The sequence below is a fragment of the Euphorbia lathyris genome, chromosome 5 (assembly GCF_963576675.1).
Source record: "Euphorbia lathyris chromosome 5, ddEupLath1.1, whole genome shotgun sequence".
NCBI lineage: Eukaryota > Viridiplantae > Streptophyta > Magnoliopsida > Malpighiales > Euphorbiaceae > Euphorbia > Euphorbia lathyris.
This window is the reverse complement of record NC_088914.1, coordinates 17,317,167-17,389,255: the sequence shown is the minus strand read 5'-3', so window position 1 is coordinate 17,389,255 and position 72,089 is coordinate 17,317,167. Positions and strand designations below refer to the sequence as shown.

The window sequence follows — 72,089 nt, the reverse complement described above, 5'->3', positions numbered from 1 at the left end:
TCACAGGAGTCCATGATCCAGTTAAACTCGGTGGAAACACAACTAATGTAAATGAGGTTCATGCATGTGAATTGTCGGTCGCAGAATTTAAGGAAAAAGAACGAAAAGATGGTGAAATTTATAACGGTGATGATCAGAGCAGATAAAGACTGTGATGGTAAACATAATGGAGAAGATGAGAATTGTGATGGTGAATAAAACATATAAGATGTTGATTCCAAAGAGAATGAAAATGACAAGGAAGATCAAGAAGATATAAATGATGAGGATTATGAAGAAATATGAGATGATGAGGAACATTAAGAAAACAAAGACGATGAGGAAGATCATGAAAACAGAGATGATGAGAAAGATCAAGAAAACAGAGAGGAGGAATTTTATGAGGTTAAAATTCAAAGGGCTAATATTCGCCCATATGAACTCCCTAAAAATCCTAGCAAACCCGTCTTCTACAATGACACTCACAAGGAAAGGTATTCAATTTTAAAAGATAGAACTTTTAAGACAAGTAGATTGCATTGTAGTTATACTTTAGAAACATTAAGCATACTTAAAGAAGTGAATGTAAATTTAGGTCAGGTCGATGGGTAAAATAACATATCTTCCTCCAAATAATAGTTACAAGGGTATGGCACTAAGATTTTAGCTCTTTGCATGTTGAATTCGACCAAGATGGTTAGTTCCCCCAATATTTTCAGTTCAGTAATTTTCAGTTCAATAATGGGAAAATTACAAAATTGGGTCAAATAGGAGGCCCATTTACCTAACCTACTGCATATATAGACTATTTTTTTGTGACTTTCCCAAAATAACCTTAATATATATATAACACTAAGAAATTTTTTACTCTTTCTTCGTTCTCCATTCCGTCTGATTTCGCATATTTCGCAATATGCGAAGTATGCAAAGATAATATTTGGTTTAGAAGATGATTTTAATTCGCATATTTCGCAATATGTGAAGCATGCGAAGACAATCCTAATTCGCAAATTAACTTTCATTTTCGCAGATTTTGCAATATACGAAGTAAAAGACGTGTTTTTAAGCAGTATTATCTTCGCATACTTCGCATATTGCAAAATATGCGAAGTGGTATATAACAAAAAAAAAGCATAACATCAAGGGTGCAACAATAATTCTAGCATTAAAATCATAACATTATCAAAATTTACAACAAGATTGCAACAATAACGACATTAAAATTATCAAAATTTACAACAAGATTGCAACAATAACAACATTAAAATCATAATATTACCATTTCAAAGTCAATGTGACCAATCTTGATGGACATTTCTCCCTATTTGAGAAAAGAATCCAAGAAAAATCGGCAGGTTTCTACCTCCCCGACATCCCAATACACCGCCTTCTTGAAAGGGATGTCATGTATTCAACCACATTCACAAAAATTAAATCGTGTTAGGAAGAAAAATGACGATTTGACTTCGAGAAAGAACATTTCGCGAAGTCTGCGAAGAGAAATGTGCATGAAAGATGCCGCTTTTACTTCGTGAAACGGATTACGAGAAGTCTGCGAAGAGAAATGTACCAGAAAAAGGACGATTTTACTTCGCGAAACCAGAGTACGCGAAGGTAAAAATCATGAACATTTCTCTTCGCAGACTTCGCAAAATCTGTTTTCGCGAAGTAAAATCTTGCGTTCCAACCTCTCTTTCCTCGCAGACCTTCGCAAAAGCCCATTTTGCGAAATGATTTTCTGGAAAAAAACGAAGAGAAAACAGTAGATACTTACATTTTTTTCTGCATTTTACCATTAAAATTGTCAATAACCATATGATAAATGCAGAAAAACAATCAAAATAACGTCGAATAACGATTTCTTTAATCCGCACAAGAAGAAAGAAACCAAGAGACAAGAAGAAACAGGAAGATGAAGAACCATGACTTAATTTTCTAGCAATAAGAAGATAAAGAATCAAGAGATAAAGAGAGGAAGAAGAGAAAGACATGGTGATGAAGAAAATGATGTAGATTTCGCAATATAAAGGAAGAGAGGAAGATCAAAGGTCTGGATAGGGGAAGAGAAATCGTGCAAGGAAGAGGAAGGGGGGAAGATGAAAAGTTGGGGTATTTTGCGAAAGTCACAAAAAATAGTATAGATATGTAAATGGGTTAAATATGTAAATGGATCTCACATTTTTGTAATTATAATTATTTATTGTAATCGTAATTATTTATTGTAATCGTAATTATTTATTATTATTATTATTATTATTATTATTATTATTAGAACCATTATTATTATAAATTTATTTATTTGAATTATTGTTATTTTTAAAGTATAATATTATCAGTTCAGTTCACTAGCATTTAATTCCAGTAAAAAAAACAAGGCTAACTTTTTTTTTTTTTTGCGTAAAGGTTGGGACTGAGATGAGCAATCAAACAGCCGAAATTGACGTTCTTAACCAGACTCACCAAACCCTCGTATCATAAAAACAAGGCTAACTACTCAATGCAGTTGAAAATAATATTTATCTAATTTTTTTAAGAGAGTTGCAATTTAAGACTAGTATTAATATTTTATTTATTTATTTGAATTTTTAAAATAATTTTCTGTGGGATTTTAATTTTACAACTATGTTTTCATAAAACTAAATAAAAACATCGGCAAAAATTGGTTCCTGAAAAGAGGGCCTAATGGGCCCTTACTGTTGGGGCCTTTTCTACCTCCAAGAATCCAGTATGGGCTTTAATAATAATGGTCAAGAAAAACATTATTATTATAATCCTAATTATTATAAAATTACAATTATCATACTATTAGAATTAATTTTTAATATATCCCTATTTTCTATATATCACAAATAAATTTATTTTTATATTCTAATTTAAAAATTCTAAATCTAAATTCATAAATCCTAAATTCTAAAAAATATATTATAAACTTTTAATTTATAAATCCTAATCTTTAAAATAAATAAATTAAAAATAATGATTTATTTAGTTTAACATAATTTAAATTATTACAGATAATATTTTAAAGCTGAATTTCTATGCAAATATCCCTATTATTTAATACATTTATCAATCTATATTTTCCTCAATTCAATTGTCACTTTTATTCATTTATTATTGATAAGTAAAATGATAATTAGCTTTACATTATAATAAAACTCACTAAGAAATTTAATACATAAAATATTTTTGTATCTTATATATATATATATTTATACCAGCTGAATAATTTTTTAAATTTCTCAAAGCTTTTCTCTCTATTTTTTGCTTTATTTTTTTTAAAAAAATAAGAGACAAAGCACATAAACTCTCCTATAGTTATTGTGAACTAAGATCAATTTTATCTTTAATATCAAATTGTGTAATTAGCCGCCTCATATTAGTAAATTGAGTCAATATCAAACATCGTTCAGAGAATTATCTCCTCATTCAATTACGTTATCTCCATTCAGGCTCATTAAATGATGTGTGCAAAAAGTTCCAGTACACAGTCCCATATTGAAAGGGCATCAATTTAATTTTAATAAAATTCACTTTTGATTTTATAATTATAATCAAAGATGAATAAATAAAATATTTTTAATTTTTTATGCTTTATTTTGTAGAAATATAATTATTACATGAAAGTATTAAAGTTTTATAATTTTTTTATTATTAAGTTTTTATGTTTAGTACAAGGTTTCAAAAATATTTAAGACGTAGAATGTACATATTCATTATATTATTACTCATCAATATATATCAAAAATAAAAAAAAATTATTTCTGAGTATTGGATTATCAGAAATTAAAATACAGCTATTGAATTTAAAGGTATTTTTCTCTAAATCTATTCTGAAATCTCAAAAAACATAATTTTATTCAAATCTGTAATTTAAATGGCGCATGTGGCAGTTCAAGCAATATTGTTTTTTAATTTTAAGTGATTCAATGAACATGCAACATAAGCAGACTATTTTGACTTATTTATTTTTCCTTGATAAGCAAGAAAGAGAGTTGCAATCTATTGATACTTGATTTGCTTAATTGATTTGATTTGTTGGGTAGATTATATACGTGGTGTATAATTTTCGTCTTTTTCACACTTTGATGTATAATTTTTCAGACCGGCTCCAGTATTTTAGAGGCCTTAGACAGAACTGGTCTTAACATTTTATGAACCTTAGGCGAAAAAAGAGATAAAAAGCTACTAATAAAAAAAAATGTACTTAAAATTTAAAATAGAAATTTGAGCCTATTTTAAACCTAAAATATCATATTATTTAGTCATTTTTCTAGGTATGAATTGATATTATACTATATTTAAAAAAATTATTATATATACAGTAAAAAACAAATTGGATCCCTTTTGGCTCAGGCTCTAGACGGTCGCAGTCTTGACCTATGCTCAGGGCCAGTCCTGACCCATGTCAGTTCTCATACTCAATTTTTTTACAAATTTAAATCTAATATATATGAAATATAATTATTTTTTTACGCAAACACAAAAAAAAAAAATTAAAGATCAACTTTTTTGGCAATTTGCAAAGAACGAAACAATTAATTGATATATTATTGTTAGATTATGTACAAATTTATCCTTATGGTTATTAGGTGAAATTTGATCTAACCTTTATGTACAAAACAATCCAATTTCAAACTTCGTTAATGAAAGATGAGTTTTTGTTTAATGTGAAATTTTATATTTTGGCTATCCTGCATCCTCTAACATTTTGACCACCCAATAAGACTTTTCTGTTAACGAAAAAAACTCATCATCTATTAATGACATTACAAGAAAACACCTACTTGGCTACTGCATTGCTGGTAGCTAAAGCAATTTACAGACTGAATTTAGTGGTTTACCGACCAAACAAGTTCAGTCGTAAATGACCTAGTCGCTGGACAAACGACAACTATTTTTTACGATAGTCGCAGTCTATGTTTGATTTAGTCGCTGAGTAGTCGCACTTTTTACCGACCACATTTTACGACTACTTGTAGTCACTAATGGGCTTGGTGGGCACATCAGATTTTCGGTTTACCATGAATTTCCGACGGAATTGTTGTCAGTAATATTTTTTGAAATTTTTTATGGCGAATCATCGGTAGTATATTATTGGACAATTTATATATTTAATTGTAATTATAAATTTTATATATAATTATAATTGTAGTTACAATTAGGATTATTAAATACAATTGTAAACATATTTTAACCCACACAATAAATTAACCACACAATATTTAGAAATAATTAATATTTAAAGTTTAAATATGTTAAAATATATAATGTACCTAACAAGATATCATAACCTAGGTTAACCTAATATGTTATCTCCAACTCTGTCAATTACTTTTGAAGTCGTATCACCTTTCAAGGTGCTCTTGTACAGTCTCAAGTGTGTTTCTTATTAGTAGCACCTAATAAATTAGATGGACCAGCAAAACTTGAAGATGATGCTCTTGAATTTTTAGCATACAGGAGTACGAAGCAGCTGAACCCAATTAAAAAATTCCCCATCCCTGTTGAACATCTCCAGCAGCCGCATAAAATGCTTCAAGTTCATCAATGGTATTTTTTAGCATGAATTACCAATCAAAATAGGTATCAGTTGGACTAAATAGCTTAATAAAAGTTGAACTATAAAAGACAACTATCAAAAGATACCATTCTTTTGAGGTAAAGTTGAATAGATATTTCGAATGCATTATGATTTAGAAGGGGGAGGGATGAGGTCAGATGTCTGAAAGGAGAAGGATTAGGTCGGACAAGAAGAGAGGAGAGTGAGCTTAGTTCGAAAAGTAGAGAAGAGAGAAGAGGAGTTAGGTCGAGAATAGAAGAATTTTAGGTTTTTCTTTTTAATGTTATTTTATATTTATTTTATATTTTTTTAATTTCTTTTTATTTTCTATTATTTTCTATTTTTATTGATAAATGAAAATACACGGTAACATGGGCATCAATTGTCCCCTACTTTCTGCGACTGGAAAAAACCATTAGCGACTACATTGGTCGCAATTTAGCGACCAATATTGATCTAGTTGCTTAATTTGGTAGCTAAGAAGTTGTTTTCTTATAGGGATTGAAATAGTATTGTTTGGTAAATCTTGACTTTAAAATTATACTATTTTGTAAGCAGGTGCTGAATTTACTTTCCATAATAACCATATAGCTAAATTTGTAACGCAATCCTATTATTGTTAAGAGGAAAGTTGTAAAATATATTTTGAAGCCCTTTGTTATGCTATTGTTGTTAAGAGGCAATGACTAACAAGGAGATAACTTGTATTATTATACTGTAATTGAAATTAAGTTTGAATTTTTTTAAGAAAAAATTGAATTTTTTTTATCAGAGGCCCTCCAAACCGGGAGGCCCTAGGCGGCCGCCTATGTGGTCTTCCCTGACAATTTTCAATTGTGCACACAAAATTGTATACTTTTTTGGTGACCTATCAACGCGCCACGTCAACAACTTGACCTCTCTAAAAGTCAAAATTACTAATGTGACGCGTTGACTTCGAGTTGATCGGTCATCTTTTAACTTTTAGGGAGGTCAAATTGCTGATGTGGCGCGTTGACTTCATGTGGATCGGTCACCATTACCAGCTGTATACTTTAGTGGAAAGTTTTTAGTTATACAATTTTATGTGCAAAATTAAAAATTTTACACCAAATTGTGAAATAGAGCAAATATTTTACATCACGTAATTTTTCCCTATTATTTATATTATTTAACAAAAAAAATCATACATACATGTATAGGTACGCGTATTAAGTGGTTAAAGTATGAAATCAATTTGGTCACTGAATCATAGTTAAAATTTAAAAAATGAGAATGCAATTATAATTATAATATTTAGTGAGAGAATTTTGTATTATCGAATGAAAGCTACCTTATCATTCGAATCTAAATTAATCTGATTTTTTTTACTAGGTGATTAAAAAAAATATTACTGATTATTATGATAGCCACTACGATGCATTTTACAACAGAATTAATTAATTATTGTACTTAAATTCTATTGGTGTTGATCAACCCTAATCTTTAGGGTTAGAGCTATACTTACTTTGTTTTTTACAAAGTAAACATTACTTTGTTTTTTCCACCATTGGATGGTGATGAACTTTGACAAAATAAACTCATCCAATGGTGGGAAATACAATGTAAACATTTTGAGAAACCTGATTTTCTCAAATTTTATTAATATTTCAATTAAAACATTAAATTCAAGATTAATTAGAATTACACCAGATAAAATGTTAGGTACCACAAAGTTAGCCATCAACATAAAACTTAATTAAGAAATTATTTGTTTCAGTTCTTAGCCGACCGTTATTGTAAGATGTTTATTGTTAGCTAATGGTTATTAGTTATTAACTAAATTAACATTTGGTAAACATATAAAGAGCTGATGTCAGGGATGGAGATAGGGGTCCGGGTCCTTCCGGTCGCTGGAACCATCATGGCCACGAGTATTTTTGGCCCTCTCCGTTTCCATAAAATTTGAGGTTGTAGTGGTTCCAGTCTCCCTGTTTCCAAGCAATTTAGATCGTGTGTTGAATTAGCACCCCAAAATTGACTCATATCCTGTTAGGTCATTTCCAAATCCAAAATTCTTTTTTTTTTCCATGTTAGGCCCTCTCTCTAAATCCAAATTTCTAATTTTTTTTTGGCTTGTTAGACTTTCATTAAATTCAAATTTCTATTTTTTTACCTGTTAGGTCCTTCTTAAATCTAAATTTCTTTTTTTTTTGCCCTATTAGGCCCTATCTAAATCCGATTTTTTCTATTAGACAAAAAAAAATTATGTTAAGAATCTTAAACACAATATAGTTTAATTTTAAGAAGTTTTACATTGGTACTTAAAAATTAGTTATTGACCACTCTGATTACAATACATGTATATAAAAAAAATTGAACAAGTTCGATTTAGCAATATTTTTTTTTACACACCACATGTAAAATCGGCCTCCTCCAACCGAACAATCATTTATTCGCCACTGGCTAATATTATTAACATATGAAATGATTAACATGGATGGAAATGTTATTTATCAATATAAAAAAATGTTATATGAATATTGATAAAAAAAACTAAATAATTAAATAATTCAAAATAATATAAATTTTTTAAAAAAAATTATAAATAATAACTATATAATAAAAACTATATAATTGCAAAATAAGTTTTTTTTAATTCTTCCAAATCGCTTAATTTTTTAGATGACAATAATCTTTGACAAATTGAGTGAGTTTGTAAACTGTACAAAGCACATAAACCTATTTACAAATTTTTAAATCACGGAAATTATTTTGCAAATTGGTCAAATATTTTTTTTTTTACTTTTCCCTTTATTTTTCTGGTGTTTCTAATGTTAATTTTAGGATTTTTTTATACGTTCTGTTTGGTTTGATTTGCCGTAGATTACGAATCAAGTTGATTATATTCTAATTCTTTGACAAATAGGATGGTTTATTTTACATATTCGTCTATGATTTTGCATCTTTTCGATGTTGATGTTTAATCAATAATAAGATTGTTTTTCTAAATAATAATAATAATAATTATTCTCCTCACAATCCATATATTCCTCGGAGGAATTCTATTATACCTTAGGATTTACTCTATATATCATTATTCTTTAGTATTTTTTTTTAATCTATTATATAAATATATATAATGTGATAGTTTCAATTGAAAAGCCAGATTAATCATGTGATAGAAAAAAAAGTTATCTTGCTTTTCAGAGTTTTAATTATCATGTAATATTTTCTCTTTAACATGTTGCAAAAAGAAAAAGTTTTATGGAACCATGTATAATTTAAACCTGTCACGTTTCAATCAATTTCAACATTCAAATATATAATATTAATTTTATAATAAGAATCATAATTTTGATTTAAAGGATATATATTATTTTATTGTTTATTTAAATTTATTGTAGGAAACTTATAAACACCTTACCTATGTTGAAGTTGAACAAACTACTGAGGAAATCATTGATTCCATTGATGAACTATGAGCCTAAGAGGGCTTAATAGAAATTCAAGAGCATCATCATCTTCAAGTTTTGTTGTTGCATCTAATTTAGGTGTTAGTACTGGAATTCATGAGATAAGAACCACACTTGAAACCGTAAATAAGTGTTTTAATGGCTTTAATACCGATAAGAGCAGTTTTATAGCACATCTAGAGCAATGAAATGATCGACAATAGCGATTGGCTGAAGGTATACACATGAGTGCTAATGCAATTGAGGTGACAGAGCTACAAAAGAGATTGACAAATCTGGAGACACAAATGAACCTATCTATTAGCCAACTTCAAATTACTATCAATCGACTTCAGACGAGTGTAAAGATAGGCTAGAGTATAGATCGAAGTCAGGTTAATCTAGGTGTTGGATAATGGTAGATATTTTGACTTGAATTATTTGTGTTAACTTAGGTTTTAGATATTTTAATATATATTTTGACTTAACTTAGGTTTTATAATATGATATTTATGTATTTTGACTTAAACTTGGAAGATTATTTATAAATATATATTTCTAGTTTCATGAGTATTATTAATTATGCTTAATTTATTGTGAAGCTTACTTAAATTGTAATTATAACTGCAATTGTCATTATAATTATAAAATAAAAAAATTTATCGGCAGTCTCTAACCAAATTTGGCTGATAAATTACCGATAGAATATATTATTATGGCACATTACTGATAAAAAATTTCATTGTAATCTATCGATAAACTAACCAGTGGATGGCTCTTGTTTGACTGTTAGCGATGGCACATAGTTGCAAAAACGGTAGCTAAACATGTGACCGAGATTTGCGATCGCCAAAACAGTCATAATTTTTACGACATATTAAGAAAAAATATGTTCGGTGATGTTACCAACCTGCTACTTAGCAACAGATTGTAATTCAATCACTAAACCACGAAATTCGATCACTAAACATCGTTTACACCAAATTAGCGACTAAATATTGGGTAGCTAACTCTCTATCTTCTTGTAGTGTATCGCAACCCTCGGAAGGGATCCATGTTACTGAGATTAAGCCAACCATTTTTCAATTCAAAATTTTCCACCCCATAGAAAGAGAGCGAGTTATCAAAGGAGGCCGGTGGATGTTTGAATAGAACTTATTGATTACTGAGAAAGTCAAGGAAGCACGTAATCCAAATGAATTACAATTGACTAATGCTAAGTTTTTGGTGCAGGTTTATGATTTGCCGTTCATGTCTGAGAAGGTGACAATGCATATTAGCAATTTCATAGGTCGTTTGAATATGGTGCCAATAATTTTAATGGAATTGGGAGAACATACTTGCAAATTCGAGTATCCATGAATGTCCTTCATCCCATCAAAAGGAAGATAAATATAAGCAAGCAAGGTGGAGAGGTGTCCTAGATCAATTTTAAGTATGAGAAACTCCTGACCTTTTGAAATATAAAATATGTTCTAACAAAATTTTGTCAGTAAAAGGTTTTCTGACATAATGATAAATAATTCTGCTTCTTCATTTCAGAATGGATATTCCGACAAAATGATAAGTAATTCTGCTTATTTAGTTAGGACGAGATATTCCGACGAGAAAAAGTATTCTAACATAATGATACTGTGACGAAAATAATTTCGCCAAAATTTCCATCAGTAGTGCTGATAGAGGCAGCCTCTTTATGCTGTACGGACGAATGGGCTCCCAAGCCGACTGACAGCTGTCAGAAATCCTTTAACTAAACTAGCATGTGTATTCTCTCTTTGAAAAACGATGCTTGGCCTTGCATTTGAGCCCTTCGATATCATTTGATATTGTACCTAAAAATAGATTTTGGTTCGAATCAGTAACTTACGGTGAAATGTCGGGATACCATGACCAATTAAATGACACTGGAAGGGCCTCATAGGGCTATTTATCACCACCATAAGCTCGTTGGAAATATGAAGCACACTTTTTAAAATATAAGACAAAAGTCTTGATCAACGAGCCGACCAGATAAAAGAAGGATCATGTATTATTTCTTTAGACTAAAAAAAATAGAAGAAGAAGAAGAGATAAATATCTTATGAGGAAACTACCATTTCTTCTGGCTCTAGAGGCATCGGCCCAAAAAGGATGTTCTCTTTCTTAATTTCGCCCAGATGTTCCATAAAGCGTGAACAAAATTAGCGTCGATTGTTTTAATCATGTTTTTCGTTTTGTTAGTATCCGTTTTATTATGGAAATAGGTTGATTTCCTGATGGAATGTTCTGTCACAAATCAAGAATTTTCTAGTAGTGCATGTCGGACAGAAAAGTAGCTCACTCACATGAGGGTTTACTCTTATCTTGTCATTCAGTGATAAGAGGAGTAAGAATGAAGCTTTTTATTGAGTGATTAGAGAGCTAACTCAATGAAGCAGAGTCGCCCTGCATAAAGGATGAAATGATTTTCATTTAAAGCAAATGACGATTGTGTAGTACTTTAAGTCGTACTAACATATCTAAGGCTCATATGGTAACAAGTTAGAAGTAACTTGAAATATTCTATCATTACAACCAGAAGTAGTCTTTATTCGGTGTACATTGAGTTAGATGTTTAGGCACATCTGAATTGAAACTTATGCATAATGTTTTTGAGAAAGACATGCTCTCATTTTGCAGCAAAAGGATTGAACACCATGACACATGAATTTCATATCATGTATGTTTAGCGACCACGAGATGGAATAAATCTCGAGTTTTCTTAATGTGAGACTCACCTATATAAGGAGTGATAATGGTTTCACCCTCATTACCACCTATATATAAAGAAAAACTTTGGAGCTTACTATAAGAAAATAAAGAATTAACCTAGTCTCACTCTCGAAATGTGTGTCATCGCTCTCTTTCTCTCATTGTTCGAAGCTCATGGATCAATTGTTTATTCTCTCGTTCATCGGTGTAGTTGAACGTTACCGGTAACATAAGATCCTATCTTTTACTGTTTAATCACTTCTACGAATATCTCCGCTACAAGAAATAATCCGATAATCCGAATCTGTTATATTTGTGATTGAATTATATATAAAAACAACTTAACACACATGAAAGGGTCGAGGAAGAGAGAGAATAAAAAAATTTATAGCTAATTACATCAAATCTGTAGAATTGAACGCAACAAATCGGAAAAAAACAAGAGTTTCATCATCTGATGATGCTGAACTAGCTTCTTCCTTATCCTTATCTGTAAAAATAAGGAGGATTGTATAAAAAAACAAAAACTAAATACATAAAACTTTGGATTCTACCTTAATTAATAAAAAGAGAAATTCATTAAATTAAAAGGCAAGTCAAAGTACATGACTAGATAAACAAATAAAATAATGTTACAAATCTAAATTAAGAAATGAATTTGTGATTGTATATTCCTTCCATTTTTGAAATATTTTTTATATACACAATTTTGATACATGCATTAACAAAATTATTAAAGTACCTTAATACAGTACTGTATTTCTAAAATTATTTTCAGAATACCATTTTCTTAATTTTATTTTTTTTGGTTCGTAAGGGTATCCACCGTCTACAACAATACTATCCCTTTCGTAGATGGTTTGCATTGCTGGCCACGAAAAGTCTTTCCATTCCCAAAAGTGAGGATCGAACCTTGAACCTTTAGTTAAGGGAGGAGGAGCCTTTACCACTCCATCACAAATACATTGATAAATATTTTAAAACAAATTTCTTTTTCATACCATATTAGTAGGATTTTAAAGTTCAATTTTAACTTGAGATATCATGCCATTAATTACAAAATCAATATTTTTTTTTCAAAAAAAACAATATAAAATCAATATTCAAATTTAATTATAAAATTAACAAAAAATTATTAAATAAATAATTAAATTTAATTATTGATTTTATAGTTAATTGTTGAAATGTATTATAAAATTGTTGGGTAAAGTAAAAAAAAAAAACAATGTCCTTTCATTTTTCTTATCAAATTAGTAATTGATTTTTTTCCCAAATTAGGACTGATGTTTCGTTTGTGACTAGGAGATGACTGAGAATTTTCACTTTAAAATGAGCATTGACGATCTCAAAATTGAAAAGTTCAAGGACTTTATGATATTCTAAGTAACTTTAATTTTTTAACTTTTTAAGTTTGATGTCATTTAGTGTTGTTTGGTGACGAGTTTTTAGAGGTTTTTAATTAGAGAATAGATTAAAACATATTAAAAATAAAGTTTTTATTTGCTCAACTATAAAACTTAGCTTCTCTAATATTAGAACCAGATACTCCGACATTGGTTGTTTTATTTTTCTAATGTGCGTGCAACACAAGTTCTACATGTAACTTTTTTTTTTTTACAACTGAGTGATTAGTTGATTACATTTTATACAAATTAAAGAAACTATTTGAACATTTTATATAAGTTGAAAACCTTTGAAAATTCTTCAACCAAGTTTTTTTTTTTTTTTTTGACAAATTTATTAAGATTTTAAGAAAGGAAAAACGTCCAATATGGTCATTTTAACAGATCAATGACCAAATAGTTGTCTATATTTTTTTTTATAAACGTTTAAAAAATGATGTATACTCTAATTTATGTCCTCTCTACCTGTAAATAATAGTAGGATTCACTCTTGGTTGGTTTGCATTAATATTAATGGTACAAAATCTTCTTGCTCTTTGCTTCTAATATATATATATATATATATATATATATATATATATATATATATTAATTAGAAGCAAAGAGCAATACTCAAGGTTCACATGGAGGATTCGAGGCAACCGCTTCTCTCTCAAGGAGGAGAACACCAAAACGGAAACCACACACCTACAGTAAACACTTCAAATTCCTTCTCCACCTTTGTTGCCGGCGCCGATGACATCCCCACCATCAACGGCCCCGGTGATTTCGTTCGAGAATTCTCCAAAGAGTCAAAGAAACTATGGTTCCTCGCTGGCCCAGCAATCTTCACATCAATCTGTCAATACTCCCTCGGCGCCGTCACTCAAACTTTCGCCGGCCAAGTCAGCACTCTAGATCTCGCCGCCATCTCTGTCGAGAACTCGGTCATCGCCGGCTTTTCGTTTGGTGCCATGGTACAATCAAAACTCCCTAAAACTCGATTTAATTTGAACTATTTTCAATCGATTCACACAAATGAATTAAACTAATCTTGATTCAATCGACAGCTCGGGATGGGAAGCGCGCTCGAAACGCTCTGCGGGCAAGCATTTGGCGCAGGGCAAATCGACATGTTAGGAGTTTATTTGCAGAGATCTTGGGTGATTCTCGGTACCACAGCTTCGTTTCTTTGTCTTCTCTATGTCTTTGCAACAAACATCTTGAAGGCAATCGGGCAAACTGAAGCTATATCATCGGCGGCGGGATTATTCGCTCTTTATATGATACCTCAGTTATTTGCATACGCTTTGAACTTTCCGATGGCGAAATTTTTGCAGGCGCAAAGCAAAATAATGGTAATGGCGGTAATTGCAGGATCGGCGCTTGTATTACATGTGATATTCAGCTGGCTGTTTATGCTGAAATTGGGGTGGGGAATGGCGGGTGCTGCGGCGGTGTTAAATGCAGCGTGGTGGTTCATTGATATATGTCAGTTCATTTACATTATAAGTGGCACCTGTGGTAGAGCTTGGAATGGATTTTCATTGAAAGCTTTTCAAAATCTTTGGGGTTTCGTAAGGTTGTCTCTGGCTTCTGCTGTGATGCTCTGGTGAGTTTTCCTTCCCCCTTTTATCTTTTTACATACTAAAGTTTGAATTATTTTTCCTCACTTATTTAACTACGTACTTAAAGTGGCACTTGGGATGGTCCATCTTTAAAATAACTGACGGATCCATTTATTTTATTATGGCGGCCACTCAATACATTTAAATAGAGTATTTATAACTTGTCAAAAAAAAAAAAAAATAGAGTATTTATAAATTATTAGTGTCAAGTCATCACGGTAATAAAAAGGTCAAATTTGGTCAATTTTTATAAATTATTTAATATATTTACTACTAATATATACTATTATTTTTATATTTATTTTAAATATTTATAAATTTTTTAACTTATTATAATATATTTTGATCGGATATTAATTAAACCGAGCTGATAAAATTTAGTTCATTATATTTAGCTATTAAACTTATTTGATTTGGTTTAAATTTGATGAGAGATTTTGCTTCGATTAACTAAAATTTGGTCAGATTAGTAATTAAATCAAATTGATATTTACGCGCATTCATATTTAATTCTTAAAATATTTAGATAAAGTGTATTCAAAACTAAATTTGATTTACTAATTAACGTTGATTTGAGTAGTTAAAAGCCTTAGTCGCTTAAGGTATTGATCTCGAGTTCAAATCCCAATATATACAAAAAAAACAAAAAAAAAACTTTAATTAGAAAAAGATCCATCTAAAGAATGTCTAATCGAGTAATCAGAAAATTTATAAAAAAAACTAATTTTGATTTTGTAGTATTATTAGTTTCTCCAAACCGTCATAGAGGTGTTTTCAAACGTTCAAAGCAATCCTGCTATTTGACAAGCGGACTGTTTTCTTTTATAGTACACCAATAAGTGGAGTGGTGCATTATTTTGATGAGTTGTTTGTTAGAGGGGATATAGGAAGTGAGATATAGATAAAAAAAATGAGATAATATATCACATGTTTATATGGGAGATAAAAGAATGAGACAAATGAGGGATAAGTCTCTTATCCCACTAAAGTTATATCTAGAAGAGTATAAGATACGAGGATAGCTTATTTAGATGGAAAAGTCTAATTTGTGCCTCAAATTTTATTGTTTTTTCTATTTTGTTGTGTTTTGAAAATTTAGTAAAGTGTTCCAAATATTTCTCAAATTAATTTTAATCTTTGAACTTTTAAAAACTTAAGTTTGTCCATAGATTAGTGTAGTATCAATGTTGAATGAAATTAATTAAATTTAATCTATCATCTTAAATAAATTAGTTATTCCATTTTTTATGTTTTGAAAATTAATACGGTGTTCCAAGTATTTCTCAAGTTATTCCAGATTTTGTATTTTGAAGATTTAATATAATATTATAAGTATTTCTCAAGTTAGGATAATAGATTAAATTTTAATAAAATATACTACTTTCTATTTAAATTTAGATAAAGGTAATAGTATAATAAAATGAATCATTTTATTTTCATCTTTATCCTACGTATTAAATATGAAATAATAATAATGAGATAATAAACTCTTCTATCTTACTTTATCCTAACATTTATTTCTATTCCTACCCTCATGGAATCCCAAACGCCCAGTGAATCTCTGACAAAAGAATTTTATCAATGCATTATGATTAGTAGAGTAAATTAAAAACACCACAAAACTTACTTAAAATAATTTCAAATCTATCATAAATAATACTCCTATAAATATAATCTTAAATGGTTTCACGTCACATTTAACTGTACTGTGCCTTCGCACAATAAAACTTTTAATAAAGACTTTTTTTTTTTTTTTGAAGTTACTTTTACTAATAAACTTCGAAACATTATCAAGCACAAGGACAACAATGAGTGGCCAATAATTATTAATTATTTTATTTTTTCTGATTTTTATTATGTGTTAAATTTATGGCTTATACACTGGGTGGCTAGAAAGAATGTTTGGTTAAAGCTTTAATAGCTACCATGCAAATAGTGGGGTCAATTGATTCTTGAAATATATTTTTAAAAATATTATATATACAAATTACATCAATAAAATTGTATACCTTTGTTGTAGATTTTATAGTATTTTGACTTCATTAAATTTTTATTTGCAAAAAAAATATATATCTATAAAGTAATGATATTTACAAAATTTGAATATTTGCATTCACTCAATTTTTACGACGAGTCTCGAACTGGCTAATCGGATAAATTATATAAAAAGAACAAAAAAAAAGAATGTTTCTTATTTATCAACTTAGTAAGAACATTTCGAGCATCTTCATAGTTGAGCCCTTAAGTTAAAATTTGAGGAGAAAAAAATTAAAAACAAATTTCAAAATAGTTTCCTATAGTGACTCTTCAAATCATTAATTCTCATCATTTCTATTATTACCCGCTCTTAGTATATTTCTTATTTCATTTCTAATTAATAATTTCTTATTGATGAGTTTCTCTTATTTTACTGTTACTAAAGATAATAATATTTGATAATTTTAATGATAAATAATACATAAGGACGAATAGGGAAAATATTATATTAAAAATGGAGGACTTAATTCAATAAACGTTTTATTAGAAAAAAAAAGGAACTTTTATCACATATTCCACACTTTTATTTAGCTCACCGACAAATGGTTTGTTGGTGTTATTCCTAATTGATGAAATTCATGTGACTTAACAATTTATGGCCCCTTCTTCAAAAAAAAAAAAAAAAAAAAAAAAAAATCAATTTATGGCTCGCTTAATATGTTGGTACTCAAATCAATAAATCACCACAATAATATGTTGGATTGGTGGAACAATATTAACCACAAAATGATATTGAATCTTCTAGAAACTTCATGGAAAATGATTGATGACATCTGATTGAGTACCTCGGATCCCCGCTTAGCGAGGACATGTAGTGCATCAGACCACCAAAATAAAATATACTTATACGGATTGGATTTAGAATTTGTTTTTCGGTCTGACTCCGAGTCCGCCTAAATTAATATCAATTTGAACTCGTTTTGGGTTAAGAAAATTTAGATGTAAATTTATTAAACTCGGTTTGGCATAGCTCATAAATAAATATAAATTTTTTAGCCTTTATGGAGATTTTTTTTTTAGTTTTCATTACCTTTTTTCTGTTTTATAAAAGAAAACTTATTGAGAATTTCTATTTATCTGTTTTACATTGTATTCAAAATCATGCGTAATTTTTTTTTTTTTTTGCTTAATGCAAATATTTTTTTATAAGAAAAATACTTTTTTTTATAAGAAAAAAAATTGTTTTCTTTTTGTGACTCAAATCTTTCTTTGTGGCTAACAAAAAAAAGTTTTATAATTTGTCAAAAACGTCCAATATAGTCATTTTCACAAATGAATGACTAAATAGTTGTCCTTTTCTCCTTTTAGAGATATATATATATATATATTAATTAGGATCTGGACTTTTGGACTTTTGCATGTATGTGAATGACTGGTGGTTGAAAAAAAATAAACCGAGCAGTCATTCACACACATGACTGGTGGTTCATAACCGTTGATTTTACCATCTCAATCATACTCTAATTTTTGTCCTCTCTATTCTATAAAGAGTATATTTAAAAGAAAATAATATATTTTCTATAATTGTGAAATATTTACTCTTGGTTGTTGGTTGGCATATTAATTGTACAAAATCTTCCTTAAACCTTTTTCTAAGAATGAACGAATGCTATCCTTATTTAGATATTCATAGAAAATTCATTTTCTCGCTGTCAATATCCTTTTTCGAAAATAAAAATAAATTTGTGGTTTTATCCATTTGATGTTAGTTAAATCAGACTTAATCGCTTGAACGATTGGGTCAACAACAAACCACTTCAATTGATTCAACAGCAACCGGTTTAATTGAATGGTTCAATATAGTTAATTTTTTTCCTCATGTTTAACTAAAAAAATATAGGTAGTAGATAGGATTCAAACTTAAACCAATTTCGTAATTTATATTTTATATATATAATGATATCATCTGATTTAATCAAGCTAAATCAATTGGTTGAATCCATTAATCCATGACTAGTTGTCAATCCAGTTTAATTTTTGGTCCAATTTTTAAAACATTGTTTAAAAGAATACATTTTTTTTACTTACAAATGGATGAATGTTAAAGTTTTTTTACTTTTCTTTTTTCTTTAAATGATATTCTCTCAAGTTTGGCAGTACTTTTTTTTATTACTAACATAAAAATTCTTTATAAAAGTAGATGAGTTCAAAATGATAATTGTCAATTTTTAAATGGAAAAATTTTACACATTAAAATTGCTTAGAACCATATTTTTATAAACCACGTTTTATTTTTCAATTTTCATATATATATTTTTCTCTAAACAATACTATTTTAATTAATGACCTCAAACTCACAAAATTTAAAAATTAAAATTGTTTGAAATGTTTTTTTTTAACTTTTTTTTTATAGAAGTTTTTTTTTTTAACTTTACAATATAAAGTTACGTGCTACTAGAGTGGTCAAAGGTAAATAGATTAATGGACTTTTATATTCCATTTTGAAATCGAAATATATAAAGAAGATAAACTCATAGTTAAAGGGCCATGGATATAATTTAAGCAATTTGTCATCCTAAATTTTATTTTGTAAAACTGGTTGAACATGCATATTATATTATTAACATAATTTGATTTGATTTCCAGCATTTTAATATACTTAATTTTACTAATGGGACATAGTTTAATAAAACTATAAATGATACACCCACTAAGCTAGGTAGAAAACTTAGATTCGAACCCTATTTCCTATTATTATTATTAAAATATATATATATATATATATAATGAAAAGTGATTAGTTGGACTGGTATCATATTCGCACGTTGGTTTTTTTTTATATATATAAATATTCACATGTTAGTTAAGTAGTCAGAATTATATTATACTATTAGTAATTGATTAATGAATAAATAAAATATATTTGCAGCTTAGAAATATGGTACTTTATGGCGTTAATACTTTTTGCTGGATATTTAAAGAATGCTGAAGTTTCAGTGGCTGCTTTGTCCGTATGGTGAGTGAATCTGAATCTGATCCTCTTTTTCATACTCATTATATACTACATATTTTACATTAATTAAATACCTAATTATTACATTAACTTTTTCTTAGAAAAAAAAAAAAAAAACTGTAGTAAGTGAAAAACTGAAGTACTGAACATGGGCCAATAATTTGTTGTGAATTTTAATCTTTAATTATATAGAGAAAATAATTTAATTATTTGCTGTCAGTTTTAAAATAATAAAAAAATTGCATTCACAAGAACATACTTCTTTTTAATAGATAGCCTTCAAAAGAACAACAGTCTCGTGCTGACTGCAAAGACGACATGGTTAAGTTCACCTAATACCTTTAATATTGCAAATCAAGATTTAATTACCAACCTCACATATATTAATAAAAAAATCACATGGTTTCCATATCATATATGGATTTTTAATTTATTGTTATTATTATTTGCTGAGCTGGTGATAATGCAAATTAAATAAGGTGAATATTTAAAAACTTTAGGCATCGATCAAGCAACCATGCAGTCGAAATGTTCGGCTTGTTTGGTTTACCTACTGTTTATTATTGTTTGGAAAACGTTGTTCTTCTAAAAAGTAGAAATTTTCTATTTTATGAAAAGCTACTTTTCAGATATAAAAGACAAACATGAAATTATTAACTAACTATTTAAAACTATTATTTTTAATACGAAAAAAATAAACATAAGGAGAAAAGTAAGTAAACAAACACCCACATAAATTAATAGGAGAAAACTTGTTGTATAAATAAATTATCTATTTGCTATTTAATTAATAAATATAATTGTCACAATCTTAAAAAGATCTAAATAAAAATTGAAGTTGATTGGTAAGAACTTTAAAAATAAGTTTATAATCAGTAACATAATCACAGACACTAGTTTTCGTAATTATATATATACATTGTGATGCATAGTCTGTAATTATATTGTTTAACATGCATATGAAATGATGCAGCATGAACATTTTGGGGTGGACACTCATGGTGGCTATGGGAATGAATGCAGCTATAAGGTTTGTTTAAAATATTAATGAGACTTTAGTAAAACTCTAATTTTTTTTTTTGATACACTTTCAAATACTGATGAAATGAGAGTAACGTTCTTCCTACTGATTTAAATGTTCACAACTAAATGATTATGCAGTGTAAGAATATCAAATGAACTGGGAGCGGGTCACCCAAGAACTGCAAAATTGTCATTATTAGTGGCAGTTTTGTCATCATTTATGATTGGGGTGATGCTTTCAATAATTCTGATCCTGACAAGACACATATATCCATCTCTGTTTTCAAATGATTCTCAAGTTAAAGATCTAGTCGATCAACTCACACCACTTCTTGCTGCTTGCATTATCATTAACAATATTCAACCTGTTCTTTCTGGTAATTACTTCCTTACTTTTAATTACGAGTCTTTCTGGTATTTAACGATTTCAAAATGGCCGATAACGACCTTAAAATATAAAAGTTTAAGAATTAAACTTGTTTGGAACTATATATTCCAAAAAACCACCATGTCCATTTATCAAATCACCATTTTCGAGAGCTCGCTTTGAACAAATATTTTCTTTCTTCTAATCAGACAACACCTAAATAAACTTAAATATTTAATGAAAATTATTCACTGTTTAGGTATTTAAGTTCTATTTTAATTTATTTAATATTAAAAAATAATCCCTAGTTCATCATTTTTTTTTGTTATAATTCAAGATTTGTAGAATAACCTTATTTTTTTTTTGGAATAACATCAATTTTCTTAATTAATTTCTCTAATATTAAATTTTTTGTTTATATATAACTTAAAATTTTGATTTTATTTATATATTTAAGGTATGGCAATTGGTGCGGGATGGCAAGCAGTTGTAGCTTATGTGAATATAGCTTGTTACTATGTTTTTGGGATTCCTCTGGGCCTCATACTGGGTTACAAAGTTGATCTCGGTGTTAAGGTACGCTTTTTTTTCTATGACTTTTTTTCATTTTTTTTAATCCATTATAATTTTTAGAGAATTCCATTATTTTTCAGAGTAATCATACTCTTAAATAAGAAAAATTTATTGGACAATATCCCAACATTCAACCCTATTTTTGTAGGGGATTTGGTTAGGAATGTTGTCGGGGACTATAGTGCAGACAATTGCTCTTACTTATATGATATATCAAACAAACTGGAATAAAGAGGTAAACTGTTTTATATTTTCTTGCATTTTTTTTGTTTTATTGATAAAGGATCAAATGTTAACTTTAAGATTATTCAGAAGATTAGTTTTATTTTTATCGTACAAAATAATTCCAATTTTGTGAAGTTTCAAAATAGAAATTAGCCATGAAATTCTCTGGAAAAATATGAAATTAAGATAGAAATTTTATCATGGTGGATACAACAAGAGCAAAATTGAGCTTTCCCATTAACTAATTAGTTGTTGAATTCTTTATTTAACCAATTTAACAATGAGTTATTGAATTCTTTATTTAAAAATAAATTAAACCATTATGTACTTATTTATTTATTTTTGTAAAATGCAGGCTTCGATTGCTGAAGATAGGATAAGAAAATGGGGAGGAGGCGACACCAATTCTAAAGACGACGACGACAAAGAAACCTTGTCGTAAAAGTGAAGAAAATTGTACCACAAATTTTGGCATATCCTTATTTGGCTTAAAGAAAAGACATATAATTCATTTAGTAGCAAATAAAGATTATCTAGTTTTGAGTGTTAAACGTATTTCACTAAAGGAAGAGGTGACAACGGGGCAGTACCAGATAGGGATAAATTCTCTATTTTCACATCTAATACTTGTGGTTTATCTTTTGCAAACTCGTGAGCTCCTAGTGCCATGGACTCTAAGACGTGAATGGCAACCATGCCTACGTATGTTGGACAACATGACTATTGTGTCTTCTCACATCTATTGTGAAGGTAATCAAGTGGTGGATGCGCTCGCAAGCTTTGGTAGGATTAGTACGAATTTGCAATGGTAGGACACGCATCTTAGTTTCTGTTCTAGCTTTGTTAGTGATAGTGTCATAGGTCGAGACTTGTATCGGTTCAATTAGTCTTATGGCTTCCATTTCGTATTTTTTCTTACTATATAATAATTTTTGGGCTTAGGTTAGGTTGTTACGAGGGGTGCCAACCTAGTTGGGATGTCCCTCTCCTTTCCTTCCCGTACCCAACTCTTAATTATAAAAAAAAATTAGAAGCCTACTTAATCGATGAATCGGAAATTTAAGTAAATGTTAAAAAATATAGGTGAATGATGGAAAATCACAAAATAGCATTAAAAAGGACAACAATGTCGGGGAAAAAAATGTTTAGTATGATATTTACTATGAAACCATATTTTTTATTTTTCAAAATCATCATTTTTTGGAGTTTTCTCTCTCTAAATATTAACTTTTTCACTCATAAAAAACAACACTTAAATAACTTCAAATCTAAAAAGTTGAAGAATTAAAGTTGCTTAAAATATTATTTAATTCTTGAAAATTTTCATTTTGATGTCGTTATCGACTAAATTTAGCAAAGTCAACAAAAAAAATGAAAATTTTGCAAATCACAGGATTTAATTTGTAAAAAAAAAAAAAAAAAACCAAAGTTAACTATTTGTTAAAACATAAAACCACTGATATTTATTGGAAATTAACTCTAAAAAAATTAGGCACTCAAAACATGAAGGTGATAAGAAGTTAAAACTTGGGAGAAAGAAACTAACATTAACATTAGTTTCATGCATATCAAACTTCTAATTTTTCCACATCAATCAAAACTTGTTTCCATGCCTAAAAATATGCCATGCACAAACATTGTCACAGCTTTTGTGGGTAAATTACACCCATGGCTACTTAACTTTATCCATTTTAATATTGTGGTTACTGAACTTCAATTCTTAACGGTATGATCACTAAACTTAACACTTTTTAACACCAGTTTTTTTATTATTATAATACAATATCTAATTTAATTATTTTTATTATATTTAGTATGTTAAAAATCAAGTTAAAACTATTTTGGTGTTTCATTTTGTAAAAACACTATTATTACATGAAAGTATTAATTTTTTTTTAATAAATAAGGTCTAATTTTTTTCATTCAGCACGGGGCATCAAAAATGTTTAAGATAGCCCTACTGTTAGCTGATTACGTTAGCTGTTAACTGATTACATTTTTTTGTTAGTGATTTGACTATCTGATTGTGTAAACTTGTTAGTAAAATTTAATTGATTGTTAATAGCTGTTTGTGTAAATGACAAATAAGAAATGGTAAAACATTTAATTGGAGTGAAAGGATAATAATTAGGGTAAAAATGTCTATCAAAAGAGATGTGTCACGTCCGTGACTAAATTCCTAGAATTTATATCTTGATATTCGTATATATGATAATTATTGGGTGTGTGAGGTTAATTTGGTGCTATAGGAAAAGTTTGGAGTTAATTCGATAGTTTTATGTGTAAATTAAAAGTTAGGATAATTTTTACAAGATTATATAAAGATGGAGGATCAAACTGGATATTTACCAATATGGATATATATATTCGAAGAGGCATGGAGATAGGATCATGATTTGATTTTTTTTCATTTTCTTTTCATTTTCTATTTTTTTTATTCATCAATTTTCTCTGAACCGTTTCTTCGCCGTTTCTTTGATTTACGGAGATTCGACCATCCGAATCACTCGAATTGGAACCATAGCATCCTTATATATAGATCTAAGTCCTAACCGAAGAGTTTTTGAGTTTCGGCAGTGTTTGGAGGGAAACGTCTTAGACAGAATTTAGAGAATAATCGATCGGGTCAATTAGTAGCCAAGGTAAGTAACTATCAACTATATTTTAAGTTTTATGTATATAGATATATATATATAATCAAAGAATTTGCAGAAATTGATATTTTAGGGTTATGCAGGAATTTTGTAAAATTGAGGTCATTTTGCTTTTTATTGTGAAATTACGGTTCAAATGAAACTATTAATTATGCTTCTATGTGAATTTCAGATTTTACTTGATTATGTTGATTTAAGGCTTCATTTGATTGATTTACATATATACATATATGTTTTTGGTTTCAATGTATATATAAATTGAATAAAATGAATTTGATGATTTCTTAAGAATTGTTTTTGGATTGAGAAATCTGTTGCGGTTATTGTTGTTATTATTTTGGATTGAAGTCCAAATATGATTTTTTTTATAAGTTGTGATATTTCAGAAGATTAAATGGTTTTGTCCATCTAGGATTGCCCGGGGTAGGAGTTGTATTTGTAAGACCATATCTAATGGCGATATGGCCAAAGTGCACGGCTGGTAGTCCTAACTGTTAGGCAATGAACGAGATATAAATGAGATATCTCGATATTGTTATGATTGATGTTATGATCTACACAGGTGAAATTCGAGGATGGATACACATACACAAATTTTATTTTATGAACTTAAGTTTTGAGAATATTTTATAAGGTTTTGATGATTATATTATAAACTTAAGTTTTGAGTATATTTTATAAGGTTTTGATTAAATCCCTTTATAAATGTATATATGTAGCTATGTTAAGTAAAGTTGGTTTTTATAGCTGATAGTTTCTTACTGAGATTTTTGTCTCACGTTTTTAAATGTTTTAATGTTTTTAGGTGAGAAAGTACATGATATAGAGAAGGTTATCGACCGGTTAGGCGAGGTTTGGAAGTTGGCTGCTTATTGTTAGAATTATGGTTAGAACTTTGGTATTTCAATTGTAATATAATGATATTTGGTTAAATTGGAGACTCCTAAGTATTGATTATGATCTTTCTATTTCACGCCCGATGCCAATTGAGGTCGTTTAGGGTCGGGTGTGACAGTTTGGTATCAGAGCTATAGGTTAAATTCTTCGGACCTAAGGTTAATAGTAATTGAGGAATATCGATATTTGGTAATACCTAAAAAATAATCGATAGTAATCGAGGAATATGAAGATTTGGTGATAGCTAAGAAATAATCGATAGTAATTGAGGAATATGGATATTTGGTGAAAGCTAAGAAATAATTTGGAATTTTTTGAGGATTGAGTAACTACCTAATGAGGGGTAGAAATGAGATTTGATGGTTAGTAACATATTGAGTGTATGAAAATTAGCAAATTATTTGATATTTGGTGATATGGGTTATGAGTAAGTCATAACTTTGAGCTAGAGATAGAGAGAATTGTCTATATAGGTGCTGCTGGAAAATCAGATTCGTACCTGAATCTTGTGATGCATTTTTAGACCAGATATAGGCCGAATCTGTCATGGAGTCCTAAATGAAAGTTCTTTATTATTATCTTACGTTTCCAGGGGTTTTTGAATCGCCTTAATCGGACTCCGTATGAAAAAGTTATGCTGGAAAGCCATTTTAGCTTTAAACCAGAAGTTGGTTTTTGTTTGATTTTTCTCCTTAGTATGACTTGGAATTGATATTTGAGAGTTTAATAGTTAGCTTAAAAATATATGTATCTTACATATATACATATATGTTTTTGGTTTCAATGTATATATATATTGAATAAAATGAATTTGATGATTTCTTAAGAATTGTTCTTGGATTGAGAAATCTGTTGCGGTTATTGTTGTTATTATTTTGGATTGAAGTCCAAATATGATTTTTTTTATAAGTTGTGATATTTCGGAAGATTAAATGGTTTTGTCCATCTAGGATTGCCCGGGGTAGGAGTTGTATTTGTAAGACCATATCTAATGGCGATATGGCCAAAGTGCACGGCTGGTAGTCCTAACTGTTAGGCAATGAACGAGATATAAATGAGATATCTCGATATTGTTATGATTGATGTTATGATCTACACAGGTGGAATTCGAGGATGGATACACATACACAAATTTTATTTTATGAACTTAAGTTTTGAGAATATTTTATAAGGTTTTGATGATTATATTATAAACTTAAGTTTTGAGTATATTTTATAAGGTTTTGATTAAATCCCTTTATAAATGTATATATGTAGCTATGTTAAGTAAAGTTGGTTTTTATAGCTGATAGTTTCTTACTGAGATTTTTGTCTCACGTTTTTAAATGTTTTAATGTTTTTAGGTGAGAAAGTACATGATATAGAGAAGGTTATCGACCGGTTAGGCGAGGTTTGGAAGTTGGCTGCTTATTGTTAGAATTATGGTTAGAACTTTGGTATTTCAATTGTAATATAATGATATTTGGTTAAATTGGAGACTCCTAAGTATTGATTATGATCTTTCTATTTCACGCCCGATGCCAATTGAGGTCGTTTAGGGTCGGGTGTGACAGTTTGGTATCAGAGCTATAGGTTAAATTCTTCGGATCTAAGGTTAATAGTAATTGAGGAATATCGATATTTGGTAATACCTAAAAAATAATCGATAGTAATTGAGGAATATGAAGATTTGGTGATAGCTAAGAAATAATCGATAGTAATTGAGGAATATGGATATTTGGTGAAAGCTAAGAAATAATTTGGAATTTTTTGAGGATTGAGTAACTACCTAATGAGGGGTAGAAATGAGATTTGATGGTTAGTAACATATTGGGTGTATGAAAATTAGCAAATTATTTGATATTTGGTGATATGGGTTATGAGTAAGTCATAACTTTGAGCTAGAGATAGAGAGAATTGTCTATATAGGTGCTGCTGGAAAATCAGATTCGTACCTGAATCTTGTGATGCATTTTTAGACCAGATATAGGCCGAATCTGTCATGGAGTCCTAAATGAAAGTTCTTTATTATTATCTTACGTTTCCAGGGGTTTTTGAATCGCCTTAATCGGACTCCGTATGAAAAAGTTATGCTGGAAAGCCATTTTAGCTTTAAACCAGAAGTTGGTTTTTGTTTGATTTTTCTCCTTAGTATGACTTGGAATTGATATTTGAGAGTTTAATAGTTAGCTTAAAAATATATGTATCTTACATATATACATATATGTTTTTGGTTTCAATGTATATATATATTGAATAAAATGAATTTGATGATTTCTTAAGAATTGTTCTTGGATTGAGAAATCCGTTGCGGTTATTGTTGTTATTATTTTGGATTGAAGTCCAAATATGATTTTTTTTATGAGTTGTGATATTTCGGAAGATTAAATGGTTTTGTCCATCTAGGATTGCCCGGGTAGGAGTTGTATTTGTAAGACCATATCTAATGGCGATATGGCCAAAGTGCATGGCTGGTAGTCCTAACTGTTAGGCAATGAACGAGATATAAATGAGATATCTCGATATTGTTATGATTGATGTTATGATCTACACGGGTGAAATTTGAGGATGGATACACATACACAAATTTTATTTTATGAACTTAAGTTTTGAGAATATTTTATAAGGTTTTGATGATTATATTATAAACTTAAGTTTTGAGTATATTTTATAAGGTTTTGATTAAATCCCTTTATAAATGTATATATGTAGCTATGTTAAGTAAAGTTGGTTTTTATAGCTGATAGTTTCTTACTGAGATTTTTGTCTCACGTTTTTAAATGTTTTAATGTTTTTAGGTGAGAAAGTACATGATATAGAGAAGGTTATCGACCGGTTAGGCGAGGTTTGAAAGTTGGCTGCTTATTGTTAGAATTATGGTTAGAACTTTGGTATTTCAATTGTAATATAATGATATTTGGTTAAATTGGAGACTCCTAAGTATTGATTATGATCTTTCTATTTCACGCCCGATGCCGATTGAGGTCGTTTAAGGTCGGGTGTGACAAAATGAACAATAAACTAATTGAGAAAGCTCCTAAAATGAGCTTTTTGGAAGCAATAAACTCTTTCAAACTTTTATTCACCAGACACTACTATTGGAGGGCTTAATAGAAATTCAATAGCATCATCATAATCTTCAACTTTTGTTGTTGCAACTTATATTAATATAAGTGCTAGTACTGGAATTCATGAGATAAGAACCACATTTGAGACTATACATGAGTGCTTTAATGGCTTCTATAGCAGTTTTATAACACGTCTAGAGCAAATAAATGATCGACAAGAGCGATTGCTTGAAGGTATACACTTGTATTGTTAATGCAAATTAGATGAGAGAGTTATGAGAGAGATTGGCAGATTTAGAGATACAAATGGGCCTATCTATTAGCCAATTTCAAATTATTATCAATTGACTTCAGACGAGTGTAGAGAGAAGCGCAGCTCTAAGTCAAATTATTTTGACTTGAATTATTTGGGACATGTAAGTTATTTCTTTCTCAACTGAATAATTAATTAATTACATTTTACGCAAATTAAAAATACTATCTAAACATTTTATACAAATTGAAAAAGCTATTGAAACACTTTGAAAATTCACCAAACCCAAGTTTTGTTTGGATAAATTAAAAATTCAAATGATGAATTAAGATTTTAAGAAGGAAAAACGTCCAATATCTCATTTTAACAAATCAATGACCAAATAGTTGTCCTTTTTCTCCTTTTACATATTTCTTTTTTGGATAAACGTTTAAAAAATGATATTATTCATTCTTGGTTGGTTGGCATATTAATGGTACCTGAAACCATATATATTTATATATATATTAGAAGCAAAGAGCAATAGTCAAGGTTCACATGGAGGATTCGAGGCAACCGCTTCTCTCTCAAGAAGGAGAACACCAAAACGGAAACCGCACACCTACAGTAAACACTTCAAATTCCTTCTCCACCTTTGTCGCCGGCGCCGATGACATCCCCACCATCAACGGCCCTCGTGATTTCTTTCGAGAATTCGCCAAAGAGTCAAAGAAACTATGGTTCCTGGCTGGCCCATCGATCTTCACCAGAATCTGTCAATACTCCCTCGGCGCCGTCACTCAAACTTTCGCCGGCCAAGTCGGAACTCTAGAACTCGCCGCCGTCTCCGTCGAGAACTCGGTCGTCGCGGGCTTTACGTTTGGTATCATGGTACGTACAATCAAAAACCCCTAAAACTCGATTTAATTTGAACTATTTTCCATTGATTAAAAAAAAAACGAAAAAACTAATGTTGAACGATGGATCGACAGCTTGGAATGGGAAGCGCGCTCGAAACTCTCTGCGGGCAAGCATTTGGCGCAGGTCAAATCGACATGTTAGGAGTTTATTTGCAGAGATCTTGGGTGATTCTCGGTACCACAGCTTCGTTTCTTTGTCTTCTCTATGTCTTTTCAACAAACATCTTGAAGGCAATCGGGCAAACTGAAGCTATATCATCGGCGGCGGGATTATTCGCTCTATACATGATACCTCAGTTATTTGCTTACGCTATGAACTTTCCGATGGCGAAATTCTTGCAGTCACAAAGCAAAATAATGGTAATGGCGGCAATTGCAGGATCGGCGCTTGTATTACATGTGATATTCAGTTGGCTGTTTATGCTGAAACTGGGGTGGGGATTGGCGGGTGCTGCGGCGGTATTAAACGCAGCGTGGTGGTTCATTGATATATGTCAATTCATTTACATTACAAGTGGTACCTGTGGTAGAGCTTGGAATGGATTTTCAATGAAAGCTTTTCAAAATCTGTGGGGTTTCGTACGGTTGTCTCTCGCCTCTGCTGTTATGATTTGGTGAGTTTTCCTTCTCGCTTTTACCTTTTTACTTACTAAAGTTTGAATTATTTTTCTTCACTTATTTAACTATTGTTTTGATGATATATTTGGAAGTAGTAGGTGAGGATAAGCATAACTAATTTGTTTTGAGCTGTAATGGAAAAGTATAATAATTAAGAGCAGATAAAATTAATTTTGATTAATTTTCTTTACACTCCAGTATTATTCATATGGAACTTGATGACTAAATGAATTGTGGTTCTTCACTGTTAGATCTAGGTTGATCAACAACATGAAATAGAAATTCAAAGCATTCTAAAGTTTCAGTTTAGGTCTAACGATGAATGACCACAATTCATTTAGTCATCAGATTCTATATGAACACTGTTTATACTCCAAATTGGAGGGAGGGGAATTATCACGATGGTCCATTTTTTAAATAATTGCCAGGCTCACTTATTTTATTACATGGAGCCACTCAAGTAAAGTGTTATTTTTTTTTTTTTTTTTGAAGGAGCAAAGTGTTATCATTAGTTACTCTAAGTTTTAAGTAGGTTATCACTAAAAACTATGATAAGATAGAATAAAAATTTCGCACTTTAAGCTGAGAAAAGGTTAAATTTGGTCATTTTGTATTTTGGATATTGACCTAAATGCGGTTAGGGTAGTCAAAATTGACTATAGCGAAGTTATAATTTGATTCTATTATTTATGGGTAAATTACATCCATGAACATTGAACTTTATTTATTTTAATATTATAATCACTGAACTTAAATTATTAACGGTATAGCCATTAAATTTTATATCTTTTAATATTGGCGGCCACTCAACTTTAACTAACTCCTCAAAATGATAGTTAACGACCTCAAAATGAAAATATTCAAGAATTAAAATTGTTCAGAACGATATTTATAATGAAACCACAATTTTTATTTTGTAAAATCACATTTTTTTAGCTTTCTTTCTTTTAAAATTCACTCTCTTTCCTAACCAAACAACACTTAAATGACCTCAAAACGAAATTTTTTAAGAATTAATGTTCCTTAAAATATCATTAACTCTTTGAATATTTTATTTTGAGACCGTCAATGGTCATTTTGAGACGTTGAATGGCCACCAGTGTTAAAAAGTGTAAAGTTCAGTGATCATACTGTTAAAAATTGAAGTTCAGTGGCCACAATGTTAAATGGGTAAAGTTCAATGATCATGGGTGTAATTTACCTACGACTCAGTGGCTAGAAAGAATGTTTGGGTCAATTGATTCTGAAATATATTTTAAAAAGAAATTATATATCTATAAAATTGTAGACCTTTTAGACCCTGGTTATAGATTTTGTAGTATTTTACTTAATTAAATTGCATTATCTTTTTTTTTTTAATATATATATAAAAAAACTTTTATTTTTATGGCGACTCAAATTTTTCTGTGGTAAAAAAGAAAAAAACTCTTCTCTAATTTAAAGATCTTAGGGCTTAATACAATGTTTCCTGAATTTATCCAAAAAGCTTTATTGACTCTTTCAATTTTTAAAGTGTCTGATAGTCTCATCAATTTGCATAAAATGCAATCAATAAATCATTCGGTTGCAAAAAAATAAAAATAAATTATATGTGAAAAATGTATTGTCCACATCTTAAAATGTTATTACACAATTCAGAGAATATATATATATATATATATATATATATATATATATATATATATATATTTTAAAAGTTATGCGCAATGTACTTACATTAAACAAAGGAATATTACATTAAAGAGAAAGAAAAATTCTCAACCCACCCCACCCAATTCAGAAAATATATTAAAACATATTAAAAATGAAATTCTTATTTGATCAACTGTAAAACTTAACTTCTCTAATATTAGAATCGGATATTCCGACCTTTGTTGTTTTCTTTTAAAAAGGTTGTTTTACTTTTCTAAGATTCGTGCAACACACGTTTCTCAAGTAACCTTTTTTTTTTTACAATCTAGTGATTAATCGATTACATTTTATGCAAATTGAAAAGGCTATTTGAACATTTAATATAAATTAAAAGGACTATTGAACATTTTAAAAATTTAGGAACCTTTTTTTTTTTTTTTTGAATAAATTAACAAGGGGTATTAAGATTTTAAGAAGCAAAAACATCCAATACGGTCATTTTAACAAATCAATGACTAAATAGTTGTCCTTTTTCTCCTTTTAGATATTTTTTTAATTAGGATCTGGAGTTTTTTGCATGTGTGTGAATGACTGGTCGTTAAAAAAAAAACCTAGCAGTCATTCACACACATGACTGGTGGTTGATAAAAGTTGATTTTACAAAATCTTCCTCAAACCTTTTTTTCCAAGAATGACGGATGGTACCTTATTTAGATATTTGTAGAAAATCCATTATCTCGCCGTCAATTTCCTTTTTGGAAAACAAAAATAAATTTGTGGTTCGATCCATTTTATATTTTTTATCCATAAAAAGATAGTTAACAAAATAATTATTATTATAACTATAATTGAAAAAGTTAGTCTTTAAGTTGACTTTAATAATGTGTAATGTGGACTTGCTCATCGTGATGATGTGGCACCTATTGTTAAAAAAGTTCTTTTTGTTACGGCTTAATACATCATTTATTTCCTGAATTTATCTAAAAAACTTGATTTTCTAAACTTTTAAAGTATTTTGATAACCCTCTAACTTGCATAAAATATTCACCTCCTGAATTTATATAAAATATAATCAATTAATCACTCGGTTATAAAAAAATAAGTTAAATGTGGAAGATATATTGCACGGGTCTTAGAATATTATTACATAGTTCATAAAATAGATTAATATTTTAAAATGAAAAAATTAACACATTAAATTTGCTTAGAACCATATTTTCTATGAACCACGTTTTTATTTTTCAAATTATAATTTTTCGTATTGTTTTCCCTAAACAATACTACTTTAATAAATGACTTTAAAATAATAAAAAAAATCAAAAATTAAGATGGTTTAGAATATGTTTTTCTTAGTCCCAATTTCTATAAAAAAAAATATGTTTTTCTTAGCTTTACAATATAAAGTTACATGCTACTAAAGTGGTCAAAGTACATAACTCATAGTTGAAGGGCCATGAATATAATTTATTTGTTTTTTTAGTAAAGAGCAATTTGTCATCCTAAAATTTATTCAATTATTGACTTTAGCTCATATATTGACTATAGAGTTAGACATAAACAAAATTAAAATTAAAGAATTATAAAATTATTTATAAAAAATATAAAGACTAATTAGTATAATATGTAAAAAAGTAAAATAATTATATATAAATTAATAAATAATTTATATAAAATAATGCATAATTTATAAAGTAATAAATAATTTATTAGTTATTTAATATAATAGTGCAACATAACATCAAAATTAATGCATGCATGGTTTTTTATTGAAAAAAACATTAAATTAGTTTCTTTTAGTATTATTACTATTATATATTTTAAATTGATTAGTTGGACTGGCATCATATTCGCATGTTTTTTTTTCCTTTTAATATAAAAATATTCACATGTTAGTTAGTTAAGCAGTCAGAATTATATAAATTGAAAATGAATAAATAAAATATGTTTGCAGCTTAGAAGTATGGTACTTTATGGCGTTAATACTTTTTGCTGGATATTTAAAGAATGCTGAAGTTTCAGTGGCTGCTTTGTCCATATGGTGAGTGAATCTGATCCTCTTTTTCATACTCATTATATATACATATTTTACATTAATTAAATACCTAATTTTTTTTATATATAAAAATGCCATACATCCCATTAAAGCACAAAGTACAAATACTTTACGATAAAACCTTCCACTCATACAAGCTACAACCAGTATAAGATCTACAAATGGGAAAAAAATAGACTTCAAAGAGCAATAAAAGACCACAAAGAGCAATAAAAACCATAAAAGTTACAAATACAACAAAAATAGAAATCATATACTACTCGTAAGTCGAATCCCATTAAAAAACAGCTATAATCCATTCTTCATCATTTAGTCTCTTCCGGACATTCGGATTTGAGTCATTTTTTTTGCAACTACGCAGATAGATCTGTGGACAAGATGAACATTTTCCGCTCTTGCTAAGTCCGAAAAAAAGAATAAAAAGATAAAAATATAGCTAACATGTGTAGATTTGACGAAAAAGAAAATCGAGAAAGTATATAGACTTCAAACTAACAAGAATATGTAAATCTGAAGCTAAAAAAAACAAAGACTAAAACATAAATGGAAGGAGTCCTCTAAGGGGGTGTTTGGTTCAAACTTCGGAATCGGAATTGGAATCGGAATCGGAATGTTACGGAATCAGAATTGGGATGACTAAAGAAAAGGAAATATCTGCTATTCTCATATATTCAGATTAAAGGCAAAATAGGTACACTTTAGGTATTTATATACAAAAAGTAAAGTTAACTAATGCACTAACAACTCATAACCTATTTACAACAACCTCTAACTAATTATGATGACTAAGCATAGTGTCTATAGTACCTTAGGATGGAACTTCATCTCGCAATACTTGTATTTCAACACTCCCCCTACAAGATGAAGGCATTCTTACTTTAACTATTCCCATTTTTACTATGGAAGGCAACATTGCACTGTGACTTAAACTCTTTGTAAAGATATCTGCCAACTAATATGACGAATATACATGAGGAGTAATCAGAAAACCTGATGTGATATGATCACGCACGATATGGCAATCAATTTCCACGTGCTTTATTTTTTCATGGAAGACGGGATTTTTGCCAATAGCGATGGCGGAAGTATTGTCACAATAAAGGGGAATGGGTTTAGGACTGGTAAACCCAAACTCTTCAAGCAAAAAATTAATCCATTTTACCTCACAACTGGTTTGGGACATGCTTCGGTATTCTGCCTCGGCAAAGGACTTGCTCACTACATCTTGTTTTTTTTGTCTTCCAAGAGATGAGAGAACGCCCCAAAAACACGCAATATCATGTCAAGGATCGACGTGTTGCTTTGCACGTACCCCAGTCCGCATCACAATAGGCAGAGATTTGCAAATCGTCTTGCAAAGGATAAAAAATACTGCAATCAATGGTGCCTTTTAGATACCGTAAAACATGATGAGCTGCCTGTAAATGGTGTTTGCCAGGATGTTGCATATACTGGCTTAATTGCTGACTGGCATAAGTGACATCAGGTCGTGTGAACCCGAGATAAAGGAGTCGTCCAACAATCCGTCTGTAAGTTTCAGGTTGCGACAACAATTCGCCTGGGTCAGTTAAAACTATCCCATAAGACATTGGAGTAGCCACTGGATTAGCATTATCTAAATCAGCATCTGATAGAATATCTTTGATATATTTAGTCTGTGAAAGAAGAGTTCCATCAGCAGACCTGGTAACTTCAATACCCAAAAAATACTTGACAGCTCCCATATCTTTTATAGTAAACAAGCCATGTAAATATTCTTTTACTTCAGCAACATGAATTTCTTGAGGACTAGTTATCAAAATGTCATCAACATAGATAACTAGAAAAATTGAACTTGTTTTGGTGTGACCGAGAAAAACCAAAATCAATTAACTTATGTAAAATTTCCTTATGCCATTGTCTACCCGCCTGTTTGAGTCCGTATAGAGACTTGACAAGTTTACAAACTTTTCCAGCAGGACACTTAGTATATCTGTCTGGTGGTGCCAAATATAAATCTTCCTCCAAATAACCATGTAAATAGGCGTTATTTACATCTATTTGGTGAAGAGGCCACCCTTTAGCAGAAGCAATCACAATCATTAGACGAACTGTGACATTTTTAGCAATCGGACTGAAAGATTCATGGTAATCAATACCTTGTAATTGATTATACCCTTTTGCCACAAACCGAGCCTTAAAACGTTCCACTTCTCCATTTGGCTTGCGCTTGATTTTATATACCCATCTAGAACGGATACATCTTTTCCCTTGTGGCAGATCAACACATGACCAGGTTGCATTCTGTTCCAAAGCAAGAAGTTCAACATCCATGGCTTGAACCCATCTCGGATCAGTACAAGCCTCCTGATAATCCTTTGGCTCTTTATCATTGGAGACATTAGAAACAAAGTGAGATGATCAGGGCTAAAAATAGAAATTTCAGGTATCTCATGTGTGTTGGGAGAAAAAGTGCAGCAAACAAAATCGTCCAACCACTTCGGGTTTTTTGAGACTCTTTTAAGGGGAATATGGCTGGGATGTAGAGAAGAGGGAGGTAATGTTGTGTTTTGTGAAGTTGTTATTAAGGTAGAAGAAGTAGATGGGGAATTTTGAGTGGGAAGAGATGGTTTTGTAATTTGGAGAGAAACATCAGCAGGTAACACATTTGTGTTCTTATCAATGTTTAAGTGTGTGGCAAAAGGAAAAACATTGTCATGAAAGTGGACGTCTCGAGACACAAGAGTCTTTTGAGTATGCAAATCCATAACTAAAAAACCTTTTTGACTAGGGGAGAACCCAAGATATATGGCTTTATGAGCTTTGGAGTCTAGTTTATCTTTAGGTGGTTGCACATGTGTGTAAAAACAAAGACATCCAAAAGAGTGAAACTGTTCATAAACAGGATGTTTATCATGTAACCTTTCAAAAGGAGTTTGCCACTGTAAAACTGGCGTAGGAAGGACGTTTATTACTGTTGCAGCAAGTAAAATAACTTCTCCCCAATAATCTGCTGTTAACCCTGCTTGGAATAAAAAAGCTCTTGCAACATTCAATAATTGTCGGTGTTTACGCTCAACAATTCCGTTTTGTTGAGGCGCATAAACACATGTCTGTTGATGAATAAGTCCTCTTTCTTGAAAAAAACAGTACATTTAAAATTCAGAAACTCTGTCCCGTTGTCACTGCGGACAACTTTAATTCTACTGTTGAACTGGTTTTCAACCATAGTACAGAACACAATGACAGCATTTGGTACCTGTGATTTTTGTTGTAGCAAAATAACCCAAGTAGACCTTGTAAAATCATCTACAATAGTTAAGAAATAATTGGCCCCAGTACGAGAAGGAATTTTATAAGGTCCCCAAAGATCAAAATGTAACAGTTGCAATTTACAAGTAGTTGTAATTGTGCTAGTTGGAAATGACAGCCTGTGTTGTTTTGCACTTGGGCAAACTTCACACTCAGTACTTGTATGTTTTACAATGATATTTGGAATATGTGCTAAAACTTTATCTGAAACATGTCCTAGGCATATATGCCACAGATCAGGACTAGAAAGTGTAGCTTTTACAGAAAAACTAGCATGAGTACCTATGTCTCTTGCTTGTAAAGCTAAATTTATTTCAGAAATAGAAAAAGACTTGTCACTCAATCGATATAAGCCAGCTGCTCCCCATCCCACAGCAATGACCTTATTAGTTCTCAAATCCTGCAGATAACAGTAATCATGATAAAAGATCACTATAATCTGTGACTGTTTTAAGAGTTGGCTAACAGGTAAAAGGTTATGTTTGAAAGAGGGGATATGTAGTACATCATCCAGTACTAGTTGTGTGGCTATAATAACCTGACCAATGTGTTCAACAACCTAGCTATTTCCATCAGGCAGCAATACGGGTTTTCTATTTGGGACAACTCGAAATTTTATGAATAAAGGTAAATGTGGACTCATGTGGTTGGTTGCACCATTATCTATAATCCAAGAAGTACAATAAGATGCAAATAAGAGATTAGAGGAGGATGCATTACCAGAGAAGCCTGCAAAAGCAGAAAAATCTGGTGCAGCAGCAGATTGTATTGTTTTTCCCTTCAATAGTTTGTACACTTCCTGTATCATATGGCCCATTTGTTTAGTATCGAGTTGTTAGGAATTTATAGAATAAACGATCACAATACCAAATTCCTCTTCCAGGACACAACGACAAAACGCGAAAATAAACACGGAATATAGAAATGAACAAACAAGAAAGAACACAAGAATTTTACAAGGTTCACCACCAAATCAGTGGCTAATCCTTGGAGCTACTGCAAGAAGCCCTTTGCATTATAGGAGAATGGAGTACAAGTATTACAACACTCAATCACTCACTCACAACCCAAAACCCAAGTACACCCTACTTAGTTTTGATCACACACAATTTACACAGGTGTGCAGAGTGAGAATTCCTGCAATACTTCTAAGCAAACACTCACAGCCCTTTTTACAACTCTCCTCTCTTAATTCTCCAGAAATATGGAGCCTCTATTTATAGGAAACAAAGAACCCTAAAAATAGAATGTGATGCTTCGTAATCTCCATCTTCAATTAATGTGTTGTAGAGATCAAGACAACCTTTTAAATTCTTGACTAGGTTCAAAGCATAATCCTCCATCTCCTGGATAATAAATGCTTCATTTATTATGCATATAAAAACATACATGCACCTATTTCCAACACGAGTTGTTCTTCAATCCCTTCTTCATCAGATCTAGCTTCTAATGGTGTAGATTGGTCATTAGCTGCCATATTTGCTTTAGAAACAGACTTGTTTTGAGAATTAGAGCCAGAATTAGCAGATCTTCCCCTGCCTCTGCCTCCTTTCTTAGGGTCTTTGAACCAATCTGGATAACCTATTAGCTTAAAACATTCAGTTTTAACATGTCCTCCCTTCCTACAGTAATTACAGAATTTGTCTTTTTTTTTCTGTATCAATGCCTTTGCCCCGTTCATGTGTATTATAAGATGTATTTGAGTAATTGGCTATCTCCAAATGTGGTTCAATAGCTAATTCCTTCTGCTTCTCTATCTTTAAGGCCATTGAAAAAACTTTATTCACAGTTGGCAAGGGATCCATTAAAAGGATTTGGTTAATAACATGCTCATATCCATCATGTAAGCCAGTAAGAAATTGCATTAACCTATCTTCATCTTTCAAATCAACTAGACGTTTGAAAGCCTTACAAACACATTCAGCAGCTACTCCACATTGACACTCAGGTAAAGGACGCAACAAATCTATCTCATCCCAAATTCTCTTCAAAGCAGTAAAATATGAGCAAACAGATAGATTACCTTGGATTGTGGATCCTAATTGTCTTTTAAGACGGAATAACATTGGAGAGTTATTTTCTCCAAACCTTTGCTCTAGTTCTTTCCAGAGTGATTGTGCTGAACTTGCAAAATTGAACGATTCTGCAAAATCTTTATGAATAGTGTTAAGGATCCATTGTATTACCAGACAATCTTACTCTTTCCACTGCTCATATGCCGTAGTATTCTTTGCTGGAGGACTGTTATCTTCTTGAACAAACTTGAGTTTTTTCTTCACCGTTAGGGCTCTTACCATGGCATGCTTCCAGGTAAAATAGTTGTTGTTGTTGAGTTGCAGACTGATAATCGTTGCTCCTGGATTATCAGTATTTGAACAATAGAAAGGAGGATTTGACGCCATTTCAGACTCTGGTTCTTCGATTTCGTGGAATTCCTCTTCAACTTCTCTTTCTAGGTCGTCGATCACTTTTCTTGAATCTAGATTTTCAATTTCAAGATCTGAAGCTCTGGTTTCTTCTTCAAAATCTGTGTCCGTGAAATTAAAATCTGTATTAACATTCAAGGGACTTGATTCCACTACTAACTGTGGATTTTGAGCTTTCTTCTTCCTTCTAGTAACCATGGCTCTGATACCATGTTAGGTTAGAAAAGGAAATATCTGATATTCTCATATATTCAGATTAAAGGTAAAATAGGTACACTTTAGGTATTTATATACAAAAGGTAAAGTTAACTAATGCACTAACAACTCATAACCTATTTACAACAACCTCTAACTAATTATGATGACGAAGCATAGTGTCTATAGTACCTTAGGATGGAACTTCATCTTGCAATACTTGTATTTCAACAATTTTGTTTGGTTTAATTCGGAATCAGAATCCGATTATTTTTAAGAGTGTTTGGTTCAAATTCCGGAATTGAATCAAAATGGAAATCGAAATTGAACAAAATCAAAATTTCTTAAATTTTAATAAATAAAATATAAATAAAGCTACAGAAAAAAATTAATTATAAATAATATACTATATTATAGTATATATAAATTATCTAAAGGACCAACATATTATACATAATACTATATTCTACTATTATATAAATAAATATGAAACCAATAACCAATCCATTACTATATACATGGGTACGTTTTATTTTTTCTATGTTGTACCAAGCAGTTGCAAAACGTGTGCTGCTTTTTTTTTTCTTTTTAAAAAAAAAAAAATTAAATTGGATAAGGGAATGGGAATCATATTTGATTAAAGGAAAAGAGGAGGGAATGGTTGATTCCCATAGTGGGGTGAATGTCATTCCCATTCCTATATTAAAATGGTAAAACCAAACATTAACAAAGGTAATTAACTTTGATCATTCCCATTCCCTATTATAAATATTACAAACCAAACACCTCCTAAGAGGATTTGAATAGAAAAAAAAAAACCTAATTATTACATTAACTTTTTCTTGGAAAAAAAAAGGGCTAAGTGATAAGTTTAAGGGACAAGAAGGGATTAAGCCTAATTTTAATATACATAGAAATTAAAAAGGGAAAATTACAAATCTGGGTCAAATGGGAAGCCTATTTACATATTAAACTCATTTACTAATTCTACTACATATCTAGACTGATTTTGTGTGACTTTCCAAAAATACCCCTGACCTTCCCACTTCCCCTCTATCTCCGCGAATCACCGCTCCCCCCTATCTCCTTGGTTATGCGAAAAGTTGCTCCTGCATTAATGATTTCAAGACTTTTGATCTTCCTTTCTTCCTTTAAATTGCACGAAATCTGCACCATTTCATCAAAATCACAATGAATTTCTCGTTTTCCTCTTTTCATCTATTGATTCTGCAACTTCCGAACCCTAGAAAACGAAGCCATGGTTTTTCATCTTCCTGTTCGTTGCTTGGTTTCTTTCTTCTTGTTACCATCAAAGAAATGGTTTTTCTACGTTATTTCCTTCGTTCTTCCCATGTTATCATATTGTTATTGTCGCTTTTGGGGGTGAAAGGGGCGAAAAATGTAAGTATCTGTTTTTATTTCTGCGTTTTTTCATGAATTCACTTCGCAATCGATGGTTTCGCTAAGCTTTGCGAAGAGAACGAGCCTGGAAAGTGATGATCTACTTCGTGTATTGATGATTTCGCGACGTTCTGCGAAGAGAAAGAGTCTGAAACGTATGGATCTACCTCGCGAATCTATTAGTTCGCGAAGTCTGCGAATAGATCCTCACGTTTCAGACCTCGCAGACTTCGCGAAAGCATCGATATGCGACGTAGATAGTCACATTTCAGACCTCGCAGACTTCGCGAAAAAATCGATATGCGAAGTAAAATCACCTCTTCCCCTGCACATTTACATTCACATGCTTCGCTAATTTTCATTTCGCGAAGCCAAAATCGTCCTTTTTCATAACTAACACGGTTAATTTTTTCTGTAGATGGTTGAATACGTAACATCCCTTTCTGGAAGGCGGCGTACTGGGCTGCAGGGAAGATGATTTTCCTTCCTGTATAGGGATGAACTTCCCCAAGATTGACACATTCACTCCTGAAATGATTCGTTAGGAGAGGTTGTGTCAATCTCGGGGTGCACCATGGGACACGTCCATTCCATGGTGCCAATCTTCAAAGTGGACCTAACTTAATCCGGTGCCAATTTTGAAGCGGATGCGTAATCTTGGTACCGGATTAGTTACTTTCACTTTGAAATTATTAGTTAGTAGAGTTCATTGTGGCAATCTTGTTGTAAATTTTGATAATGTTATGATTTGAATGTTGTTATTGTGGCAATCTTGTTGTAAATTTTGATAATGTTATGATTTTAATGTTCGAATCCGTTGTTGTTTGCCAATTTTTGTTATATACCACTTCGCGTATTAGCTTCAAATCATATCCAGCATTCGCATATGCGAACTAAATTCATAAAGCAAAACAAACTTCAGCTTCGCATATGCGAACTAAATTCATTAAGTAAATCAAAACATTAACTTCGCAGGCTTCGCATATGGGTGAATATGCGAAGTTAGACGGGATGGGGCGAGCTCCGCGTAAATATTGGGGGTATTTTTGGAAAGTCACACAAAATCAGTCTAGATATGTAGTAGAATTAGTAAATGGGTTTAATATGTAAATGGGCTTCCCATTTGACCCAAATTTGTAATTTTCCCAATTAAAAACGCTATCTAATATTGAGATATTTGGTTTAGTGTTAGCTAAATAGTCCTTACAATTGCAGTTGATGTTTACGGTTGCAAGAAGTTATTAGCTGTTTATTATTGACTGATTGATTATTAGCCGTCTATTATTGACTGATTGATTATTAGCTTTTGGTAAAATTGTGATTGTTGCAGGTGCATGTGATCAAGACTGTGTGCTATTACTGTTGTCTAGGGTAAATAATTTATTAGTCCATATATTTTTACCTAACACACTATTTAGTCCTCGTACATTAATAATACACTATTTAGTCCTTAACTTTTGTTCTATTCAATAGTTTAGTTCTTTAAAGATGAATTAAACTGTTTAATAATTCAAATATGTGAAAGACTAAACTGTTGAATAAGATAAAAATTAAGAACTAAATAGTGTATTATTAAAATATGAGGACTAAATAATGTATTAAATAAAAATGTAAGGTCTAATAAATTATTTATCTAGATGTTTAATATGACATAATCAATAAATAATTATAAAAAATAAAAATTATAATACATAAATTAATAAAAATAATCTAAATAACTAAATTAAATTTAAAAATAATTATTTATTAGACGAAGTAAAAAGAGAAATAAAAAGTTTTGTCAATATCAAATAAATACAAATAGTTATTCATGAAAAGCTTAAAAAAATGCTGTTTCTATGAAAAATGCTAAATAATACTGTTACATAAACCTAACCAAATATTATACGTCATGTGATTTAGAGTAAAATGTTAAACACTACCCAAAAAATAAAACAAATACCTTTAATAATTTGCTGTCAGTTTTTAAAATAATAGAAAATCTCACTGTTGGATTTTGATATCCAAATAAAAATAGTATCAAGTCAAAATAGAAAAATACATTCACTTATTATTATATATCACAAATCACGTGCTCTGTAATTTTAATGATCTGTACTTGATCAGTCTCGTGCTGAGTCCAAAAACGACAGGGTTTAAATTCACCTAATACTTTTTAATATTGGAAATCAGGATTTAATTACCAACCTAACGTATATATTAATAAAAAAACACAGGGTTAAGTCCACCTAATACTGATTATTGATGACAAGCAAATTAATTATATTGTTTAAAATATGCAGCATGAACATTTTGGGGTGGACACTCATGGTGGCTTTCGGAATAAATATAGCTATAAGGTTTGTTTAGAATATCGTAACGCAAGTTGTAAAAACTTTATTTTGAATACAGTTTTAGATATAGATGAAATGAGAATAATGTTCTTCTAACCGTTTTAAATGTTCACAACTAAATAATCATGCAGTGTAAGAGTATCAAATGAACTTGGAGCAGGTCACCCAAGAGCAGCAAAATTGTCATTATTAGTGGCAGTTTTATCATCATTTATTATCGGGGTGATGCTTTCAATAATTCTAATCCTGACAAGACACATATATCCATCTCTGTTCTCAAGTGATTCTCAAGTTAAAGATCTAGTGGACCAACTCACACCACTTCTTGCTGCTTGCATTATCATTAACAATATTCAACCTGTTCTTTCTGGTAAATTTTCACTTCTTTACTTTTAACTACGAATATAATATCCATGATAATCGTCGTTATATGCTATTGGAGTAGTCACTTTGACCGACGGTATAAGACGATAAAAAAAAGTAAAGCAAAGTTCAGCGATATAACGCCATAAAAAAAGTAAATGCAAAGTTTAGGGTGCTTTTTTTTTTTGGTTTTGAAGTTCATGGATTATATAAAGAAGTAAGCGTAAAATATATTATATAAGAGTCGAAATGATGACTGACCAAATACGGTTGGCCATGTGAAATATTGTGCATCACATTTCTTTACTAAAGAAACATGATAGTTCCGAGGTTTTACTATAATGGCTCCTCAATTTTTAGGTTTTTATATATGATGACCTTTCAAAAGTGTGATTTACCGGTATTTTTATTTATATATAATTTAAAATTTTGATTTTATTTATATATTTATTTATTTAAGGTATGGCAATTGGTGCGGGATGGCAAGTAGCTGTGGCTTATGTAAACATAGCTTGTTACTATATTTTTGGAGTTCCTTTAGGGCTCATACTGGGTTACAAAGTTGATCTTGGTATCAAGGTATATTTTTTTTTTCTATAACTTTTTTTTTCCAATCTTTTTTAATCCATTATAATTTTCAGGAAAATTTCATTATATTTTCTGATTAATCATATTCTTAAATAAGAAATATTTTTTGGATAATATCCTAACATTCAATCCTATTTCTGTAGGGGATTTGGTTAGGAATGATATCGGGAACTGTAGTGCAGACGATTGCTCTTACTTACATGATATATCAAACAAATTGGAATAAGGAGGTAAACTGTTTTGTATTTTCTTTAAATTTTTTTAAATGATTGAATTCTTTATTTTAGTGATAACAATCAAATTTTCACTTAAGATTAAGATTATTCAGAAAAAATTTTAATTTTTATCTTTACTGTACAAAATAATCCGATTTTGTGAAGTTTCAAACTTACCATAAAAAAGTTTAATTTAAAATTTTTTTAAGTAAACACGATACAAATTAGCGATGAAATTCTTAGGAAAAATAAAAGTAAGTTAGAAATTCTATCATGGTGCCAAAATTAAGTCATTTATATAATAAGAGCAAAATTGAGCTTTTCCATTGATGCTTATTTCTTTATTTAACCAATTTAACCATGAATTATTGAATTTATTCTTTAAAAATAAATTAAACCATTATATATATATATTGATTTTTGTGAAATGCAGGCTTCAATCGCTGAAGATAGGATAAGAAAATGGAGAGGAGAGGACACCAATTCTAAAGACAACGATGACAAAGAAACCTTATCGTAAAAGTGAACAAAATTGTACTACAATTTTTGGCATATTTTTATTTCGCTTAAAGAAGAGACATATTAAATTATATAGTTTTGATTGTTAAATGTATTTCACTCTTCCAATAAAGGAGGGAGGGAAGGAGGGGTAGAGGTAGCAATGAGGCAATATCAGATAGGATATATTCTATATTTTGTCACCTAATACTTACGGAGACGAATTAAAAGCATTTCAATTAAAGGTTTTAGGGAGTTCTCGCCTCATTCCCCTCTATATAAGTCCCCAGGAGTAACATAAAATCTTTGTCCTCATAAAACATGGAATCTCCGTCCTCATAGAAATGATAATTGTTAATTTATAATTTTATTACAGTTTGCACCTGATTCTCAATATATTTATTTAAAAATGCGCTGTTCAAAGAAATTACAACAAACAACACATAATTCAATTGGTTGTTGCCAGCAAAAAAAACAAAAGAAAACAAAAGGAATTGACTATTATCAACAAGCAGTGGTTAATTAAAAAAATTGATTAGCTGGGTCACATCTAAAATATACAGGTTTTTACTAATAAAAATGAGATCTTCATCTATGATCCTAAATGTTGGATCAAAGAGCTTTAAACTTACATTGCTAATAGTATATTGGATATTATATAATAGAATTTCTAATATATACCAATTAATTTATAATTAAACATTTTACTAACATAAAAACCTAATATTTTTATATTCTTCTCAAAGTTTCCAATAATATTCATTAGTGAATTTTAATCCATATAATTTTGAATAGAAACATAATTTTCAAAAACATAATGGTAAATTTAGATTATTAATTTACATTTACCACTAGCATGTAGCTAAATGAATATGTTTATCATGTCATTAATTTATTTTTAGTAAAAGAACAAAATAACATTTATTTGAGTAAAAAGTGGCAGTTAGGGATAAAAATATCATTTAAAAGAGATAGAACAATAAGAGCATCTTCAAGAGACTTTTATTGGAGATGCTCTGTCAAAACCTCTAATTTTAATCCAAACCTCTTTTTTTACCAAACATGACCAATATGACACATTGGATAAATATAGTAGTTGATTCACTATAAGAAAAAAGGGATTTAATGAACCATCATTAAAAATCTAATTCCACCTATTAAAGTCTTTAATAAGCGAAAATTTTTCCCTAGGTAAGTCCTTCTTACTAAAAGTATTAAAAAGTGGAATAATTTTGCTTATTATTAAAAGCTATGGATAATGATTAAAAAAAATACACTCACGAGAAGTATTTATAATGATTAAAAAAATGCTCATTAAAAGTGTTTATAACGATGAAAAATAAAATATTTATAATGATTAAAAATATGAATGATTAAAAATACACTTATTAGAAATATTTATAATGATTAAAATTTAATATTAGTGATGAAACATACTCTCATTATATCTGAATATAATGTCGCGGATCCAATATGAGTGTCATATTAGATCTAAAGGAATTAGGTCTGTGCATAGTCGAGACTAGTGCAAGTGAAAGATTGTTGATGTATTCCTTAGTCCCGAGAAATTGTTTCTCACATTTTATCAATAATAAAAGGCATTTCATTATTCTGTTGTTTACGTGTGCAAATCAACTTAATAGAGTGTCCAAGAATAGGCGTTTGTTCATGTTTGTCAGATGCATGATCTGAGGAGTAAAACCTTGAGTATATAAAAATACTATTCTGAATATCCATAGTCTGTTGTCATTGTAGGAACGATGATAAACTAAAAACTAGTATGTACCTTGGGTGATGATCATATTTTACCGATCATGGACATGAATATCAATCAAGGGCATAAGTACTCAGGGGCGGAGCCAGAGGGGGTGGGGAGGGTCGGCCGACCCTCTGGCCCTACCGAAAAATCCCACATTTAATTTTTTTACACGGTCTAGCCCCATTGATGTTTAGGTCTTGGTTCCGCCACTATAAGTACTCGTAAACATTATGGAGTACTGGATCAATCCGCTAATGGGAACGCTACATGATCGTGGGTCCTAAGCAGGCGCGGAGCCAGCCTAGGGGGGGCTCCGCCCCCCCCCCCCCCCCCCCCGGACGCCAGCTCCACCCTTGAATAGTATGTGTTCATTAGTGGACAGCCCCCCTAGTTTTAATTCATAATGGTGTATTTGTAGTGTTATTATAATATGTTAAGATAGATGGGTTGGTTAAGGCATATCTTTTATTTTAATACAATAGATCAAGGGTTTAAACCCCATAAAGCTCTTTTTATTAAACCTTATTAGTCTTAATTATTTTATTTTGATGTTCTCTTTATCTTCTTAATCCTTTTGATTAATTTTTCTTTTCTAAATCAATTTTTTACTTTTAAAACTCAAAAACTTAATTTTTGAATTAAAGTTTACTTAATAAACATTATAAGAAATTGATCCAAACGATTAAGTTTTAGGAGATTGAGGCCAAAAAAATTTGCCTAGCCCTTATGGGCTGGATTTCGAAAAAATTCAACAACACTACCCGCAAAGGTTAAAATTAGCCCCCCAAATACAAAATCATGGCTCCGCCACTGGTCATAAGTGTATCTCATGTAATACTTATATATGAATCTTTAAACTTGAAAGTATTATGGATCCTAATGAGACACAATATACTTTGATATACGCTTAATAGGCCTGTAAAAGAGTGTCGGACATGGGTACGGTTGGGTTTGCTTTGAAACATGCTGAGGACTATGAGTAAAGTGAGAGAATTGGTACTCTCCTTAACGGAGAACAAATATCAGTAATTACTTGATTAGTGAGACTGATAAGTGTGTGGCCACACCAAAATGAGGTGATAAGAGTTATTATTCATTTGAACTAATCAGTTCAGTTAGACATCATGGAACGTGTGAACACAGAATGAAGGTGATAGTGCTATGCTTTGCGTTGGGCCGCATATCACGAAGCGACCCGAATCCTCAACTTTTAATTAGCATTTTAGTGAGAATTTTTGTTTTTTTGTTTTCTTCCCTTTTCTCGCGAACAAATACTTGATAAACTCATGATGTTTCTCAGGTTCACATGCACCTCATTAATAATAGCTTTGTGAAAAATTTACCTAATTGAGCAAGACATTTTATTTAAGGAAGTTGTGGCTTAACTTGCAAAAAAAATAAAAACGAAGGGCTGCTGCCAGCCGAGACTCCCTATGATTAAGTTAGTAATTGCTTAAGAAATGATAAATATGAATAATTGGAGTATTGTTGCATAAATATAATAATAAGTGATGGTTTTAATAATATAATTATATATTACTTCAAAAAAAAATAATGTAATTATATATAAAATTACTTTTACATCCTTTCATTTATATAAATAAAATAGAAGACAAGGGGTAATTTTGGAATAAAAAGATCCTAACTATAATTTCTCTTTAATTTGGAATGTAAGGAAAATTAGTCAAAATTCATCTCACCTACCCTCATTTACTATACTCTTCAATTACACCGCAAAACAAACAGGATTAACTAATTACACTTGTCCTCATATACTTCCAAATACCATCATCCAAACAATCTCTAAAGAGGATTAAATCTCTCTTATTCATACGTCAATTACACAGTCTCATATATTTTAATTATAATAGGACGGAAGCATCCTAATTAGGATAGAAAGAGGTTTTAGAAGCTTATCATGACTATCTAGTCTAATAAAATATCTTCTGAGAAGATATGATAATACTTTAAAATATTTATATCATTTTGGATCAATAGAAACTCCATTTCACAAATCAGTGACCGTTAATATTATATTGGATTACATTTTTACTATCTCCATTATAGATATTAGGTAGTAAAATTTAAGGTTGGAGTGGTGTTCGTAGTGGATAATTGTAATTTTATTAATTAAAATAACATGTAAAAAGATAAAAAGATATACCAATAATAATTTTAAATATTTCAATATTTTTTAAGTTACATTTCAACCTTAATCAAATACAAAAAGTTATCAAAATTTTATATCAACCTAAAAATATTAAGTAATGTGATTATTTATCATTTTACACAAACAAACAGCTATTAGCAATCAGTTAAATTTTACTAAATAAATTCACACGATTTGCTAGTCAAATCAGCTAACTAAAAAGGTAATCAGTTAACAGTTAATTGTTAAACATGATCCATATCTTTATTTGTCATTTTATACAAACAACTATTAACAATCAGATAAATTTTATGAAACAAGTTTACACAATCTGCTTATCAAATCAACTAGTCAAATTAGTTAACCAAGAAGATTACCAGCTAACACCTATTTGACAAACATGACTTATAATTGAATAAGAATACAAAATTATTGAATTTAATTTAGTATTATAGTTTTAAAGGTTTAAAAGGATATGAGAAATGAATGGTTAAAATATTTATTTGATGCATACAATTAATGTGAGAGTAGGAGGTATCTATTTAGTCAACTCTAGGAAGCTTAGAAATAATTAAACAAAATAGTTTTATATGATCTTAAAATTTTGGGTGTAATAAAATATGATATTATTGCAGAATAGATACAAAGAACTTTAAAAAATGAATGCCTAATAATATGTCAACTAAACAATATGCTTTAAATCCCAGTTCTCGAGAGTTGCAGAAGCAGAGCAATACTCAATGGAAGATTCAACTCAACCCCTTCTTCTCTCTACTAATCCCTCCTCCGCCACAACCTTTGTTGCCGGCGCCGATGACATCGCTCCGATCACAAGTCCCCGTGATTTCTTCAGAGAATTCTCTAAGGAATCCAAAAAACTCTGGTTCCTAGCTGCCCCAGCAATGTTCACAACACTCTGTCAATACTCCCTCGGCGCCATCACTCAAACTTTCGCCGGCCAACTCAGCGCTCTAGATCTCGCCGCCATTTCCGTTGAGAACTCTGTCATCGCCGGTTTTTCCTTCGGAATTATGGTAAAATTGATTAGATTGAACTCGATTTGGTTTTGAGCGATAAATTCCTTGTATCTTCAATTGATTTATAGAAACTAATTAATATTGATGAATCAACAGCTTGGGATGGGAAGCGCACTCGAAACGCTAACCGGACAAGCATTTGGGGCAGGGCAAGTAGATATGTTAGGAGTCTATTTGCAGAGATCTTGGGTGATTCTTTGCACTACGGCGTCGTTTCTTTGTTTGCTCTATGTCTTTGCAACAAACATCTTGAAGGCAATCGGGCAAACGGAAGCTATATCTACATCGGCGGGATTATTCGCTCTGTATATGATTCCTCAGTTATTTGCTTACGCTTTGAACTTTCCGATGGCGAAATTTTTGCAGGCACAGAGCAAAATAATGGTAATGGCGGTAATTGCAGGATTGGCGCTTGTATTACATGTGATATTCAGCTGGTTGTTTATGCTGAAATTGGGGTGGGGAATGGTCGGTGCTGCGGCGGTTTTAAACGCAGCGTGGTGGTTCATTGATATATGTCAATTCATTTACATTATAAGTGGAACCTGTGGTAGAGCTTGGAATGGATTTTCAATGAAAGCTTTTCAGGATCTATGGGGTTTTGTTAAGTTGTCTCTCGCCTCTGCTGTCATGATTTGGTTAGTTTTCTTCCGTTTCTTCTTTCCCTCCTTTTTCTTCTTATTATTATTATTATTATTATTATTATTATTATTATTATCATTATTATTATTAGGGTAATTAATTTGTTAGTCCCTATATTTTGACAAAACATACTATTTAGTCCCCTTATTTTAAAAAACACACGGTAAAGTCCTTAACGTTTTTCTCGGTGAACTGTTTAGTTCCTAATGTTTTTCTCGGTGAACTGTTTAGTCCCTGCTGTTAGACTCTCATGAAGATTCTGTTAGTCGATTTGGATTTGCGTTCTTCTTTTCCTTTATTTTCTTTTTCTTTAAACTCTAATGCATCTGAAATCAACTTTGAGTGTTCTTCTTCTTGATTTTCTTCTTAATCGTTCAAATTCGTAACCATTGGATCTGTTATTTTTCTGGTTCTCCATACAAATAGCTTCTTTTTCTAAATTTGATTTCCTCTTCTGAAGTTTGAAGGTAAATAGTAAAGAGTAATTTAGTCATTTCCGAAGTCATAAACGGTAAAAAATCTAACAAACAGACGGAAAGACTAAACAGTTCACTGAGAAAAAGCTTAGGGACCTTATCATGTGTATTTGAAAATACATGGACTACACAATGTGTTTTGTTAAAATATAGAGAATAATAAATTAATTACCCTTATTATTATTATTATTATTTGGCATTATACTCATTTAGATTCCTAAACTATCAAAATCATCAAATGAGTCTCTATCATATCCTAAAATCAGAAACTATAACTATTTGATATAGACTGTAATAATCGCTGTGTTGGTTCAAAATGAGTTTGAGGATGACGGTTTGAAACTGTTCAATTAAATGATTTTCGATGAGGCTTCAATTAATGATTTTTGTTTAGAATGGAAACTCAATTGATGATTTTTTTATTAGTTTAGAGACCTAATTGATGATTTTGATAGTTTAAGGTCTTAATTGATTTTAAAACCTTAGTTTAAGGAGTGAAATGAGTATTATGCCTTATTTTTTTAAGTTATAACTTCAATTTTAAAATGCTAGATATATAGCCTTGTATATAAAATTCAAATTTTCATAAAATTTAAAATAATATTTGTGCGGTTTTTCGAAAAGACCAACATAATATTTGTTCATTAAGTTATGATATAATAGTAAGGGTGGATCCATAGTAACAATTGAATAAGGAATAATCAATTAGTAGGGCTAGATCCAAAGTCAGAAAGTGGGATATCAAATTAATGAATTTTTCTATTTATTTATTTAGTAATTTGGTATACATATTGCTAGTATAATAATAAATAAGTGGCATAAAGTCCATTTAGCCCCCTCAACTATAAGTCTAAAATCTCCATTCTATAGAAATCAGCAAATGAGTCCCTAAACTATACAATACTCATCAATCAAACACAAGTGACATTTTGATGCAGATTAAAATCGACTGGAGGTTTTAATCGTAAACCAACAAAGATTACAAACTTCTCAAGCTTAACTTGAAGGTTGAATAAACCCAAAAGGAATGAATCCTTGCTCCAATGGAGGCTTCAAAATATAATATTCATCAAAAAAATTAACCAACATTACAAAAGATGGAGAATATATACTCCTTCCAAATAAAAGATAAAGACTAAAGGCCACCCCTTGGGTTACCAACAACTAAGGAGCCCTAGGGGTAAAATAGGAAATGCATAAAGATAGATATTAGGGTAAATAAGTTCAATGGCAAAGAGGTAAATAGTAGAGTGGCAAAATAGTAATAAAGAAGGTGGCAGATCTTGTCCTCAACAAGAAGAACTTAGGGAAGAAGTATTGTGCTGGCAGGCTACGCCCCGCGTGTGTCTCGATACGCCCCGCGTGCGGACGCCTCTGAGATTGGGGCGTCTTCGAAGCATCCTCACGCGTGGCGTCCCTAGAGTCACGCCCCGCGTATTAGGGTCTCTGGACTTGGTGGCTCCTGTTGATGGAATTTACGCGTGGCGTCCCTGGTGGTACGTCCCGCGTAGTCGGCCTTCTGCCCATTCTTCGATTCAGGCTCTGGTTTTACGCCCCGCGTAACAGGAGTCACGCCCCGCGTGTCTTGGGGACTGGACACTTCTTCGGACAACGAGTTCTCTACGCCCCGCGCCGTGGTGAGCACGCCCTGCGTGTCTGGTTGGTTTGCCCGACTCTTGTTGCTCTCCTCCGGGCTCGGGCTTAGGGAAAGGCTGTCCTCATCATTCTCCCCTTCTTTAAAAGAGTTGGACCCCAACTCAAGGGTAGAACAAGAATGACTCTTCCCCAAGGTTGGCGTTCCGCTCACCCCGTGAGTAATATTCTTCTCTTGGTTCGGGTGTCCCGCTACTAGCAATTCGACGGCTTCCCCAACTCGGGCATCTCCTAACGGTGTCGGTTCTCGGCTTGGACGCACAATCAAGGCGACTTTCTTTTCTCCCCTAGTGAGCCCCTTCAACGGCGTGAGAATGTACTTGGCCCCATCTTTGAATACGGTGTACGTGTTGTCCCTTCCCGTATGGGAGGTATCACGGTCGAATTGCCAAGGCCTCCCAAGGAGCAAGTGATACACGTCCATATCAATGACATCACACATAACCTCATCATGGTAGGCACCAATAGAGATAGGAACCTTGCACCGGTGAGTGACATTAAGCTTCTCCCCCTCTTTAATCCAACCCACTCGATATGGATTCGGATGTTGCTCGGGCACAAAGCCAAACTTGCTCAAGGCGGCTTTGCTAAGGACGTTCTCTTGACTCCCGCCATCAATAATCAACTCACATTTCAACCCGTGGATTAGACCTCTAGTCCTAAACAGTTGGTGTCTCGGGTCGTGCTCTTGCTCAACCGACATTAGTACCCTCTTCACTACATGGACTTTCCGCTCATCCCCGGATGATCCGCTATCAATGGGTTCACAATACACCCCATCATTTCCTCCATAATCATCATCATCGTATCGCTCCACCACGTAAGCGCCCCTCCTCTTTGGGCATTCATTCGAACGATGGCCCGGTTCGTTGCATCGAAAACACTTAAACGGGGCCGGTTTGGTGTACGGGTTGTTGCCCTTAGGAGGTGCGGCGGTCCTAAAGGGTCTCACGTCCCCATTAGGTGATCTTTCCCCGTTCACGACTTTAGTGCCACTTGAGCTAGCACCACTCTTATCCTTGCCCACCTCTTTGGGCTCTTCCCCCTCTTCACAAACTTCCTCAATTCTCGGCCTCCGGTATCCGTCACGTGCTCTAACATTCAGTTGAGACTCGGCCTTCAAGGCTAGGTTCCTTGCATCTTGAATCCGGATTACCATTTGTGTCCCAATTCTGTCTTGAATATTATACCGTAGCCCCTCTAGATATCTTGAAGTCTTTTGGCTTTCGGTTTCCGACAAGTTAGCCGTTGCCGAAAGCCTTAAGAACTCCGAAGTATACTCGTGCACGCTCCTCGGTCCTTGCGAGCAATTCCGATAGGAGCTGTAAATATACTGCTCGTAGTCAGGTGGTAAAAACCGCTCCCTCATCATCGGTTTCATCCTCCTCCAAGACCTAATCGGTTCCCTTCCTCCTCTTCTCCGCTCTTCCTTCACATTATCCCACCATACCGAGGCTCCCCCTTTCAACCTATATGCCACTAACCGAACTCTCATATCTTCCGGTATCCCCGCATAGTCGAAGAACCTCTCCACCTCAAGCAACCAATCAAGGAACCCCTCAATGTCAAGTTCCCCTCCAAATGAAGGTAGATCAACCTTGAGTTTGAAAGCATCATCCCTATCATAGTGTCCTCCATAACCCACTCTCCCATTCATTCCGGCTCTATATCCGCCCCTATCAACATCATGACCCCCATACGGATCATTCATTCCATAATTTTCCCTTCCATGACCACCTACATCATCATCATTCAAAATATCCAAATTCCCGGCACGCACATGCACGGGACCAACAACATCATGCATATTCATATTATCCGCATGCCTAACATTCCCAATACCGACATCATGCTTAAGACCCATGTTTCTAGCAATCCTATTCAAGTCAAAATCATCAAATAGGTCGCCGTCACTATCACTATCGGCATTTCTAATGACCATGGCGTTAGGATGCCTTACCTCATGAACCCGAGGGTCCATTCGTTTTGGTGCTTGGGTTCTCATAGGAGGTGGCGTAGGGTGTCTATCCGGTGGTGGCCGGGTTGCATCTTCATTTCGCCGGTGAGGGTCTCCGGCGGGTTGAGTGTGGGTATTTCGAAACTCAAGAGCAAGTCTCTCCATGGCAAGGAGTATGTCTCTTCTACCCGCTTCTTGCTTCTCTTCAAGCTCTATCATCTTATCATTCATTGCCTTCATATTTGCTTCCATTGCCTCAAACCTTTGGTCATTGGCTCCCATGGCTTCGGTGGTGATACGTGGTTGAACCATTTACGAGAAGAAGTCTCCGGTCAAGGAAAACGACTCGGCTCTGATACCAAATGATGCAGATTAAAATCGACTGGAGGTTTTAATCGTAAACCAACAAAGATTACAAACTTCTCAAGCTTAACTTGAAGGTTGAATAAACCCAAAAGGAATGAATCCTTGCTCCAATGGAGGCTTCAAAATATAATATTCATCAAAAAAATTAACCAACATTACAAAAGATGGAGAATATATACTCCTTCCAAATAAAAGATAAAGACTAAAGGCCACCCCTAGGGTTACCAACAACTAAGGAGCCCTAGGGGTAAAATAGGAAATGCATAAAGATAGATATTAGGGTAAATAAGTTCAATGGCAAAGAGGTAAATAGTAGAGTGGCAAAACAGTAATAAAGAAGGTGGCAGATCTTGTCCTCAACAAGAAGAACTTGGGGAAGAAGTATTGTGCTGGCAGGCTACGCCCCGCGTGTGTCTCGATACGCCCCGCGTGCTGACGCCTCTAAGATTGGGGCGTCTTCGAAGCATCCTCACACGTGGCGTCCCTGGAGTCACGCCCCGCGTATTAGGGTCTCTGGACTTGGTGGCTCCTGTTGATGGAATTTACGCGTGGCGTCCCTAGTGGTACGCCCCACGTATTCGGCCTTCTGCCCATTCTTCGATTCAGGCTCTGGTTTTACGCCCCGCGTAACAGGAGTCACGCCCCGCGTGTCTTGGGGACTGGACACTTCTTCGGACAACGAGTTCTCTACGCCCCGCGCCGTGGTGAGCACGCCCTGCGTGTCTGGTTGGTTTGCCCGACTCTTGTTGCTCTCCTCCGGGCTCGGGCTTAGGGAAAGGCTGTCCTCATCATTCTCCCCTTCTTTAAAAGAGTTGGACCCCAACTCAAGGGTAGAACAAGAATGACTCTTCCCCAAGGTTGGCGTTCCGCTCACCCCGTGAGTAATATTCTTCTCTTGGTTCGGGTGTCCCACTACTAGCAATTCGACGGCTTCCCCAACTCGGGCATCTCCTAACGGTGTCGGTTCTCGGCTTGGACGCACAATCAAGGCGGCTTTCTTTTCTCCCCTAGTGAGCCCCTTCAACGGCGTGAGAATGTACTTGGCCCCATCTTTGAATACGGTGTACGTGTTGTCCCTTCCCGTATGGGAGGTATCACGGTCGAATTGCCAAGGCCTCCCAAGGAGCAAGTGATACACGTCCATATCAATGACATCACACATAACCTCATCATGGTAGGCACCAATAGAGATAGGAACCTTGCACCGGTGAGTGACATTAAGCTTCTCCCCCTCTTTAATCCAACCCACTCGATATGGATTCGGATGTGGCTCGGGCACAAAGCCGAACTTGCTCAAGGCGGCTTTGCTAAGGACGTTCTCTTGACTCCCGCCATCAACAATCAACTCACATTTCAACCCGTGGATTAGACCTCTAGTCCTAAACAGTTGGTGTTTCGGGTCGTGCTCTTGCTCAACCGACATTAGTACCCTCTTCACTACATGGACTTTCCGCTCATCCTCGGATGATCCGCTATCAATGGGTTCACAATACACCCCATCATTTCCTCCATAATCATCATCATCGTATCGCTCCACCACGTAAGCGCCCCTCCTCTTTGGGCATTCATTCGAACGATGGCCCGGTTCGTTGCATCGAAAACACTTAAACGGGGCCGGTTTGGTGTACGGGTTGTTGCCCTTAGGAGGTGCGGCGGTCCTAAAGGGTCTCACGTCCCCATTAGGTGATCTTTCCCCGTTCACGACTTTAGTGCCACTTGAGCTAGCACCACTCTTATCCTTGCCCACCTCTTTGGGCTCTTCCCCCTCTTCACAAACTTCATCAATTCTCGGCCTCCGGTATCCGTCACGTGCTCTAACATTCAGTTGAGACTCGGCCTTCAAGGCTAGGTTCCTTGCATCTTGAATCCGGATTACCATTTGTGTCCCAATTCTGTCTTGAATATTATACCGTAGCCCTTCTAGATATCTTGAAGTCTTTTGGCTTTCGGTTTCCGACAAGTTAGCCCTTGCCGAAAGCCTTAAGAACTCCGAAGTATACTCGTGCACGCTCCTCGGTCCTTGCGAGCAATTCCGATAGGAGCTGTAAATATATTGCTCGTAGTCGGGTGGTAAAAACCGCTCCCTCATCATCGATTTCATCCTCCTCCAAGACCTAATCGGTTCCCTTCCTCCTCTTCTCCGCTCTTCCTTCACATTATCCCACCATACCGAGGCTCCCCCTTTCAACCTATATGCCACTAACCGAACTCTCCTATCTTCCGGTATCCCCGCATAGTCGAAGAACCTCTCCACCTCAAGCAACCAATCAAGGAACCCCTCAATGTCAAGTTCCCCTCCAAATGAAGGTAGATCAACCTTGAGTTTGAAAGCATCATCCCTATCATAGTGTCCTCCATAACCCACTCTCCCATTCATTCCGGCTCTATATCCGCCCCTATCAACATCATGACCCCCATACGGATCATTCATTCCATAATTTTCCCTTCCATGACCACCTACATCATCATCATTCAAAATATCCAAATTCCCGGCACGCACATGCACGGGACCAACAACATCATGCATATTCATATTATCCGCATGCCTAACATTCCCAATACCGACATCATGCTTAAGACCCATGTTTCTAGCAATCCTATTCAAGTCAAAATCATCAAATAGGTCGCCGTCACTATCACTATCGGCATTTCTAATGACCATGGCGTTAGGATGCCTTACCTCATGAACCCGAGGGTCCATTCGTTTTGGTGCTTGGGTTCTCATAGGAGGTGGCGTAGGGTGTCTATCCGGTGGTGGCCGGGTTGCATCTTCATTTCGCCGGTGAGGGTCTCCGGCGGGTTGAGTGTGGGTATTTCGAAACTCAAGAGCAAGTCTCTCCATGGCAAGGAGTATGTCTCTTCTACCCGCTTCTTGCTTCTCTTCAAGCTCTATCATCTTATCATTCATTGCCTTCATATTTGCTTCCATTGCCTCAAACCTTTGGTCATTGGCTCCCATGGCTTCGGTGGTGATACGTGGTTGAACCATTTACGAGAAGAAGTCTCCGGTCAAGGAAAACGACTCGGCTCTGATACCAAATGATGCAGATTAAAATCGACTGGAGGTTTTAATCGTAAACCAACAAAGATTACAAACTTCTCAAGCTTAACTTGAAGGTTGAATAAACCCAAAAGGAATGAATCCTTGCTCCAATGGAGGCTTCAAAATATAATATTCATCAAAAAAATTAACCAACATTACAAAAGATGGAGAATATATACTCCTTCCAAATAAAAGATAAAGACTAAAGGCCACCCCTAGGGTTACCAACAACTAAGGAGCCCTAGGGGTAAAATAGGAAATGCATAAAGATAGATATTAGGGTAAATAAGTTCAATGGCAAAGAGGTAAATAGTAGAGTGGCAAAACAGTAATAAAGAAGGTGGCAGATCTTGTCCTCAACAAGAAGAACTTGGGGAAGAAGTATTGTGCTGGCAGGCTACGCCCCGCGTGTGTCTCGATACGCCCCGCGTGTGTCTCGATACGCCCCGCGTGCTGACGCCTCTAAGATTGGGGCGTCTTCGAAGCATCCTCACATGTGGCGTCCCTGGAGTCACGCCCCGCGTATTAGGGTCTCTGGACTTGGTGGCTCCTGTTGATGGAATTTACGCGTGGCGTCCCTAGTGGTACGCCCCACGTATTCGGCCTTCTGCCCATTCTTCGATTCAGGCTCTGGTTTTACGCCCCGCGTAACAGGAGTCACGCCCCGCGTGTCTTGGGGACTGGACACTTCTTCGGACAACGAGTTCTCTACGCCCCGCGCCGTGGTGAGCACGCCCTGCGTGTCTGGTTGGTTTGCCCGACTCTTGTTGCTCTCCTCCGGGCTCGGGCTTAGGGAAAGGCTGTCCTCATCATTCTCCCCTTCTTTAAAAGAGTTGGACCCCAACTCAAGGGTAGAACAAGAATGACTCTTCCCCAAGGTTGGCGTTCCGCTCACCCCGTGAGTAATATTCTTCTCTTGGTTCGGGTGTCCCGCTACTAGCAATTTGACGGCTTCCCCAACTCGGGCATCTCCTAACGGTGTCGGTTCTCTGCTTGGATGCACAATCAAGGCGGCTTTCTTTTCTCCCCTAGTGAGCCCCTTCAACGGCGTGAGAATGTACTTGGCCCCATCTTTGAATACGGTGTACGTGTTGTCCCTTCCCGTATGGGAGGTATCACGGTCGAATTGCCAAGGCCTCCCAAGGAGCAAGTGATACACGTCCATATCAATGACATCACACATAACCTCATCATGGTAGGCACCAATAGAGATAGGAACCTTGCACCGGTGAGTGACATTAAGCTTCTCCCCCTCTTTAATCCAACCCACTCGATATGGATTCGGATGTGGCTCGGGCACAAAGCCGAACTTGCTCAAGGCGGCTTTGCTAAGGACGTTCTCTTGACTCCCGCCATCAACAATCAACTCACATTTCAACCCGTGGATTAGACCTCTAGTCCTAAACAGTTGGTGTCTCGGGTTGTGCTCTTGCTCAACCGACATTAGTACCCTCTTCACTACATGGACTTTCCGCTCATCCCCGGATGATCCGCTATCAATGGGTTCACAATACACCCCATCATTTCCTCCATAATCATCATCATCGTATCGCTCCACCACGTAAGCGCCCCTCCTCTTTGGGCATTCATTCGAACGATGGCCCGGTTCGTTGCATCGAAAACACTTAAACGGGGCCGGTTTGGTGTACGGGTTGTTGCCCTTAGGAGGTGCGACGGTCCTAAAGGGTCTCACGTCCCCATTAGGTGATCTTTCCCCGTTCACGACTTTAGTGCCACTTGATCTAGCACCACTCTTATCCTTGCCCACCTCTTTGGGCTCTTCCCCCTCTTCACAAACTTCATCAATTCTCGGCCTCCGGTATCTGTCACGTGCTCTAACATTCAGTTGAGACTCGGCCTTCAAGGCTATGTTCCTTGCATCTTGAATCCGGATTACCATTTGTGTCCCAATTCTGTCTTGAATATTATACCGTAGCCCCTCTAGATATCTTGAAGTCTTTTGGCTTTCGGTTTCCGACAAGTTAGCCCTTGCCGAAAGCCTTAAGAACTCCGAAGTATACTCGTGCACGCTCCTCGGTCCTTGCGAGCAATTCCGATAGGAGCTGTAAATATATTGCTCGTAGTCGGGTGGTAAAAACCGCTCCCTCATCATCGATTTCATCCTCCTCCAAGACCTAATCGGTTCCCTTCCTCCTCTTCTCCGCTCTTCCTTCACATTATCCCACCATACCGAGGCTCCCCCTTTCAACCTATATGCCACTAACCGAACTCTCCTATCTTCCGGTATCCCCGCATAGTCGAAGAACCTCTCCACCTCAAGCAACCAATCAAGGAACCCCTCAATGTCAAGTTCCCCTCCAAATGAAGGTAGATCAACCTTGAGTTTGAAAGCATCATCCCTATCATAGTGTCCTCCATAACCCACTCTCCCATTCATTCCGGCTCTATATCCGCCCCTATCAACATCATGACCCCCATACGGATCATTCATTCCATAATTTTCCCTTCCATGACCACCTACATCATCATCATTCAAAATATCCAAATTCCCGGCACGCACATGCACGGGACCAACAACATCATGCATATTCATATTATCCGCATGCCTAACATTCCCAATACCGACATCATGCTTAAGACCCATGTTTCTAGCAATCCTATTCAAGTCAAAATCATCAAATAGGTCGCCGTCACTATCACCATCGGCATTTCTAATGACCATGGCGTTAGGATGCCTTACCTCATGAACCCGAGGGTCCATTCGTTTTGGTGCTTGGGTTCTCATAGGAGGTGGCGTAGGGTGTCTATCCAGTGGTGGCCGGGTTGCATCTTCATTTCGCCGGTGAGGGTCTCCGGCGGGTTGAGTGTGGGTATTTCGAAACTCAAGAGCAAGTCTCTCCATGGCAAGGAGTATGTCTCTTCTACCCGCTTCTTGCTTCTCTTCAAGCTCTATCATCTTATCATTCATTGCCTTCATATTTGCTTCCATTGCCTCAAACCTTTGGTCATTGGCTCCCATGGCTTCGGTGGTGATACGTGGTTGAACCATTTACGAGAAGAAGTCTCCGGTCAAGGAAAACGACTCGGCTCTGATACCAAATGATGCAGATTAAAATCGACTGGAGGTTTTAATCGTAAACCAACAAAGATTACAAACTTCTCAAGCTTAACTTGAAGGTTGAATAAACCCAAAAGGAATGAATCCTTGCTCCAATGGAGGCTTCAAAATATAATATTCATCAAAAAAATTTACCAACATTACAAAAGATGGAGAATATATACCCCTTCCAAATAAAAGATAAAGACTAAAGGCCACCCCTAGGGTTACCAACAACTAAGGAGCCCTAGGGGTAAAATAGGAAATGCATAAAGATAGATATTAGGGTAAATAAGTTCAATGGCAAAGAGGTAAATAGTAGAGTGGCAAAACAGTAATAAAGAAGGTGGCAGATCTTGTCCTCAACAAGAAGAACTTGGGGAAGAAGTATTGTGCTGGCAGGCTACGCCCCGCGTGCTGACGCCTCTGAGATTGGGGCGTCTTCGAAGCATCCTCACGCGTGGCGTCCCTGGAGTCACGCCCCGCGTATTAGGGTCTCTAGACTTGGTGGCTCCTGTTGATGGAATTTACGCGTGGCGTCCCTGGTGGTACGCCCCGCGTGGTCGGCCTTCTGCCCATTCTTCGATTCAGGCTCTGGTTTTACGCCCCGCGTAACAGGAGTCACGCCCAGCGTGTCTTGGGGACTGGACACTTCTTCGGACAACGAGTTCTCTACGCCCCGCGCCGTGGTGAGCACGCCCTGCGTGTCTGGTTGGTTTGCCCGACTCTTGTTGCTCTCCTCCGGACTCGGGCTTAGGGAAAGGCTGTCCTCATCACATTTATAATTGCTTGAGAAAGCCTCGAGATTTTCCTAACATCTTCAACTGAATTTCCAAAACAATTAGGATTTCTAAACTTTGGTTCCTTCACGGAGAAGTTAGTCCATAGAAGTGGATTCTATCTCCAATGATGCTTTTGAGACTCATTCAACTTCTCCTCGACAGACATAGAAAGTAACTTAGACAGCTAGTTAATTGCATATAGTTTAGGGACTATTTCGCTAATTTATATAGAATGAAAAGTTAATTGATTTTGCATCTATAGTTTAGGGGCCATATGGCTTTATGCCTAAATAAATCAATTAATTAATTTATCGTTTTATCTTCATATTCGAACCGGAGGCTTAAAAGAAGTAAAGTTCTTCCCAAATAAGATTAAACATGTTTTTGGGAATACAAAATCAAACAAATCCATTGCCAATTCTTTATATCAAATTTATCATGGGTTCTGAAAATGACAAAGTTTCAAGTGTAAACTTGAGAAATTTTATTGATGTAACATCATGTGAAATGACTATTACTGGTTCCGGTATACAGTAGAACAGTGGTCTGGATCAACGAATCCTTATGATCTTCCTCAAAATTAAGACTAAAAAATAGATGACACATTGTATCACATTCACATGTTTTCTTTCAATTTAAATTATATGAATTATTCTAGTTTAAATAAATTAAAAACAAACTTCGAATATATATGTGCAGCTTAGAAGTTTGGTATTATATGGCGTTGATATTGTTTGCTGGATATTTGAAGAATGCAGCGATTGCAGTTGATGCTTTATCCGTATGGTGAGTGAATATATATATATATAACAAAATTTGTAATTTGTTGCATTTTTATTATTTATAACCACAATTCAAAATTAATTTTTTATTTTAATATAAACATATCAGTTGACCAATTAGACTGTATTTAAGAATTAACCTCTTTTAACCTGATTTAATCTGATTTGAATCCGATATAAATATAATGCAGATTGGACTGAATTTCACAAACTAATTTTATATAAAATACAATTCAACTCGATTCATAAAACATTACACATCTAACTGTATTTAATACTCACAGCATGAATATTTTGGGATGGACGATCATGGCATCACTTGGAATGAATGCAGCTATAAGGTTCGTTCCCTATCTCTTAAATAATTTTTTTTTATAAAAGACAGGAATTTTTTTTTTTAGTTTATCCAATTTGTCAAATGACATTTGTGGTTTAAGAGTTTACAAATTTAGCTATATGGATTTGTGCAGTTGCCAGACTAACATATTCCGTTAAAATTCTTGTCGTAACTATTTATCTTTAAAACATCAATTTGAAATAAGTAAAAAGTTTTGACTTTGCAAATTATTATATATGTCTGAATTTTCAAATTATTTCAACCACAACTTTTTTTTCTACAAATATTGACAATTTGTTTCGCATATTGTTTAATTACAAACTGCACAAACCATATATATTTCCGTGTTTATAAATTCGACAAATCATGTCAATTTTTTTTTTGTTTCCCATTAAGAAAATGTAGAAAAATGAAGTGAACACTACTAGGTTTCTTTAAGATATAATTTCCAATTTGGCCCCTAAACTCAATACATTAGGTAAATAATATAGTATTTTGTTGATGGTGCTACAGTGTAAGAATATCAAATGAGCTGGGTGCAGGACATCCGAGAACAGCAAAATTTTCACTAATGGTGGCAGTAGTTTCATCATTTTGCATCGGGGTCCTCATTTCTGCAATTCTTTTCTTCACCAGAAATATTTATCCATCTTTATTCTCTAGTAATTCCCAAGTTCAAGACTTAGTTAATCAACTCACGCCACTTCTTTCTGCTTGCATTATCGTTAACAACGTTCAACCTGTTCTTTCAGGTATTTGATTTACTCTCTTTTTATTATTGTTATCAATTTTCTTACCATTTTTCAATATTTTCTTACTTTAATTAAATTTAATTCTGATTAGAATTTAATAATTCTTTCTTATGTTATATTTAACTAGGGATGTAGGAATTATGTGTCCATATTAATTAAGATTCAGATAGATTACAGATTCAGGTTTTATCTAAATTGTGTTATTAGATAATTAAGAATTTTAATTGCATTAATCTTATGCAATTATTGAATGAAAATACTAGTCTAACGAGGAAAGTTAGAATATCCTTATAAAATAAGGAAGCTTTGATCTATATAAAAGAGCCCAATTAATTAGATATAATAAACACATGAAAATTAAGAGAACAAATTTTCTCTCCCTCTTTCTCTCTCTACAAGGAACTATTGTGGACTAATCATTCTTGCTCCCGAATAATTTTGGTGTGGGAACAACGTGATTGGTAATACAAGTTTGTGGTTCGAGTTCTTCATTCCTACCCAACGTTAACATGCGCTTTAAGAAATAACCCGATAACCCATGTTTGAACCCGTATGATTAATTAAGTAGAAATCCTTCAATGGATAAAATCGAAAAATAAAACATTACTAGGCTTAATACATCATTTTCTCCATCAACTTGTCCAAAAAGTTTGATTAGTCCCTTAAACTTTCGAAGTGTTCCGATAGGCCCCTCAAGTTGCTTAAAATTTCCTGATAGCCTCCTCAACTTGTTTAAAGTGTAAACAATTGATCACTCGATTTCAAAAAAAAAATGCATGCAAAATGAGTGTTGTACGCGTCTTAGAATGTTAATACATAATTCACAGAATAAATTAAAACATATTAAAAATGAAATTTGTACTTGTTCAACTATAAAACTTGTCCGCTCTGATATTTTAAAATGCTAGCTATAGGTCATTTTTTTTGTCCAGTCTTGACGGGCTGGATTTCAGAATTTTTTTTCTAACTCAATAAATCTAACTCCGACACTGTCTGCAAGGCTAAAATTAGCCCTCTATATATCAATTCATGGATTCGCAACTGAGCTCGGTCTAAATCAACATATGGATAGGTCTATATGTGAATTAATTCTTCCTATTTTAAGTACTGTTTGGGATAAAGTTAGGCATTTATATTACAAACTACAGTAGTTATTATATGATCTTACATATTCACTTCATATTTTACCTTTCTAGATGTATATAGCAATTTGCATTAGTTTGATGTAAATCCTCATGAATTTTCTTAATTAGGGGTGTTTGGTAGGTCATTTTCATGCTCATGTTTATCTTTTTACTTTAAAGGGAAAAGTTTTAGGTGTTTGGTTTGTAATCTATTTTCCAACAGCAAACAGTAGATAAAACGAATAGGCCCTTACGGGCGTTTGGTATTCTATTGAGATAGGGATAAGGATAAAGGTTGGGATAAGGATAAATGGTTGAGATAAGGATAAAAATATGATAGTCGAGAATTATTATTCAATGTTTGGTATGTGGGATAGAGATTGAGATAAAATAATACATTTTACTATTTTAACCTTATTTAAACTACATAACATTAATTTGACGGATAAGATGGACTTTTCCATCCTATTAAAATCGTAAGAGTTTATCCCACCACCCTCTTGGGTATAGGATTTGAGGGATAAAAGGCTTATCTGTCATCTGTCTCACTCTTCTATCTCTCAAACAAACACGAGATAACTTATCTCGTGTTTTCTATCCATATCCCACCTCTTATATCCCTTATAACAAACACCCCGTTAGTTTCTGCAATATTAATCTTTTGGATTTTTTTAATTTTTTTTTATTTGTTTAAGGTATGGCAATTGGTGCCGGATGGCAAGCTGCTGTCGCATATGTAAACATAGTTTGTTACTACGTTTTTGGGATTCCTTTGGGCCTCCTACTTAGTTACAAAATGGGTCTTGGTGTCAAGGTACGCTTTTTTTTCATAAATATATAATTTCACTGTTTTCTGATTAATCATATCAATAATATTATTGTTAAGTAAGAAAAAAAAATTCGCAAGATTGATTAGTTTTCTACTTTATTATTACATAGTGTTTGTTGTTGCTGATAACTGTAACTATTGACTAATTTTCACTCCATAAACTAGTTATTTATAGTAGTTTAACAAAACACTTTATATTTTCTATCTAGTGTAAAAAAAAGTAAAAATAAACTAAAAAGGAGAACCAAAGATATTGAGCTTTAATATTCTTAGATACTATTTGTTTAGGGGATTATTTTGATAAAAAGTATGTTTTTTCAGGGGATTTGGTTAGGCATGATGTCAGGAAGTGCAGTACAAACTATAGCTCTTACTTATATGATATATAAAACAAACTGGAACAAAGAGGTAAGTTATTTCATATTTTATCGTGTTTTGTTGTAGATGCGTGCAATTTTTTTTAACAAACTTTAGTTAAAAATGAATCATTGAACTTGAGTTTTAATTTTAAGAATAAATAATATTTTGTTATATTATTGTTTTCAAATGCAGGCTTCAATTGCCGAAGATAGGATAAAGAAATGGGGAGGGCAAAAGAGTTATGAGATTGTAAAAGAAACCATATCTTAAACGTGAAGAAATTTGCATTTTTCGGCTATATTTTGTCCGAGCAAGCACAAGGAATATGATTTATTGGAGCGTAAACGAGGAAAAAAAATAGGAAGTTAAATAAAACTTTCCAATGTTGAGTTTTTTTTCCCTCTTTTTATTGTATTTTTTTCATTCTTCACTCACATATATGTTCTTGGTAATGAAAGACATATTTTTTTGATAAATAATTTATTAGCATGTTGCCTAAAATATAGGGAATAATAATTTGTTTACTCTAATCTTTTTATATTTAATGATTTGTTTTAAATTGATAATAATTATGTTTATACTTTAACAGTGGAGAGTAAGAAAAATAAAATTGCATATATATATTTAAATTTCTGACTAAGTCAATCTGATATATTTATGTCATTTCAATTTTCAGATATTTCCATCTTCTATCATTTCTTCACCTAGTCAGGCCCCTCCTTTTTGCCTGCCTGCGTACTCTTACTTGACAATGTCACTTTTGCAAACAATGCGATAAATTCCAATATCATTTCTAGATCCTCGATATTGTATTCATCCCTCTCTCATTCGCATTGCATTCATTTCCTTGTTCACTTCCAATCTACCTAATTACACAATCGTAGCTCGATCTCACAGTTAAGATAAGCTACTTCCAAATCCACACACTACTGTAACGCAATCCAGTCTTAGATGTCTACCACAAAGGCTAAGACACCTAACATCATCAACGTCCGTAGAATGGTGGGACACACAAACCTTTAACATAATAATGCCAATCCTTCCGGCGGGCTAAGAAAAAATAGACTCATATCTGCCATTGATCTCTAGCACGTGTCTTTGATGCATCGATTTCCTATTTTTATTTTAGTCACATCAACCTTTTAGCCTAATAATGCCCTTTCGTGGGTGTATTCGATGGAAAACGATTCCCCTCTCACACTAATGGTTGATGTGTGCCTCTGAATCATTCTTTTTACCGATAACTCCCTTCTTTGAGAAGGAAATTCAACCTTCTATGAATGAGGTTTTCAGCTTCAAGGGCTTCGGCCTTTTATCACATCGTTGCAGTTTCATTCGACATGTTTGGCAGAAATCGACTCACACCTTCCCGCTAATCGCTACCGCATGCCTTTGCTCTGTCGATCTTTGTTTATACCTTCATTCAAACCGACTTTCCTATGAAAACGGAATCCATCTTTCCATGAATGGTATTTTCAGCTTTAATGGCATTGACCTTTTAACACATTGTTGCAGTTTCCTTGGCGTGTTTGGCGGAAATCAACGCACACCCTTTCGCTAATTGCCGATTCGTGTTTTTGTTATATCGATCATTATTTATACCTTCAGCGACACCCACTTATCTATGAAAATGACTTCCATATTTTCATGGATGGGTTTAAGCTAATATATAATTCCTTAGATAATATATAATTTGAATACGAATAGGGCATTAGATAATAGTCTCTGTGAGATCGATTTCGTTCTTTGGATCATTTACTACTTGATGCGATAGGGTTCACTTGCTCTTAATTTAGCAATACAACTTTAGCCTATCATTTACTAGAAAATACTAACATAATAATCATTTAAATTAAACAATCAATTTTTTTTTTTGAATAAACGAAAGTATTATTGGCTGATATTAGCAAAAAGAATATAAGACAAAAAAGGGGGAGTTCCAAACCACTCCTTACGAACAGAAAAAGAACTGACTTGCTTTGGCTAAACAATGAGCAGCACAGTTCGCTGAACGTTTAACAAACAAGATAGACACATTATCTAACTCATGAAAAAACTTAATACAATCACCTACAATATCTGCTAAGTAAGAATCATTCAAACATTGATCTTTAATTGCTTTAACAACAGATAAGCAATCCGAACGCAGAACCGTGTCCTTAAAGGCACCCTCCTTAAGCCAAGATAAAGCCTCCTTAATGGCCATCGCCTCCGCCATAATCGGATCAAAATAACCACACAATGCACCATGACTAGCATAAATGCAAGAACCGGAATGATCACGAATCAGAAATCCAAAGGAGCAGTAGCCATTCTCATGAAATAAACCAGCATCAACATTACATACCAAAGTACCTACATCTGGACAAACCCAAACCTGATCAGATCTGTCGCCAATTCTAACAACAGAAATACGAACAACCCTCGCCATTCGCCACTCCAAGCATTCTTTTTCAGCCAACCGTAACAGTTCAGTCGGATTTAACCTGGTACTATTCCAAACCACGTTATTCCTTGCCTTCCACAACCACCACAAGATAAACGAGATGCTAAGTCTAAGATCCTGATTCGTTTCAACAAGGAAATCCTCAAACCAAATAAAAACATTAGCAACCGACTCCATTCTATTATCATCAAAAAATACACGCCATACTTGAAGAGCAAAAGAGCATCGCACAAATAAGTGATCTTCATCCTCGACCAACAAACCACAAACAGGACACAAAGGTGACAAACTACTATGCCGATTCACCAAATTATTCATAACAGGAAGACAGCCCGCCAATAGTCTCCAAAACATATTTTTAATTTTGGGTGACATTTGCCAACTCCATACTGCCTTCCACTTCCAACAATCATTATTCTCCGTAAACCATGAAGAATTATTATTCAAAAGAGTGCGGTAACCCGATTTGACAGAATACAAACCCGATTTGTCTAAACCCCAAAACCACTTATCTTCACCATTCACACCTCTTCTAGGAATAGAAAGAATTAACTTCTGATCACGAAGGTTGAAAATCATGCCAATCAGTTGTCTATTCCATTGTCCATCCATATACATTAAATCATTTACAGTCCCGGTAGGTAGAATAGACACCGAAGGACTGGAGATACAAGGATTCAGATCATCCGGAAGCCACGCATCCCCCCAGATCATAGTAGAGTACCCATTGACAATTTTCCTATGCAAACCTTGGCGAATCAAAGATTGACAAGATCTGATACTTCGCCAAACAATGAAGGGTTGTGACCAATCTCAGCATTAAAAAAATCAGAATCAGGAAAATACCTGGCTTTGAGAAATCTTGCAACTAATGACATTGGTTGATGGATTATTCGCCAAGCCTGCTTTTCTAAGAGTGCAATATTAAATTCACGAAGACTTCGGAAACCCAAACCACCCTTACATTTCGGCACACACATCCTCCCATAACTCATCCAATGAATCCCATTATTTGAGTTATTACTAGAATTCCACCAAAACTTATTTAAAAGCCGCTGCACCTCCTCACAAAATTGTACAGGCAACAGAAAAATACTCATGATATAAGTAGGAATTGACTGTAAAACAGATTTGATCAATACTTCTTTACCCGCTCTTGAGAGGAATTTTTCTTTCCAATTATTTATTCTTGTTCGAATCCTATCTTTGAGAAAACCAAAAGTTTGCATTTTATTACGCCCAATAGATGCCGGAGCCCCCAAATAAAAACCCAAATCTTTTACCTCTTAAACACCGAGTAATGAACATGCATTTTCCTTATCACCAACACAAGTATTAGAGCTGAATAGTAGAGCAGATTTTTCGAAATTAATGCATTGCCCGGAGGCGATTTCATATGATTTAAGGATCTGTATAATGGTGGATAATTCACTAGTACTGACCTTGAAAAATATGTAGCTGTCATCCGCAAAAAAGAGATGGGATACCCGGGGAGCCGATCTCGCAACTTGACACCCATGAATAAGACCCAACCTTTCCTTTTCCTGAATTAAGGAAGAAAGTCCTTCAGCACAAATTAGAAATAAGAACGGACTAAGAGGATCCCCCTGTCTGAGCCCTCTGGAAGGAAAAATAGGTCCAAGTTCCCGACCCTCCTGACTAATTTTATAAACCACAGTCTCAACACACATTTTCATCCATTTAATCCACTGAACCGAGAAACCCATTTTAGTAAGCATATCCCAAAGAAACAGCCATTCCACCCGGTCATACGCCTTACTCATATCGAGTTTAAGAGCAGCAACACCTTGTTTACCTTGTCTCTTATTCTTCAAGTGGTGGATTACTTCAAAAGCAACAATGACATTGTCGGTAATCAACCTTTCCTTCAAAAACGCACTTTAATTAGCCGAAATTAGTGTAGGAAGAATCAACTTTAGCCGAGAAGCCAACATTTTTGAAAGAATTTTAAAGAGCACATTGCACAACGCAATTGGACGGATATCAGTTACCCTTTCAACATTTGCCTTCTTAGGAACAAGAATTATGAGTGTATCATTTAGATTCGAAGGCAGTTGTGAACTATTGAGAATAGCTAAACAGCAAGATACAATATCAGCTCCAATAATATCCCAAAACCTTTGAAAAAATGCCGGATTAAGACCATCCGGACCCGGGCTCTTATCAGGGTGCATCGAAAAGCAAGCCGCCTTCACTTCCTCGGCATCAAAAATTTGAGTAAGAAATAAGTTCTGATCAGCACTAACTTTAGACTTGATAGCTGAGAGAATCTCCTCGGCTTCACTCCCGTTACTAGTAAAAATCCCATTGAAGTAGTCTAACAATACATTCTCTAAGCCACTACCCCAACCACACATAATCCCACTACTGTTACGAAGCTCATGAATAGCATTATTCCTCTTACGTGAAGTAGCATACTCATGAAAATATCGAGTATTAGAATCACCTTTCTGAAGCCAATGTAGTTTAGCCCTTTGTTTCTAAAAATCCTCCTGTTGCTGCAGGGTTTTAACATACTCAGCCCTTGACTGTTTCAACATTGCAGCCCCGAATCTATCAACATGAGACCTGTATTCTTCCATTTGACGACGAAGTTCAGAGATCCGACGTTGTAAATTACCATCCAAATTTTTACTCCAATTCTGAAGGGCAGTAGTGCATTCTGATAATTTTTGTGATAATGTTTTACCATTATTAGTCCCCCAAACAATTTTGATAACAGATAAACAACTAGCTTCACGAATCCAATGGTTTTCAAACCAAAATTTCTTAACCCGCGGAGCCTGAACCCAAGCTTTGAGCTATAACACTAACATAGAATGATCAGAACACGTCGCCTCTTGATTCAATAAAACAGATTGACCAAAGAACTCTTTCCATTTAGCATTAACAACAGCCCGATCCAGTCTCTCTTCCATCCACCGTGGTGAACCTCTCCCAACTTCCCATGTAAATGGATAACCCCTCATTTGCAAGCTAACCAATTCACAATCGTCTATAACTGATTGAAAGCCCTCTAGCAGCCAATAAGCACGTAACGCACCACCCTTTTTTCCGAATTACTTAAAATGTCATTAAAGTCACCAATACAACACCAAGCCCCTCTATCCGCCCTAAACAAGGACCGTAACAACTGCCATGAATCCTTCCTGCGACTTCTCTCCGGATAACCATAGAAACACGTTAGTCTCCACGGTTGCAAACTAGTCATAGACACGAACATCAATGAAATTTGGAGAAGACGCAATTAGAGACAAATCAACACAGTTTCTCCAAAAAA

General features: G+C 33.5%; 3 protein-coding genes across 3 annotated transcripts; all 3 read left to right on the top strand.

Moving 5' to 3' along the window:
• The first annotated feature begins 13,691 nt into the window (after positions 1-13,691).
• LOC136231315 (protein DETOXIFICATION 29-like) lies at positions 13,692-22,779 on the top strand. The gene is made up of 8 exons (XM_066020661.1): positions 13,692-14,044; positions 14,138-14,679; positions 19,602-19,688; positions 20,659-20,715; positions 20,847-21,085; positions 21,533-21,651; positions 21,797-21,883; positions 22,229-22,779. The coding sequence occupies exons 1-8, from the start codon at positions 13,712-13,714 to the stop codon at positions 22,313-22,315; spliced, it is 1,551 nt and encodes a 516-aa protein (XP_065876733.1). The 5' UTR covers positions 13,692-13,711; the 3' UTR covers positions 22,316-22,779.
• A 6,452-nt stretch (positions 22,780-29,231) lies between these two features.
• On the top strand, positions 29,232-45,571 carry LOC136231314 (protein DETOXIFICATION 29-like). The gene is made up of 8 exons (XM_066020660.1): positions 29,232-29,594; positions 29,696-30,237; positions 33,825-33,911; positions 43,522-43,578; positions 43,704-43,942; positions 44,396-44,514; positions 44,667-44,753; positions 45,172-45,571. Exons 1-8 carry the CDS (start codon positions 29,262-29,264, stop codon positions 45,256-45,258), a joined length of 1,551 nt encoding a protein of 516 aa, XP_065876732.1. The 5' UTR covers positions 29,232-29,261; the 3' UTR covers positions 45,259-45,571.
• A 4,219-nt stretch (positions 45,572-49,790) lies between these two features.
• LOC136230135 (protein DETOXIFICATION 29-like) lies at positions 49,791-66,844 on the top strand. Its single transcript, XM_066019075.1, has 8 exons — positions 49,791-50,178; positions 50,278-50,819; positions 62,858-62,944; positions 63,225-63,281; positions 63,791-64,029; positions 65,849-65,967; positions 66,304-66,390; positions 66,535-66,844. Exons 1-8 carry the CDS (start codon positions 49,885-49,887, stop codon positions 66,610-66,612), a joined length of 1,503 nt encoding a protein of 500 aa, XP_065875147.1. The 5' UTR covers positions 49,791-49,884; the 3' UTR covers positions 66,613-66,844.
• The last annotated feature ends 5,245 nt before the right edge of the window (positions 66,845-72,089 follow it).

What these genes read in the sequence shown, in the direction of transcription:
- LOC136231314 (XM_066020660.1), top strand. Translation starts at nt 29,262, where the DNA reads ATGGAGGATTCGAGGCAACCGCTTCTCTCTCAAGAAGGAGAACACCAA. An exon ending in GGAATAAATATAGCTATAAG is followed by an intron (nt 43,579 to 43,703) that starts GTTTGTTTAGAA and finishes ATAATCATGCAG; the next exon opens with TGTAAGAGTATCAAATGAAC. An exon ending in AAACAAATTGGAATAAGGAG is followed by an intron (nt 44,754 to 45,171) that starts GTAAACTGTTTT and finishes TGTGAAATGCAG; the next exon opens with GCTTCAATCGCTGAAGATAG.
- LOC136230135 (XM_066019075.1), top strand. Translation starts at nt 49,885, where the DNA reads ATGGAAGATTCAACTCAACCCCTTCTTCTCTCTACTAATCCCTCCTCC. An exon ending in GCCTCTGCTGTCATGATTTG is followed by an intron (nt 50,820 to 62,857) that starts GTTAGTTTTCTT and finishes ATATATGTGCAG; the next exon opens with CTTAGAAGTTTGGTATTATA. An exon ending in GTTGATGCTTTATCCGTATG is followed by an intron (nt 62,945 to 63,224) that starts GTGAGTGAATAT and finishes TAATACTCACAG; the next exon opens with CATGAATATTTTGGGATGGA.
- LOC136231315 (XM_066020661.1), top strand. Translation starts at nt 13,712, where the DNA reads ATGGAGGATTCGAGGCAACCGCTTCTCTCTCAAGGAGGAGAACACCAA. An exon ending in GCTTCTGCTGTGATGCTCTG is followed by an intron (nt 14,680 to 19,601) that starts GTGAGTTTTCCT and finishes ATATATTTGCAG; the next exon opens with CTTAGAAATATGGTACTTTA. An exon ending in TATTCAACCTGTTCTTTCTG is followed by an intron (nt 21,086 to 21,532) that starts GTAATTACTTCC and finishes TATATATTTAAG; the next exon opens with GTATGGCAATTGGTGCGGGA.